This window comes from Canis lupus, chromosome 1 (assembly GCF_048164855.1).
Source record: "Canis lupus baileyi chromosome 1, mCanLup2.hap1, whole genome shotgun sequence".
NCBI lineage: Eukaryota > Metazoa > Chordata > Mammalia > Carnivora > Canidae > Canis > Canis lupus.
Window position 1 is genome coordinate 28,429,204 of NC_132838.1, and position 60,948 is coordinate 28,490,151.

Below are 60,948 nucleotides of genomic sequence, written 5' to 3' on the forward strand. Positions count from 1 at the left end.
ATCTTTTCAATAGCTTGTGATACATAGTTTAAAATACAGGATGGCTCAGCATAGACAATGCACTGGATATATAGAGGAAATCTCTGGAAGTAAAAATACTACATTGACTTTTAAAAAAAAAAAGAAGTGAAAAGGATGAAAGTCAGCAAGTTTCTGATACGTAGACATGCATCTAAGGAAAAATATTTGTATATCTAAGAGATATTCAAAATATAACCAAAGGAGATAGCCTTAAATATCCAAGGCTTTAAATTTTCTAAACCAAGAAAATATGCAGGAAATTGAAAGCTGGAGTTCTTGTGCCAAAAATTGCCTTCAACTTAGAAAGTCAATTTGAAGCACCATGAAAACAGGAAAAGGGCAATCTGTTGAAAGGTAATAAGAGCATCTGCCGGCCTGCCCTTATATTTGGGGTCATTGATCATTTCCAAATAAGTTAAGTAAAGGTTCGTGTGCTGATCAGATTCTCTGGAACTCAGGGATTATCAATAAGCTTCAAAGCTTCTTTACACAATCACATAAATTATGTGTAAGGTGAAGAGGTGATGATCACATAGTAATCAGATCAGAATTTTAGCCTAGGCTAAGGTAATATATTTTATCACTGTTGCAAATTAATTTCACTAATATAGGAAAAAGTTTCCGATTGATAAAAAGACAAGCAATCATAAAACCAGAGTTTGAGACCTGGACAGACACAAGTTACAGAACCACTTCAGACCACTCCGGGCAGAAAGGAAAAACAAACCAACCACTCTGGTCAGTCTATAACAAGATACACATACTTGAGCACAAGGGAAGGTGTGGTCTAATCTCATCCTTCAAGGACATAGAATTGTTCGCTCTTGTTTTTGTACCTGCTGATGCTGTTGTTGTTTATTAACTTTTGAATGTTCTCTTGCATTGCTAAGTACCATGTTCTGGACAGAACTGAATTGCAATTAGATGTGAACTTATTTGAATGGATTCTCACATTTCACTTAAAGGAATAAATAGTCACATTGGTGAAAGTACAAATCTTTTGCTTTTTTTCTCTCTCTCTTTTTAAGAAAAGAGCAAAAGAAGCTAGCAATTTGGCAAGTGAAAAAAACAGATTAACTGCTTTTTGTCCTAAAATGATTGAACAATAATAATTTCTTCCTTGGGATGACTTCATAGTGTGACTGGTCATATAGTTTTTTTAAATGGTACATAAGTTCATTCAGTAAGTATCTATTAAAACCCACTGAGTATTAGATACGGTTCCAGGCATTTGGCACATGTCAGAGAACAAAACAGAAAGCCCTGCCCTGAAGGAGCATACATTTCTGCCAATGCCGAAATTATCTTAAATCAACTCCTCTTTTAAAATTTTTCTCTTGAATACTTAGTATTTTAAGAAAGAAGCTATTTCTCCAACAGTTCTAATTTTATGCTTAGTATAATCTTTATCAAATGGCATTATCTACCACATTTCCACCTCCAAAGAGAAATCTTGCTAAATTGATTTTCTATAAAATTGGAGTTTTGGCTTGGAGTGGTTATAACCATTTTATATTTTCTGACCAGAAAGTCTTTAAAAGCGAGTACTATTATTGGTTTCCATAGGTGTTCTTTTCCATGAAGATGAGATAGTAACACATGTTGTTAAAGAAATTGAAATGAGTTTGGGAGATGAGTTATGTGTCTTCCTTGTGGGCACTTAAGGGAAGGGAAGATGGTTCCCATTGAAACATACTCCTTTGCATATTACTATCAAACCTGTCAGGTCACATTGCGAAGTGCTTAATAACTTCCTCATGTTTTCAATCCTGTTACCAAGTTTGAGTATCTCTTTCAATATGAACAGATTCAAATTTCCTGATGGGTGAGTTCACTTACATGAAATTGGCTGCTTCGTAAGACTGGAATTCATAGACTTGCTTTTGACCTCAAATGGTAAGTCCTCAGAGACATTTTACCATACTTCAAAGTTCAAGAAAATGGATGAAAGTAGTAGAATCATTAACGCCATATATAATCCAGAATTTGGTACATGGTATTTTGAGGCACATTACTACTTGACTTGATTTGTATAGGTTAACATTAAGATCAGTGAGCAACTGAATTCAAATAATGCATGTGCATATATAGGTGTGTATATGTGTTTTCCTGGAGATCGTGACAAAAAGTAGATATTGAAGAAGATGATGGGAAGTAAAGATTGAATGTTTAATATTAATAATATGTGCTGGTAAAAAAACAAAAACAAAAACAAAAAAATAAAAATAATATGTGCTGGTTACGGGTTGTCTATTGTATGCCAGATACTTTATTTCTGCTATCTCATTTAACCCTAAACAGGCTTCTCATTTTTTAGATGAATAAACAGAGAAAAGCTAAGACTCGGAGAAATTAAACGAGGTCTAGACTCTAAAACATCTAGTTAATAATTGACAGAGCTAGTATTTGAATGTTGGTCTGACACAATAGCCAATACACTTTCAAATATGCCATCAAGGGACACCTGGATGGTTCAGCGGTTGAGCATCTGCCTTTGGCTCAGGGTGTGATCCTAGGGTCCCGGGATCAAGTACCACATTGGCTCCCTGTATGAAGCCTGCACCTCCCTCTGCCTCTCTCTCTCTGTGTCTCTCATGAATAAATAAATAAAATCTTCAAAAACAAAAACAAAAACAAATATGCCATCAATCCTGGCATTGTAAGCTCCTTCAGGCCAAGACAATTCCCACGAAAGAGAACTCAGACCTGGGCCATTGGCCATGGTTGCTTAAGGATATAGACTTTTGGTCAGACAATGTTAAAGGTAATTCACTCTGTAAGGCTCGGTGACAGGCAAACTGACAAGCGGGTGGAGGAGTAGGAGACTAAGTAGGCTAGAATTAAATACAACTTGAGTCATTATTGTTACGGCATAACTCTTGGAATCTCTAACCTCCTTAAAATAGTATTCTATCCTCCCTTAGAAAGAAGCTCCACACCTGCATTGCTCTGAGTTCTAGGGCTTTCCCAGGAAGTCCATAGGTAAAAACAGGTCCCTCTCTCATCTGAATCCCACCTTTCTAATGGGAACCTACTCCTGCTCAATAGATTCTGAGGATGTAAAAAGCCCAGCAACAGCAGGACAGTTGACTCAATTTTTCAAACTCTATTTAAAATAACCTTCATCTGTGCCTTAACCTTGACAATGGAGGTAATAAGTAGCTGCAGATCCTCTACAGGAGACAACTACTCTCTACTATCCAAGAAGCCAGGATGAGCTCCCATATCAGAAGGCCGACTTTTCTATAGCATTCCTTAGAGTTTAGAGGACCAATTAATTACCGCCCTCTTTCTACTAGGTTTGTAACAAACTGAGAAACATACACAGGATTCAAATGAAGGAGCTGAAGGTTTGCTTTATTGCTGGTGGAGCTGGGCTGGGAACAATATTTGGATCCTTTGCCAAAGAGGCTTACAGCATCCCCAAGGACACTGACTTTACAGACCAGGCTGTGATAGGCACTGCTATACATTTTCTGCCCTACCAGCAGAAACTTCCCAGGAACTTCAACAGATGGAGGACACTCCCCCCTCTTGGCAGGGCACCTACAAGGGGAGAGGGCAAAAGAGGCGGCCACCTGCAACAAGTGGCCTCTGCCCCCATATCTCGATAGGATGATCATGGGTGATAACTGTCAGATTCTGACTACACCAATTAGATAAATCTCCCTTCCTTCCATGGGTGGAGTAAGTAGTGGAGAAAAAAAGGCCAAAGTTTAGTGCCTTGGTACTCAAAGTATATCTACAGGCTAGCATGATAATCTGAAAGCATCTTGGAAATACCCCCTCCTCCCTAAATTGGAATCTGTGCTTTAACAAAGTCCCTGGGCAATTTGTATGCACATGACAGATTGAGAAGTAGTGCTTAACAGAAGTGCTATCACAGAAGTCCAAGGACAGGGCAAAAGAATTTCTCAGAGAACCTTAAGTGAGTGAGGTGGCCAGGGGGCCAAAGCCATCTTCAATATTTTATAGTGAAGTTTCACTTGATGCAGGTAACATAGAATTTTAGCAAATACTTGGAATTTTAAACTAGAGCTATAGTTTCAATTGTCTCAGACTAAATGAATTAAGTAAATTCTCAGCCTGCTTTTAGTGAGCCTTTGTTGAGGCAGAGACAGAGAAGAAGTCAACAGAATATAATGAATGCATTTTTTTATTTAAAAGTTCTCAGTTTCAAATATTTCAAAAACTGAGACTCACCATCAAATGGAAGCATCTAAATCACAATTCCTGCTTAGTGTCCATCACACGGAGAGCTCTTGTGGCCAATTTCTGGCTTTAATGAATCAATACCATGTGATCTTTATTTTATAGGCAGCTTATAGTTGGAAATTCACGTTGAAAATTCTCTTGATAGTGGGGCACCTGAGTGGCTCAATCAGTTAAGCATCCAACTCTTGATTTCAGCTCAGGTCATAATCTCACGGCTGTGAGATTGAGCCCCACATTGGGCTCATGCAATGGGCATGGAAAATGCTTAAGATTTTCCCTCTCCTTTGCCCTCGGCCCCTCCCCCAAACTTTGCAAAAAAAATTCTCTTGATGGCAAGTTTAGTGCTTATTGACAGATTTTATCATATATAAGTGAACTCCAATTACTTACTGAATTTTTTAACAATCCAAATATTGTGTTTAACTTCCTGTCCCACAGAATGGCCAAAAGTGCAATCAGTTTTGTGACTTTCACACATAAACCATAACCAAAAAGTAATTTTAACCATGTTTATGGGTCTCTCCCTCAGAAGCCAACAGAAAATTATTACCAGCAAGAGGCTCATCACATGTCCATGACCTACTCCATTTGAAACATTTCAGTCTTGAGTTGCCAGGGTTGTTTTTATAGCTGCTTTCAAGGCTAAGCAGAAGACACCTTGCTTTGCCAACATCATACTCTACTGTCTTTCCTACAGTCTATATTTGTTGGGAGCCATTGATACGTCTTCATAACTATCGATGGTGGTCAGTCAGGGTGATAGACAGGAGGATCAAGTCTTCTGGCCTGGTGCTGCCTATTAAAGAGAACGAGATCAGAAAGAGTGTTTAGTTGATAAGAAAGGAAATCTCTAACTCTTGCTTTCCAGAACTGAACTGGTATAAACTGACACGTTCAAAAGAAGCTGTTTGGTTTACTTAACATTCCTCTTGGTTCTCTGTTAAGTGTTCAAAACATTCTGATATTGCTTATGGCCCTTTCCCACGCAGTCTAATGAAAACTAGTCAATAGCAAGGTGCCAAATATCCTATGATATATAACTTTTTTTGGTGATAGTATATATTTACACAAAACTCGTCAGTATATTACCGCAAGGCAGTTTCACAGTAAACTATTTTAGAAGCACACTGGAGAATGCAGATGAATGTGTAATTTTGATATATTAAATGCTTTTTCTTCTTAAAATGAAAAAATGTCAAAGGTCCAGTTTATGTGGGGAGAAGAATCATTTTCCACATGTGCTAGTCTCTCTGTGGGACTTTTTCTTTGTTCTGAGACAAATTTCACCTTTGAAGCTATATCAGCATAGCACAAAGAAAATTCTGTATTTACTCACCAATTATCTGATTTATTAGATCAATACAGTCTGTTTGGATAACACAGGGCCCAAAGAGCCTTTTGAATGGTGATTTGAATCAGTTACTCAGGAAACTAAAGGAATGCTGTGAACTTCAGTAGGTGGAGTGTGGCACTAAACTATTTGTATTAGTTGTCTGAATTTTTCTGGGAAATGTATTCTTTTCCATTTCATCTCACATTGTATAAAAGAAGTTAGGTCACCTGAGCCACGCTTTTTTAAAGTTTAAAATGGTTGCTTACAATACTGAGATAATTTTATATGGAGAGAAAACTATTTTTAGCAGTAATAACCAAGCAGCTAATGGTCTATCTTCAAATATTTTGAGATAATGCATTTCATTCCCCTTTGAGTAGCTACTTCACTGAAGCTGTTATGTAGTTTACTGCCATTTCTTGTTGGTCTTTGTAAGCAAACATTGTTATTATGCTTTCATTTAACTGTACATTTGATTTAAAAAAATACCCTCCAAATAAAAAGCTATTCTTGTAGTCAAGTACATTTATGATATAACAAACTATTATTAGTGATGTCAGAGGAATAATGCAGAATTTATGTTTGATCAGAATTTTATTATAGCTTACTAAGTGGTCTATGTCCATTTTCTTATTTGCTTTCCATAATACTTCTGTGAGATAAGCAAGTCGGGTAATACTATTTCTGCTTTTTTTTTTTTTTTTTTTTTACTGTTTGAGAAACAAGCTCAGAGAGGTAACAGAATCAGCTCAAAGTCGTACAGTTAATGATGAATTTGGACACAAACCCAGGTCTTCTGGCTCCTTGTCCAAGTCTATGGGGTTGTGACAAAGGCCCAGGAAGATATTTCTCACACAATGACCTAGAGAAATTAAAACATTCTAGGGAAAACATTCCCTAGTTCTGCTCTGGAAAATTTCTAACCAGATTATCATGGAATCTTCTTTAAGACAAAGTAGATGTGTCACAAAAGGAAATTTAGTAAAAACATTCTTATGTAACCTTTTAACATATACACAAGATAAGATTCACTATAACTTAGAAAATAATATATTGGATTTATGCAACCTTTTATATTTCACAAAGTAATTATAGATATGCTACCACATTTAATGTTTATGATAATTCTATTGTTTGATGAGCAGATGGAAAAACTGAGTCTCGGCCTGTTTAAGTTATTTGCCCAAGGTTTCCAGGTGGCAGAAGGAGGGCCAGAACATTGGTACTCTAATTTCAAGGATGATGGTCTTTTCATTGTTCCATAACTTGTTGTCACAATATATAAGGGGAGGCCTAAAGAATTAATTAGGATTATGGTCCAGTTCTGTGATTTTACTTATCTCCTCTACTCAGACCTTTCTTGTGCCACTAGGCAACAATCAAACACCATGTAACAAATTTGATGGCATGAAAAAGTTCAGCAAGGAAAGATAACTCTGTAGGTAGCACTCCAAAGGGAGTGAGTTACTAACCATATTTTTAGTTCTTTGCTCTGAATTGTCATGTCTTTTAGTCAAAGAAGTTCTTCCTTGAATCATAGCATGATAGACATTTTGCTATACTGTTTTTGGAGACTGCCCAAATCTCACACTCAGTTGATAAGAGGGATTCAGAATCCTAGAAATGTCTTAAGAATTAATTTTCTCTGACAATCCCATTAAAAATGCCTGATTTGGGGAACACCTGGGTGGCTCAGTCAGTTAGGTGACCAACTCTTGATTTCATCTCAGGTCATAACCTCAGGGTCATGGGATTGAGCCCCACCTTGGGCTCTATGCTCAGCGGGGAGTCTGCTTGATGATTGTTTCCCTCTGCCCCTCCCCTTGCTCATGCACAGTCTCTCTCTCTTTTTCCTCTATCTCTCAAATAAATAAATCTTTTTAAAAATGGCTGATTTGGGGAAAAAATGATCCTTGAGAAAGATTATCATATCCTATGTTCAAGCTTCATTTCTTCATTTATTTTTCTTTAGTTCTGAAATAAGGTCTGTGACAACTTACAGCTGATAACAGTCTAAAAGCGACTGAAGAAAATAATGAATTCAAAATAACTTGTATAGTCCTCCAAAATAATGCTGACTTAGGCCATAAGGAGAAAAATACTTCTATCTCAAGATAAAGAAGGGGAAGTTTTCAGACATTATCTCATCCATAAATAAGGATTCGAGGCAAACAAGACATAATCAAAGAATGCAAAAAAGAATGTTTCAAATGTCTTTTCCAGCTTGTTTTCCAAGTAGCTTCGGCAGGCAGAAAGAACATCTACTATACAGATGATAAACTTGTTAATCAGGTTCCTGCAATAAAGCTTATCTGTATATTACTCATTCAGAAAGTTCTAATGTAATAGCTCTACATGCCCAGTAATCTTAATTATCAATTTTACTGCTATGTTTTTAACTGTCAGTATACAATGGGGAAAAAAAGATTTTTTGAAAATTGTAACTTTCATGAGTTTTAAGGAATCAGTAAACTTGATGGAAATCTTGAATTTTATTATTAAATTTTCTCAAAGCATTTTTCCCTTTCTTAATGGTACTCATTAGCTTACAGCACTGTTAATATTTGTTTTTGTTTTATTTTTTAAAGATTTGTATTTATTTATTCATGAGAGACACACCGAAAGCAAGAGGCAGAGACACAGGCAAAGGGAGAAGCAGGCTCCATGCAGGGAGCCCGATGAGGGACTCAATCCGGGGACTCCAGGATCACGCCCTGGGCCGAAGGCAGGCACTTAACCACTGAGCCACCCAGGCTGTATTAGGTTCCCTCTCTCTCTCTCTCTCTGTGTGTGTGTGTGTTTCTATGAATAAATAAATAAAATCTTAAAAAAAAAAAAAAAAAAACAGGAAGGTACATTGTAATGCCTGGTCCAACTCCATGCCATGAAGAAAATACTTTCATCTGGATAGTGAGCTTGGTTTACCCAAAGTTGAAGTAAAAACCAGCCTTAGCCAATGCTTGATGTTTTGTTGTTGTTGTTGTTTTAAGATTTTATTTATTTATTTATTTATTTATTTATTTATTTATTTATTTGAGAGAAACAGAGCACTAGAAGGGGAAGGGAAAGAGGCAAAGGGACAGACTCCCCACTGAGTGTGGAGACTGACACTGGGCTCTATCCCCAACCCTGACATCATGACCCAAGCCTAAAGCACACACTTAAGCAACTGAGCCATCCAGGTGCCCCAGTGCTTAGTTCTTTTCATCATCGTCTTCTTCCTCATGTTTATTCACTCCCTCATCCTCTTCCTCATCACCTCCAGCAACATCATCATTGCCATTTACTCAAAACATTGCTAACTCCAGGCACTGTGCTGCATCCCTTATACCCAATCTTCATGTCAACCTTTCTAGGGAACTGTTACTTTGAGAAATGAAACAAATGACCTGTGTAGTTAACTAGAAGGACACAGCTAGAATTGGAAAGAAGCCCATCGAAGTGCCCGGCCCTTCCCACTGGTTCTTAGTGGAGCCATGCTGCTCTCCCTCTCAGTTCAGCTGCAGGACAGTCCACATGCAGGGCTTCCATGAGCACATCAGGCCAGCAAGCCCCACACCCCAGCATTCCTATGACCGTGGCCCTGTGACTTGCTTCTGCGTCTGCTGGGGCAGCATGAGAGCAGTCTGGGAAGAGAGGAGCATGTCCTCAGAGAAGGTCATCTTTAATCCTTCAATGGTTGCTCTGTGCCTCTCTGATGCAAAGACTGATTTTGCTTGAGCTCTTATTTTCCCTCTGACTCTTTCTTCCTCTTACTTTTAAAAAGAAAATTTAATTTTGCAGATCAGATGCTGTAATTTAATAGGAATCTAAGAGGTAACTGCAGATGGTCAGAAGGTGCCAGGAGTGGTTTCTACTGGCTCCTTTCCCTCCAATCCTGTAGCAAACATTGCCACCTGTTATCAGGGAGCAGTTCAATCGCAAATTCCATGATTGGAATTAAATTGCTTTAGCTTTACTACAATTACTTCTTTTGTTGGGAAAAGTATATTCAAGTCATATAGTTTATTGGATTTTTACCGATCTCTTCTACACTTAGGTACTTTTGTATAATGTATGCTACATGGGAGGTAAGCATTAGAAGGAAAATGTGCTGGTTTTTTTTAGTCCGGATCTTAACACTGAAATTATTAGCAATTTTTCTTTATGAAAAGTCTGTAACATTCCATTAAATATAATCCAAAAAAAGAAATAATGAAACTCTGTAAGTTTCCTGGTCAAGTCACATATCCATTTTCAGGTATATTGACTAGAATTAGAAATCACATTCTAAATATTTACCATGGGCAAGGTTATTCAATGCTAATGAGTATCTCTATAGCCCAAGAACATACCAACCAGGTTTGTCTGCTGTGAAAAACAACTTCTACATTTAGTATCCTGGCACTTTTTCCAAAAGGAAGATATTTAAACTTTATAAATGTGGGATACCGATTTCAATTCTTACTTCTTCCCATTTTGTTTTTTCTGATTGTTACATGAGAGTTGTACATAGGCTACTATATCTCTCAAGAAAGTTGTTCTCAGGGAGGTGATGGGGATATTCAATCTGATGGCTCTTAGACATTTTAATCAAACTGTTTTTGTAATACTATTCTATTGAAATTTTGAAGCCAGTGAGCTGTGAACTTTAATTCCCTTAAAGATATGAGCCAAAATAACACACTAGTGATTTCCAAATCAGTGATGGTTTCATTAATATGTAGTAGCATCACTGGGTCATCGATATTTTAAAGAATTCTGGCAATAAATTTCACAGTTTAATCTCTAAACTAAAGAAAAATGGTTACTTTTGTTAGAACTACCAGTCAGATCCGAATGGTAAAATATTAGGAAATTTAAAAAGTAAAGAGTATTTGTTGTAGAAATAACCAAAGAGTAATAATAAAGGTGATAATACTGTTAATAAATATGCAAAAGTGAAGTAAAACGGTCAGTGTTTTATTTTACGAGAAATCTAATTGAAGAATGCAACAAAGTAGGTCTTTTCATTAATAATATTATATTTTCTTTCTCCTAAAATCCATTTATACAAACATTTGTCAAATACTTGCAACATGTCAGATCAGGTGCTGGAAATAAACAGGAAAAAACACAGCATGCATGTCAGAATTTTTCTACAATTATTTTGATTGTACCATACTTCCGTTTGGGGAAAAAGGAGATACTTTTTAAAAAATCAGAACAACTAAAAATAATCTTAATTAGTTATCAAGTAAGTTTCTGGATTATTTCCATTGTTCCATATTATTCAAGATACCTAAAATATAGGATACACTGATGCAAATGAATTGTAGCCATCATCTCTCCTTTGACATACTCACTCTGGATTCCAAACCGTTCCATAAGCTTCGGACTGGTTGAGGCAGGTAACAGTCTTGTACACCAACCTTCCTGGGGTAGGCATCTCAGCACCCTTAAGAAGAAGCGGGGTACTGCCCTCACCAAGATTAACCCAATATGAAGCCTCCCCCCAAATAGGAAAGGTGCTTCGTTTTCTAGACAACAAAAAAACACAACAAATGAAAACCTCATCTTCTCACTTTTGGCTACCTGATATTCTCATAAGCTTTTATGTCCAAACCATTCCTTCAAAAATAATAAATAACTAATAAATATTTCTAATGAATATAATGCAACTCAGCCTCAGTACCTTTGCATGATATAAAATCAGTTGCAAAATCAGTGTACAAAAATCCGTTGCATTTCTATATACTAATATTGAGATATCTGAAAGAGAAATAAAGAAAACAACCCCATTCATAGTAACATCAAATATAACAAAAGACTTAGAAATAAGTTTAATCAAGGAGTTGAAATATCTATATACTGAAAACTATAAGACATTGAGGAAAGAAATGGAAAAAATATATAAATAAATTAAAACATAGCACATGTTCATGGATTTGAAGAATTAATGATGTTAAAATGTCCATACTATCTAAAGCCATCTACAGATTCAATGCAATCCCTACCAAAATTCCAATGGTATTTTTTATAAAAATAGAAAAAAATTCTGAAATTTGTATGGAACCGCAAAAGACTCCAAACAGTCAAAGCAATCCTGAGGAAAAGAACAAAGTTAGATTTAATTACATATTCTAATTTCAGACAATACCACAAAGCTATAATAATCAAAACAGTATGGTATTGGCATAAAAAAACACACATAGACCAAGGAATAGGATTAAAAATCCAGAAATAAACCATGCATATGGTCAACTAATATTGGACAAGTGAGCCAAGAATAGTCAATGTGGAAAAGATGGTCTCTTTAAATAATTGGTGTTCATAAAACTGGATAACCACTTGCAAAAGAATGAAACTGGAGCCCTATCTTATACCACTCACAAAAATTAACTTGAAATGAATTAAAGACTTAAATATGAGTCCTGAAATCCTAAAACTCCTAGAAAAAGACATAAGGAAAACTCTCCTTGACATTGGTCTTGGCAGTGATTTTTTTGATATGACACCAAAATCACAAGCAACAAAAGCAAAATGAAATAATTAAGTGGGACTACATCAAACTAAAAAGCTTCTACACAGTAAAAGAAACAATCAACAATGAAAAGGCAACCTACAGAATGGGAGAAAATATTGTAAATCATAAATCTGATGAGCAGTTTATATCCAAAATATATTTAAAAACTCATAAATTCAAGAGCAAATAAATGAATAGTCTGATTAAAAGATAAGCAAAAGACTGGAATAGATATTTTTCCAAAGAAAATATATAAATGGCCCTCAGCTAAATGCAAAGGTGATCAATATCACTAATCATCAGGAAAATGCAAATTAAAATCACAATGAAATATCACCTGACACCAGTTAGGATAGCTATTCTCTCTCTCTCTCTCTCTCCCTCTCTCTTTCTCTCTAAGATTTTATTTATTTATTCATGAGAGACACAGAGAGAGGCAGAGACATAGGCAGAGGGAGAAGCAGGCCCCATGCAGGGTGCCCGATGTGGGACTCGATTCCGGGACTCCAGGAACATGCCCTGGTCCGAAGGCAGGCGCTAAACCGCTGAGCCACTCAGGTGTTACAGGATAGCTATTCTCAAAAAAAGATGAGACAAGTGCTGGTGAAAAGGTGGAGAAAAGGGAAACTTTGTGCACTCTTGGTGAATATAAATTGGTGCAGCACCAATGTGTGTGACATTTTCTTTATCCATTCATCTGTTGAAAGACATTTAGATTGTTTCCATGCCTTGGTTATTGTAAATAATGTTTTAATAAACATGTAAGTGCAGATATCTTTTCAAAATGATGATTTCATTTCTTTTGGCTATATACCCAAAAGTGAGATTATAGGATAATATGATAGTTCTATGTTTAATCTTTTTTTAAGATCTTATTTTTTTATTCATGAGAGACACAGAGAGAGAGGCAGAGACATAGGCAGAAGGAGAAGCAGGATTCCTGCAAGGAGCCTGATATGGAACTTGATGCCGGACCCTGGGATCACGCCCTGAGCTGAGGCAGGCACTCAACCGCTAAGCCACCCAGGCATCCCATCTATGTTTAATTTTTTGAGGGACCTCCATACTGTCTTCCACAGAGACACACATACACACATGGACACACACACACTGGAATATTATCCAGCCATTAAAAAGAAACTCTGCTATTTGGATAACATGGGTGAACTTTGAGAACATTATGCTAAGTGAAAGAAGTCAAAGACAAATACTGTATGCTGCCACTTATATATGGAATCTACAAAACTGAATTCATAGAAACAGGGAGTAGATTGATGGTTGCCAGGGGTGGGCGTCAGCGAGAAATGAATGAAAGCGGTCAAAGGGTACCAACTTTCAGTTGTAGGACAAGTAAGTTCTGGGGATCTAATCTACAGCATGGTGACTATACTTCATAAGAGGTTAAATCTTTAAAGCTCTCACCACACATACAAAAAGGTAACTATGCAAGATGATGGATGAGTTAACTTTATTGTGTAGCTATATATATATATATATATATATATATATATAGCTATATATATGTATATATAGAGAGAATGTATATATATATATATGTACTATATATATACATATATATAGCAAAATAATATAGCAAATATATATATAGCAAAATATATATATCAAATATATATATTAAATCATCCCATTGTACACCTTAAACTTACATAATATTGTATGTCAATTATAACTCAATAAAACTGGAGAAAAACAAAAAAAGAAGAGCCCAGGTAATAGACTAAGCTTTCAATTCAGTGGAAACACTATTGTGTTTCCTGATGGACACGTGTGTCTCTTGGGATCTGAAATCTCTAAATCAGTTGAGCCCAGAGTTACAGAGATTAAATGAAAGATTTTTGTAGGAGGTATGTCATTAAGACTTTTATGTAAGGAACAGCTTCAACTTACATCCCTGGTACACACACCTGTGCCTTCTGTTTCTAGAAGAATAGCACCATGTACTATTTGTTGACTCATAGTATATGCTGCATCAAGCAGGACAAACACTAACTAGGCAAGACAATATCTTCCATCTAGTGTTTTAGGTTTTCAGCAAGCTTTTTGATTGCTCTCTGAGGCCAAGTACCTTCGAGAGAAGGATTCATAAGAACTATGAACCTGAAGCAGACTTAAATATTTTTCTATGTAGTGAGTTCCTGGATCAGAAGCAAAGAATATAGGACACCAAGAATATATAGAAAGCATTTGGTAAATACGTGGTAGAACTCTAAAAGGCCAAGAAGGCAAATCTAAATCCAGAATAATTACCTATAGAAGTGAGGATAAGGGATCCCTGGGTGGCGCAGCGGTTTAGCGCCTGTCTTTGGCCCAGGGCGCGATCCTGGAGACCCGGGATCGAATCCCACGTCGGGCTCCTGGTGCATGGAGCCTGCTTCTCCCTCTGCCTGTGTCTCTGCCTCTCTCTCTCTCTGTGTGACTATCATAAATAAATTTAAAAAAAAAAGAAGTGAGGATAAATTGAAGGAGGCTTCATTATGGCTGGTTAAGGAATGGAAAGAAAACAAAAAATTGATGGGCTAAGGGACACACAAAGCTGCCAAGCTGACCCTACTGCAAGGAAGTAAGCTTATCATTCATATCCTCGTTCAAGAAATTTGGCAACCTATGGATGCCAGTACTATTTCCCAAGGGGCCCTAGGCCTGGCAGTTGGGCTGCAAGAAGAGAGTCTCTTGCCAAAAGCACATTCAGAAATCAAGCAGGAAGAAACATAGGAATCCCAGGGACTGTCCCATTTGTGAAGAACCCCAGAAGATAGCTGAGTATTTAGGGAACAGGGTCATACCCTCAGAAAAAAAGGCTAGACCCTAACAAGAGCTCAGGAGCTCAGAGCCAGAATTAACTATGTACTCTGAAGAAATTTACCCCAATCTATTCAGTAAGTGACCTCTAGTGACAAGACTTTTCCAGACCACACCTGTTGGTGAGGCCAGGGCTACCAAGGCAGAGCAAAGCTTGATAAAGAAAGGACTAACACCATTTTATTTATGGTTCATTTGAGCTTATTAAATACTCCCCCATTGTGTCTTCCATTTCTTCTTACTCTGCTCCACAGCATTTTCTGTAAGAGTACCCCACCACCCTGTGCTCAGGAATGGTTAAGACCCTTGATATTAGCTTTCCAGCCTTGGTCATCTTTGCACGCTCAGAAGAGCTTAACAATGTATCTTGTCCATAAACTCATTCAACTATTTATTGAACTGCATTCTTTTTATGGTAGTAAGACAAAGTAACAAGGATTTACTTTCTAGAGCCACATGCAATTGCTTTGATATAAAGAACCATTGTAAAGGTTGACCATTTGACATAAATAAAACCGTTTGGACTCACTTGGAGAGCACTTTATACATGGAGCCCTGTTGCAATTGCTAAAGCAGCTGTATTCTTTCTGGAGAATAGCAAAGATTCTTTGAAGCATTCAAAAACATATAGTCACTGTGCATGTTAGTGCTGCCCTTGAAATAACAAAAGGCCTTTTGATAAGAGTTCTAAGCTACAAGTGTTTCTATGGATGCCTGAGGATAATGGGCATAGATTCAGACTCCCGCATTTACCATTTACCGTTGACTCATCTTTTTTGTAATTCTTCCCAGTGAACAAAAAAGAATGAAAGTAGACATGAAGTGAACATATACTGAGTCATGTGGGGGACCTTTTTGCCTAGTTTTCAAAGAAATGATTTAATGCACTGAGTTCAAATAATACAAGGAATTGTGAGAGTTAAATGGATTTAGAAAGTACCCATGGATATATTCAGACCAAATTTGAGTCATGGAATTCAACAAAACTTCTGTTTTCAGTCAAAGAGAATCAAATTATAGCTTTGTAAATTACTAAGGGCCTTTCAAATTAAATTACCTATAAAAAAAATAAAGAGTATTTGAATAAATGCCAAAGTAAAATCTTACAAAAAAAAAAAAAAAAACACAGCATTTTGATAGCATACAAACAAAGCAACAGTTTCTGAGTCTCTGCAAATCACTTGTTAATCAAACCCCTTACTATGGCCTTAAGACTGCAGGATCTGGGCTTTGACTAACAGATCAGCTTCACCCACCACTTTGCTTCTGCCACACAGGCCATCTTCGGTTCCTCAATTTTGCTACCTTTTTTTTACACTTTGAACCTTTGTACACTATGTTTCTTTGCCCTAGAAAATTCTTTCTCCCCACCCCCTCCATACATAACTGGCTCCTTTTATTCCTTTAGTCTTCAGCCTAAACACAACTTCCCAGGGGAGATCTTCCAAAAATTTTGATTCAAAGCCATCTCAACACCAACAGGCTTTTTATGGAAATTGAAAAGCTTATTGGTAAGATGTATATGGAGATGCAAAGGTCCAACAATGCCCAAGAATTTTAAAGATGTACAAAGCACTAATGATTAAAAGAGAGAGAGGGAGGTAGATTAAAATCTAGTAAAATAAAAATTTCCCTTCATTTAATGATACCATTAAGACTGAAAAAACTGGGATCCCTGGGTGGCGCAGTGGTTTGGCGCCTGCCTTTGGCCCAGGGCGCGATCCTGGAGACCCAGGATCGAATCCCACATCGGGCTCCCGGTGCATGGAGCCTGCTTCTCCCTCTGCCTGTGTCTCTGCCTCTCTCTCTCTCTCTCTCTCTGTGTGTGTGTGTGACTATCATAAATAAATTAAAAAAAAAAAAAGACTGAAAAAACAAGTCACAAATATGTATGTGTGTTTGTATAGTCTTGCTTCCAGAACATATAAAGAATTCCTACAAATCATAAGAAGAAAAATCTGGGGGAAAAAAATGGGCAAAAATCTTGAACAAGCACTCCACAGGACAAAATAGGCAAATGACCTAGTAACACATTAAAAGATGCTTAACCCCATTTGTCATCAGGGAAATACAAACTAAAATCATGATAAAAGAAATATGCAAATCCTTGAACATAGCTAAAATTTAAAACTCTGACAATATCAAATGTTAGTAAGAATGTGAAAACAATTAGAATTCTCATTAATTGTTGGTAGGAATATAAACTGGTACAAATCACTTTGAAAACTAAATTTGACACATCTACTAAAGCTGAATATATACATATACTATGATCCAGTAATTTCTCTTCTGGGTATATAAACAATAGAAATGTGTACATATGCTTCTTATACAGCATGTAAAAATGTACATAGCAACACTTTTCGTAGTAGCCCCAAATTAGAAACAACCCAAGCATCCATCAACAACAGAATGTTAAATAAAATGTGGCATATGCATACAATGGAATCCCAAAGAGTAATGAAAATGAACAAATTGCACTCAACAACACAGAGAAATGTCACAAACAGTGCCGAGTGAAATAAGCCAGACACAAAAGAGTACATACTATATGATTTAATCTACATAAATTGAAAAACAAGCAAAGGAATCTCTGGTGATGGTGATTATAGTAGGAGAGGAGGGGAAAAAGCAGGCTTCCTGGGGGCTTATGCAGTAAGTGGAGTGCTTGCCCACATTTAGGACTTTCTGTAAGGCAGCATTATAGAATCATTTGAAGAATTATTTCTCCCATATTTATATTTCTTTCTTCTCCCTTTCCATGTGGTTATTAAACAGATTATTTACAGTTCAGAGCTTCCAAAGCAATGCCAAGGACAAACTCTGGAAACATGCTGAGTTCAGGACATGGGTGAATATATTTCCCAGTAAAAGTTAAACTTTCCTTTAAAGAATATGATCCTATATTTAAAATAAAACAAAAAATGAGCACACACATAAACAATCATACACACAAAAACATATGTAGAAATCACTAAACAGATAAGACAAACTTGCCATTAATTTACAACTTATAAAAACAAAAATAACTTAAAGCAGCCTACTAGTGGACATCTGTTGTATTTTGTCTGTCTAACTTCCTTCTCTCTTTTCTCTAATAAAAGTATACATTTTCCCTAAAAGGAATATGATTTATATGGTTTTAATGAGGCTGATCATACCCACTCCTCTTCTCTAATAGGAGAGGCCAGTGTGATCCTTCCCACTTCCAATATGATTGATTCGGGAATAAACCTATGACCCAAGCAGGATCAACCAGCAGGGACCTTCGCCAAGATTTCCTACATAGAAGTACAATAAGAAAGGGTCTCCTGCTCTCTAGAGTGGCAAGTTATAAGAAAAATGAAATCTGGAGTGGCCTATTGCCATCTTTCCTAACCATAAAAAGAAGCCATTTTACTTATTTATTTTTAAAGATTTTCTTTATTCATTTCAGAGACAGCATGAACAGGAGTGGTGGGGGTATGATGGGAGAGGTAGAGGGAGAAGTAGACGCTCTGTTGAGCAGGCAGCCTGACTCAGGCTCTATCCCAGGGCCCTGAGATCATGACCTGAGCCAAAGGCAGATGCTAACCGTCTAAGCCACCCAGGTACCCCAGAAGCCATTTTATTTAGGTAATAAATACAAAGAAAGCCAATATGTAAAAAAGAAGTCAAGAGAAGTAAGATGGAGACAGAGCTCTGAGAACGAACTTAGAACCCTGGATTCCTTTCTTTTTCTGCTTTCTTTTTCTGCTTTCTAATGTTTATGTTGGGTTTGTTATTTGAAGCTAAAAGTCTCTATTATAGACCAGAAAACAAAAATACCAAAAATCATTCTGGGAAAATCAGAGATACCTGCCTGTGTATAGTTAGGTCTTAGACAGTTTTTAAAGATTTTCCAGATAGTTTTAGCACACTTACTATTTTCACAATTTTTTTACATTGAGTTATTTAGATGATGTCTACAAAGACTTTCACACTCAATTCTTTTAGGTAAACTCTAAATTATTTATTTAAAATATACACAAGCCTTTTGTATACCTACTAGAGTCCTTTCAAACATTTTTACTGATGGATAGTATCTTCATCAATAGAAATTTGTGGAAAGAAGGACAAAATTCAAACCAACCATTTTCCACAGTTTTTATTAACTTTTTAATATCAAGAAAGATATTATGAGGTGAAATGAGTTTTCTGTATGATTTAGGGATTTTGCGTACCCATTATACTAGATGTGGTAAATTTTTTACAGAACTTCATTTTGGGTACTTATCTTAGATTTCCAAATCAATGCAGTTGCCTCTGCATCACTAATACTTGGAATGCTCAGGTACTTTAAAACATCTTATATGTTACGGGTTGTCCTAAGAAAATTCTATGTATTTTTGGTCATTTAAGAGATCCCGTTAAAATTATCAGCATATGACTTTGGCTGCTTTGATATACAAGGTAGATTTCTGTCATCCAATAACCTACCATTTGATTTGTGAAGGAATATCTTCTCAATCAACATATTGTGAATAATTATCAAGGTAAAAAAATAGTAACTGTTCCAAAGATCAGAGCTATGGACAGCACCATATCAGCAGCAAGCATACCTGGCTTGAAGTGTATGTCTAACCTCTACTAGAAAGAAGGGGAGGCAAGAGAGTGGTGGTGAGATGTTAAATTTAGAACTCAGGAAACATGGAATGCATTTGTGTGTATCTAAAAAAGAAGAGAAAATAGTAACTCAAGAAATAACCTTAAGAAATTCGAACTAGGGGCACCTGGGTGGTTCAGTGATTGAGCATCTGCCTTTGGCTCAGGTGGTGATTCCTGGGTCCTGGGATTGAGTCCCACATCGGGCTCCCTGCATGGCACCGGCTTCTCCTTCTGCCTGTGTCTCTGCCTTTCTCTCTCCCTGTCCTTCATGAATAATAAATAAAATCTTTTTTAAAAAAAAGAAATTTGAACTTAAAAATATTTGCATTCTTCACGCTCACAGTTTTTGGGAATTCTTACCACTGGTTGGGACTAAAAAAACAGGAACAAATGAACAGCCATCTGAAGTCATCCCAATTATTGAGAAGCAAATCAAAATAAATAACCTGGGGATGGTTGCTCATGCCCATCAATCATGTTTGTCAAGAAACAAATATATTTCATATTAATCTAGTCAAGACAAATAACCTACTTTACGTTACTGCCATATGCTTGGAAACTACAGCATCTCTCCCTGCCAAAGTCCTGTTGGGTATATACAAGTGTATATGTGTGTAACATTTCATTATTAATCATTTCTATTTTCTTTTTTTTTTTTTATCCACTGTAAAGAACAGTTTTCAAAAGTTCAGAAGAAAATACAATACTTCCAGGAGCCACAGCAATCCATCTTCAAACAATATAAATCGAATAACACATGAGTCATACACCAAGTGAGTCAGTCAAATCCCAGGCGAGGCTAAGCTGGTGATTCATCATTAAACTGAATTCATATTCATGTTTTTCTCATCACTTGAAGGCAAACACAAGAGATTAAATTATTTCTTAAATGCATCTTCTTGAGAAACACATTGAAGTCACAAACGAAAATGATATTGTTGGTGCCAAGTTTGCCTGAAGTAAATCAAATACCTCTGCACTGTGTGTGTTCCAGGAGCCACACTGAGGGACACCAACCACACAGGGAAACACAGGACAGAAACCTCAGATGCCAAGTCTTGGCCTCTTAACACATCAGGAGCTTCCCAGGGTGTTCAAAGTAAGGAGGAAACACTGAGTTCCTGTTACCTTCTTGTTCAGTATGGGCAAATGACTACCTCTCCCTGAAACCCATCTGATTCACAATGGTGCAAATTAGCCTCCATGTCCCATCAGGGTAGGGTGAAGATTGAGCATCTTGTTTGCTCTCTGTTCCTTCAAAAGGAAAAGAGAAGAGAGAAATGTCTCTATGCTGGCCCTGTCCCAATGCCTATAATTCCCACTTATTGCTGTTTTTTAATTACAGCATTCATTCTCAATGCTGCTTATCATTACCTGGGGCGCCTGCCTGGCTCAGTCAGAAGAGCATATGACTCTTGATCTTGGGGTCCTGGGCTCGAGCCCCCCTTGTTGGGTGCAGATTATTAAATATATAAATATACAAACATAAAAGGTAGCTGTTTAAATATATAAATAACAAATAAATAAATAAAATATCATTCCCAGAGTCATATCCTAAAACAACTAAATTCCAGCTTGGGGAGGTGGGGTATAGGCACCCATGTGATTTTTTTAAAAGTTACCCAGGCAATTCTGACGTGTAGCCAGGGTTGGGAGCCATGAGAATAGTTGGTCTTATGGTATGGATTCCATACCAGAGGCTTTGGTATCACCTGGGAACTTGTTAGAAATGAAATTCTTAGGCCCAACCTCAGACAGACTGAGTCAGATACATTGGGGGCAGGATTCAGCAATCTGATTGGCACTTTAACAAGCCCTCTAGGGGATGCTGATGTAAGCTAAGCTTCTAGAACGCTGCAATGGAATAAGGTACTAAAGATCCCAGTTAAAACTCAACGATATCTAGAAATGGCAACATGTTAAAGTACTGGACTGACAGTAGCACTTTAGATGGAATTAGCTTACCATTTTAATATAGCACTTATTTAACCTGTTCCTGAAAGAATGTGACAGAAGATACATAAGCTGAGACGAAAAAAGAAAGTAGAATGGGGGAATCTAACCAGTACTGTCCGATACAAATACAATATGAGCCACAGATGCAGACCACTATGTAAAGTTATCCAGCTTCTACATTAAAAAAGAAAAGGAAATAGGTAAAATTACATTAGATAATATATTTATTTACCTCAACATCTCCAAAATGTTGTCATGTCAATGTTAATCAGTATAAAAGTTACTGATGTTTTACATTCGGTTTTCATACTAAGTCTTCAAAACCTGGTATGTTTTTTACACTTAAAGCACATCTCAATTTGGACTAAATACATTTCAAGTGCTCAGTAACCTGCATGTGGTCAGTGACTATCATATTAGATAGGAACCTCTAGATCAGTGCTTCTCAAACATTTATATGCAGGTGAATTACCTAGAAATCTGATTTAGATCTAGGATGGGGCTGGAGATACTATTCTCTTTTAAATTCCCAGGCCTCCAACTGCATAATTGGCTGGGCCAAATGAAAACTGCAAATGCTTAACACCTTGCTATTATCAAAAAAACAAGAAATAACAAGCATGTAAAGGAAAAGGAGCCCATTATGCTCTGTTGGTAGGAATGTAAATTAGTACAGCCCCTATGGAAACAGTATGAAGTTCCTCCCAAAATTAAATGTAAAAATACCATACAATCTAGCAATTCCATTTCTAGGTATTTATCCAAAGAAAATGAAAACTCTAACTCAAAAAAATATGCACCCCTATGTTCAACACAGCATTATTTACAATAGCCAAGATATGGAAGCAGCCTAAGCATCAGATGATAAATGAATGGTTAAAGTTGTAGTAAACCCAGTGGAGTATATAGGCAATGGAGTATTACTTGGCCATAAAAAGAAATAAATCTTGTCATTTGCAACAATATGGATGGACCTAGAGGATGTTATGCTATGAAATAAGTCATACAGAGAAAGGCAAATACCATATGATTTCATTTATATGAAATCTAAAGAACAAAGGAAAACACCAAAACAAAACAGTAACAGACTGAGAGATACAGAAAACAAACTGGTCCCCAGAGGAGACGGGTGTGAATGTCTGGACATAACAAGTAAATAGGATAAAGATGTTCAATCTTCCAGTCATAAAATAAATAAGACACAAGGATGCAATGTACAGAATAGAGAATACAGTCAATAATAGTATAATAACTTTGTATGTTGACTGATGGTAACTAGACTTATCGTGATGACCATTTCATTATATATAAATATCAAATCACTTGTACACTTGAAACTAATACAATATTGTATGTCAATTACTCTTCAATGTAAAAAAAAAGGAAAAAAGAAAATGCAGGTCTTCTTGTTTAAAAAGCAAAAAAAAAAAAAATGCCTTAGAGAATACTAATATGTAGAATTTTCTCCTTTCTTCTGTGGTCCCCCTTAAACCTGCCATAGTATTTTTTATTTGCTATTTAAGTCCCATTCCCTGGGGCATAGATGGGATGAGGTGGCAGGAGAGACACTCAGGGATTGAGTGCAGACCCCCACAGGAGAGTAGGTGATGCTGCTCTCAAATCTGTCATGTGCAAATGTGCCACTTCATCCAGTACACTTCTCATTATTGCTGTTGTTCTTTTTGTTTGAAAACCTGGAACTCTATTTACAGAAGGTGTGAAACTATGAAAATAACTCTGATCTTCCCTTCAGACAAAATACAGGTTTTGAGTTAGGTTGACTATAGAAATAGGAAAACAAGATAATCCTAAAGTTTCCAACATTTTATACCACAAGAGTAGGATTTTTTTTTTCTGCTTCCATAAAAGAGATAAATTGCCTCTTTCAAACCTCAGTCCCTTTATTTCCAAAAGAAGAAGGCAGGACTGTGAGAACCCTGGCAGTTTGGCTCAGAGACAAATGAGCTGCTCTCTTAAATAGTGGGAGTTGTCAAGAGAATCACAACAGGGAACTCTGACTTTTTCTTCCTCAACTCCTTCTCCTGACATGATGATCCAAAAACACAGAGGACCTGACCGTATGTCAGAAATGGTATAGGAAAATGACCTGTGGGAATGATCAGAAACTACTGTTCTAGCTTTATTTATTTATTTATTTATTTATTTATTTATTTATTCTAGCTTTTTTTATTAACTGGTTGACAATCTTCTTTAAATCACAAAGCTTCTGAGATGACCTAAAAGTAATATATGCCAAATAAGAATAAAATTAAACACCAAGAAAGGTATACATTGTATTATATTGTTAGAATCAGAGGGAAAAAACAGGACTCAAATTCATAAGCCAAAAGGTCCAACAGAGTAGCAATAATTGGTTCTGAAGTGTTTCTGAGCTTTTTGCCCTCAAAGTAAAAATGGAAATATTGTCATGTACATGTTTTCATGTACATGTTTTCTCCATGAGGAGAAAAATACCAGTTTCCTAGAAAGAGCAAAACATATTCAGTACTTAAGTCTAAAGGAAATTACTCACCTGGATGTGAGGAATTATGACAGACAATATCCTCCCTAATATTAGTCAGGTTTGGGGGAAGATGCCAAGACAATCTGCTTTGGCTGCTCCTCATGGCTTCTTTCAGTAAAAGGCAAAAGGACAACTGAAAATATAAAACAGAAATAATACATCTATATTCTCTGCCAATTCACATCTCTGATTCCATTCCCTATTTGGTGATTACTATATAGAACTACAGTATATAGTATGTGTTTTCCCACAACAGGGCTTGATAATCGGTAGGGACAGTGAACAGGCAGACACAGACACCAGATTGTGTGGGTCGTGCTAGTAAGCATCGTACAATCTCTCTCTCTCTCTTTTTTTTAAAGATTTTGTTCATTTATTCATGAAAGACACACAGAGAGAGAGGCAGAGACCCAGGCAGAGGGAGAAGCAGGCTCCCTGCAGGGAGCCCAATGTGGGACTCAATCCCAGGTCTTCAGGATCAGGCCCTCGGCCGAAGGTGGAGCTAAACCGCTGGGCCACCCAGGGATCCCTGTACAATCTCTTTGAGGAGACAAGGTCTACTGTTGATTGGTTATCTGACACTATGTCAAGCTGCAACAAAAACAGAATAAATAGACATGGCCCATAATTAAGGGAACAGGATCCCATACGAAGATCAAATCCTTAACACATGTTATTGCTCTTCATGAGATTGGCAACCATCTTCACCTTCCATCTTTTGGAAAGAAAATATTCCTTTTTTTATACATAGAGTAGAAGTTGGGTAATGCAAAGGATGCTAGACATTGCCAAACCTGCACCAGTGACTACAGTTGGACTGGTGGTCTCCTGGAACCAGGTATAGACCCTCTGGATTCATGTAAATGATTCAGCCTATAAATAAAATGTCAGCCTGGCCAGCATGAAGATGCTGATGCTAAAGAAATTATTAAGCAGAACCCAAGACATGACCAAAGAGCTCATTTTAACAAATGTAGCTATAACTTAAGCTCTTATTTCAGCACTAAATCAATGCCTCTTACAGACATAGTGTCATTAAGAACTGTAGAGAAATATCAGTAAATATCTACCACTAAAATGAATTACAAAGTCCTTTATTGCATTGTTAGTTTGTAGACCTTAAAATCAAGTTATATCGATGAGTGTGTGAAATAACACAGGAGTAGTGAACAGTAAAAAGATGGCGGGGGTGGGCTCAGATACCAGGAGAAAGGGAAAGTGAAGTTTTTGCAGCCTGAAGAGAAAAACTGACACTGGAAATATAAACACAATGAACTTAAAGTTCTAAAATCCTATGAGAATATGATCATAAAGGAAGTAATAGATTTTAGTCTTCAAATCAACTTTCTCATGTCTGTTTTAGGTATGAAAAATTCTGCATGACCACTTCAGTTTGTAAAGTTTATGTATAAACTCTGGAATTTAAACAAAATACCATCACTTTCATGTACTAAGAGTTTATCATTTTGCCATAAAATTGGAACTCTAATTTCCTGAGAACTTATGGAAGACATTTTTAAATCCCACAGAAAGGTTAAAACATGTGTTTATAGCCACTCTTCTTTTAATTAGATTTTTTAAATCATTTTTTATTTGGGCTATTCCAGTAGTTATTATTTTAATTAAATTTTTTACTGCTAGTACTCATTTTAATGCACTGAATGTAATTCCTAATGAAAGGAAGGCAGTTTAATATCATCTGAAACTCGGTGGAGCCTTTGTAAAGCTAATTCTTCTCCAAGGATGGATCTTAAAAATGCCTCGACCTCATAGACTTGGATCCAAAGTTAGGTCAGTTTCACTTGGATGCTCAGTGACCCACAAAGAGGATTACCACCAGCTTTATGGGGCAAAGCAATATTGCCTGAGTCTAATAAATTCTTACTGTCCACCCAAATCTTCAGTAGTTTAGAGGAGTTCACCCTCACTCTCCTCTTTCCAACTTCATAGCAGAAAGAATAACCTTCAGATGTAGGTTTCCACAGAGCCCAGCCTGTTCCATCCAGGGCCTGGCATTGCTATGAAGTCAGCTCTGTTTCTCTGCTCTCCAGGGAAATATGTGAGTACATGACACTCTCCCTCTATTGTACCTATTACAGTTTGTAATCATACACTGGTGTGATTATTTAACAATATCTGTTTCTTCCAACCTGACCTATGTGCCCAAAGGGGGAGCAGAGTGTTTCATTTGCACACTGTTGTGCCCTGTGCTGGTCACGCACTTACCAAGCACACAATGAATGTTTGTTGACTGAAAAACGAAAATTTAAACTGGGAACATTACAGCAAGCATCATGATGTCTATCTCACCCCCAATCCAAATGGTGAAAACTAAGAGGAGTTGATCCTGATTCTCACTTACAGGTTGCTTAAATTTTTAAAAATATGTCCTAGATAACAGTTTAGGTAAAAGCATTTAGTTAGAAAAGGATGCTCTGATTTAGTAAGCTCTATGTGGTAAACAGTGAACAGGAGCAAGCCACTGCATAATGCTAGGAAGTGCATTAGCTAAGGAATAAAAACAAAGAAGTAGAACATAGAGGTCTGACCCAGAATTGCCCAGGGACTTTCCAGGGCAAGAGGCCTCACAACCAAATTCTATCCCATATTGGGAGAATTGCTTTTTCACTCTGGGATTGTGTCCATCCTGGAGAATGCCAGAGGCGTAGACTCTCTGATCTTTCCTTCACCTCCTTAATCTTGTCTCTCATTTTCTACCTCCTCATACCCAAAACTGGGGGGGTAGAGGGGGAGCTAAGGAACAACAGGGGAGACCCCTTTAATGAAGAGATTGTATTTTCCTGTTTCCTTTCTTAATTTCTTGACAGAGGACCTTGACATTTTCCCTGTTAGGATTTTTTTTTTTTCCAGTATACATAAAGGAGAATCCACCCTCAGTCTTCAGTCATTTAAGTGATATGTGTTATGTTTTTGTTTTTTAATGATTAGGTTTCAAAGCTTTAGAATATCTTACTCCATGCAGAAGAACAAAACTTCCAGCCAGGGAGTCAGCCAGTAAATTTCATTTAAGCTTTCCTAAAGGAAAAAGGCAGTTTGCAGGAGGAACTGCAGAATAAGATCACTCCTTTCTGAAGGGCAGCCAAGTCCTCAGGGGCCTCTGAACACCCTGGGTCCCCGCGTCCTCACCCACACACCCATGAGCCAAGGCGCACTTGGCACATAGCAGGTCAAACGTGGGGGCCCCGAGGAGGATTAGGGGGAGGCTGCTGTGGATTCTGATGAAAGGGAGGGTGAGGAAGAAGGAGAGAATACTCACGTGAAACTCCCAAAGGTGCTGCTTTTACAGGGAAGCTTATTGTGTTTTCAGCGTGAAGCTGTGCTCTCATCGCCGCGCTTGCGTGCGAGGGTGTGGGGCACACTCGTTTACAGCTGCTGACCCACGCTTCAAAACCCAACGCTTTGTTGCTGATTCAAACTGTCCATTTCTCCGATGGGTTTGAACACTCTATTCCCCGTCTTAAATGAAGCCTCGGGGCGCCTGGGCAGGGGCTCCTGTGCCCACCACACAGCACGTCCTGCCTCCTGAGCCCTGCACTTTTCATAGCAACAATTCCAGATTCCCCGTTCTCCCCCACCCACTCCCTCTGTCCCCAGATCTGAGATACCCAGTGAGCTGATTTACAGATGTGACAAGCTGGGAAGAGACATAGGAGCCGTCACTGGGAGTTGATATTGGAAACCAGATTCAATGCCTTTAGCCCAGAGAAACCACCCTCTAAAGGTGACAATTTCAAGGGTATCGGGTAGGAAGGTGTCCTGAGTCAGAGAAGGTGAGAGGATATTAAGGGCTAACTAACGATGGTGACTATAGGGTTGAGCGGTGGGGGTGGGGGTGGCCATGATCCTTGGAACACACAAATACACCCAGAAGAAGATCAGTCTGGTTGGTAGTACAGATGACATTGGTGGAACAAACACATACACACCAATAGAAATAAGCATTTGGTAAATATGACCAAAGCAAGCAAATGAGAGCTGTTTGGGCTGGTAGTGTTCCCTACACTTTATGTCAAGGGTTGAAAAGGTGCAGTCGCCCCCACCTGAATACACCTTTGTTCATACTCCAACAGCAGAGAGCTCACTACTCAACCTGTCAACCACAGCTCCCTTGAGAGAAATCCTGGTCACTCAAATTCCTCCTCCACATATGCTTTTTCTTAAGACCTGGATCTTAATGCAGGTGGTTTGAACTCTGTTTATTAACTTAAGCTACAGAGAAACTCCTTAATTTTCCATCCTCTAAGGGCATACTGACTAATTTTCCTTTTCCCTTTTTCCCTTCCTCAGTGAATTTTCCCAGTAATCCTTGGGGCGAGGCAGGGATTACTTTAATAGCCTGAGAATTACTTGAATTTTCTTCTCTCAGTAATCTTTAGCCATGAAGTTAATCATTACTCTTAAAGGAGGTCACTATAACTTAGAATTGGCAATAGAACTGAACTTTTTCTCAAAAGAACCTAAAGCCTTCAAAACCCGGCCAAGTTTTGCAGCCATCCAAAAACCTTTCCCTTAAGTCAGCAGTGGGAGGCAGGTGACAGGAATGGGCAGGCCCAGCTGAGATCACAGTTAGCTAGTTATAGGCCAAGCAATATGGAGCAAAACCAGCACCATGGTTATTCCAAGACAGGCCTCATTTGGTCTTATTCCATCTTTGTCACAACACCTCTATGTTACTCTTCCTCTTCTTTGGCCTTTTTATACAGAGGAACATATCAGTGATGAACTATCACATATCACCTTATTTTCTATGTATTTTAGTTTGCCAAACACATATGCTGGGGTCAGATGTCCTTGTGTCTGACCTCTTCCCCTGTCTCTGGTTCAGTATTCTCCCCAGGTCCCCAAAATCTAACCCAGCCTCTCCCTCTGGTGCCCCCCACCTCCATTTCCTCTTCTCCCCACCACTGAGACTCACTTATGTGGCATAGTGCCACCTAACCACCACCGATCCAGGGTCTCACCACCTAACCACTCATTCCTAAGAGGATCAGTTTTTAATAAAGCTTCAGGGAGTCTCCAAAACAAGACGGTTTGATGCAAACAGGAAGCAGTTTTATGCATAAATGGCCTATGGAAACAGAAATCAAAAAGTTCTAGCTTTAGGCATCAGTGTGGGCAGAAGAGAAATCCATTCCTGTGAGCAAATGGCCACTGGAGTATGAATCCCCCACCTATAGTTGGGCTGTGCTCCAGAAGGAGCAAGGATAGGCAGAGGGTCGCCACCATAGCCACATGTGCACTAGGTGTTTTACGGGTATTAATTCTATGTCATTCCACAAATATCAAGAGCTGACCACATGCTTGGCACTATGATGTGCGCCATATAAGCAAGATAGATCTGTTTTCTGTCCTCATAGAGCTTGCTGTTTAATGGGTAAAAGATGCAATGTGATATGGCAGAGAAAACAGTGGTATTGGGGTTCTACAGGAGGATTCCTACCCAGACACAGGAAGATTCTGGAAGTGGTGACATCTCAGTTGGGGACTGAAGGCTGGGCAGGAATTATTCAAACAAAACTGAGGATTCGGAGGGAAGAGTTTAATCTTGACCAGAACCCCGTGAAGGATGTATGACTGGCTCTACCTTCCTAGGAAGATAATCAAGCCTCTTAGAAGCTAAAGACTCCTGGTATCAAATCCAGTCAGCGGTGGGTATGGTCTTGGTCCTCAGGGCAATTGAAGCCCAACGCTGGGCTGGTTCCTTGCGCCATGCCAGGCCTCTAGCTGCACCTCCCCTCTCTACCTGTTCCCAGTCCTCAGAGAAACACCTGACAGGATGGAAATGTCTGGTCAGAAATGAGGGCCGGGGGGATCCCTGGGTGGCTCAGAGGTTTAGCGCCTGCCTTTGGCCCAGGGCATGGTCCTGGAGTCCCACGTCAGGCTCCCTGCATGGAGCCTGCTTCTCCCTCTGCCTGTGTCTCTGCCTCTCTCTCTCTCTCTTTTTCTCTCTCTCTTTCTCTCATGAATAAATAAAGTCTTAAAAAGAAAGAAAGAAAGAAAGAAAGAAAGAAAGAAAGAAAGAAAGAAAGAGAAAGAAAGAAAGAAAGAAAGAAAAAAGAAAGAAAGAAAGAAAGAAAGAAAGAGAAAGAAAGAAAGAAAGAAAGAAAGAAAGAAAGAAAGAAAGAAAAGAAAAAAAGAAAGAAGAAAGAAAAGAAAGAAAAAGAAAGAAAGAAAGAAAGAAAGAAAGAAAGAAAGAAAGAAAGAAAGAAAGAAAGAAAGAAAGAAAGAAAGAAAGAAAGAAGAAATGAGGGCCAGACAATGCTGACCTGTGAGGATTTTATCACAGAGCAGTAAGGCCACAACAGGGTTGTGTGTCCTTCAGATCACCTCAGAGTTCCTCTCCAAGGACAAGTTCTCATGCCCAAGCTACACATAGTACATCAACTTATTCCTGAAAAAGTGCCTGCAAAAGATTTTTAAAAGCAAAAGAGAAGCTTTATATAGAACAGACCTGTCACAAGTACCTTTAAAGCAGATTCTTGTGAACACTGTAACATCTCCTTACTCTTAAAATGAGGTACACCTGGAATACTGGGAAGTGGCTTTTCCTATCATAGCGAATCTCAGGAGATAAGAGATGATCAGAGGCAGTCAGGGAAGAAATGACCTTGATAAAACAGTTGACTTTCATTCTAGCCCCATTCATAGGCTGGAATGACTCCGAGAAGAAAATTAAGTGACTGACGTAAATGGCCATCCCTAAGTATATTTACTTAAATCCTGAATGGCAAAAGGCAAACATTGTAGATATTAATGAAGAAATAAAACAAACATTTGACTTTTTTTTTCTTTACTCAATGATAATCACCTTGTTTGAAAGCCCGCTTGCCAGATTTGAGGCCAACTTCTCACAGATCACACAATGGCTTTCCAGGAGATGAAAATTTCCTTTTTACGTAAAGATGATGCAGATAATACGTTCAAGACGCACAGATGTGGAGGAGACCTCTCTACAGGAAGCCTATTGGCTGTGCAGGTAACAAAAAATAACACATATAGTGCTTTACTTTTCACTCAGTGGCAAGGCAGGCAAGGCGATTCAGCCTTCAGAAGGGTCCAGCGGTGCTCTCAAGGGGATTTAGGTAATATGTGTCATGGGTGCAAGACTCACACACCTGCTGACTGGCATGGCTATTTCCAAAGCCACCAAAAAGCTTCATTTCGGTGAGGCTACTTTCCTCCCTCAGGTCTCTTCCCTTCTTTGCATCGCCAAGTTCAATAAGCCCTCTATTGAAGGAATCCCTTCTGGCTATGGCCCTGAGGGCCATTAGCAGGCTGCTGATGTGAGCCTGGCTGCAGACAGCCCAGTTGCCTGCTCACTCTCCTCTCCAGAAAGCATGAAAGGCATTCGCCTTAACCTAATGCTCCTCACACACATTTCTAGTCCTACAGAAATGAGGATTATCCCCAGCCTCTCCAATGAGTTTCAACTCCCTTAAGTAGGAAAAAAAGAAAGAAAAAAAAAGGTGTTTAGACATGTCTCTCTCAGTGTCATTGGAATAAAGACATTGTTTAGTTCTGCCATTACACTGCATGCTGGATTTCCCATATGTCTCTGTTGAAATCCGATCTGAATTAGTCTTCCATTAGTCCTCTCTCTTCTTTTCTCCCTCCACCCCACCCCCCACCATCACCCCTACCACCACCAGGGTGAACATTGAGGTAGGTCAGAAATAAACCAATGAGCTAAGACCATGCCTGCTCTTTATTCAATCTGAATGTAAATTTTAAAAATTAATTAATAAAAGAAGAGAAAATAGACAGAAAATAAATTAATTAAGTAAGTGAGTAAGTTTGGAGGGCTCACACATATATTATCATATCTTGGGGCTGATATCTGGCCTAAAGGGCTTTGTTCCAAAGCTGGCTTCCACTCCAGGCTCAACACACGTTGGAACCTTTGACCAAAGAATAATAAGAATGCCCGGTGTCGGGCACCTGGGTGGCTCAGTAGTTGAGTGTCTGCCTTTGGCTCAGGTCATGATCCCAGGGTCCTGGGATCGAGTCCTGCATCAGGCTACCCACAGGGAGTCTGCTTCTCCCTCTGCCTGTGTTTCTGCCTCACAGTCTGTGTCTCTCATGAATAAATAAATAAAATCCTTAAAAAAGAAAAAAAGAATACTCGGTGTCACTTTAGCTCTTACAGTTTAACTTTAACTTGCTTTTCATTTTGAACTAGACAAAGATAGCCTCTGGAGATAAATGCAGATGTGAGCGTAGGAAGGAACTAGCACCCATTTTGCCCCTGTTGCCTCTCCCAGCCTAGGGCAGTGGTCAAAAAGCATGGATTCTGGAGCCAAGTTGCCCATGTTCACACCCCAAAACAGTACTTTATAGCAATAGGAACTCGACCACTTTACCTGGCCTCTGCCCCTCTTGGTCCTCATCTGTAAGATAGGGAAAGAGTGCCAAACTCTTAGGGCTGCCAGGAGGATCATATGATTTAGTATGTGTCAAGCACTTAACACATGGTAATCCGCAGTAAATACTGACTGGTTACACAAGGGGAGACAAGGGCTGACCTCAGCCAGTAAAGGTTGCTGTTCTCCAAATTTAAAAAAAGAAAAAAAGAAAAGTAGAATTTAAACAGTTCATCTTTTTTTTTTTTCATGTTTTCTCTTAATATTGTATTGGAGGCATAGAAAGCATTTTGAGGTTTGTACTCTAGAAAAGCTATGCATGGTTGAGAGACTTTTACAAAATAAATATAAAGTTGGATATAGCCTCCAACTGTGGATGTGAAAAGACCTGGTTTAGGCATTCTCCAGAGATTTCCTTGTGAAAGATGAATTATCTATCCAGCCAGATCATGAGTCCTGGTGATCTATAAATAAATCTCTTTCTTCAAATTACATTGTTAGAAGATAGCCATTTACGTTTGTGGCTTTTCATAAAAATTAACTGATGTTGTTGCATCTCTAGAATCTGTCATTCTAAGAAGGAAAGGCTTCATCTATAACTTGTCCCCATATTTATATCCTGTCCCTGTTTAAATATATTAAATGTCAAGTCGCAGGGTAAGGATCAATGCAAGTGCAATCTGCAAGTACGAGAAAGCACTATGCCTGTTTGACAGTGAGTGCCCAGATTAAATGTTGAACAAAAAATAATAAAAAAATAAAAAATAATAAATAAATAAATGTTGAACAAATTGCTGAATGAATGAATGAATGAATGAATGAAACAGTTCAACAGTGAAGCAATGAGTTGTTTTAGCAGAAAGTATATTTCACTTGGGAATAATAAGAGACGGCTTTCCAGATAACATTTAACCTAAGAGTTATTATTCCCACATATAAAACCAGGAGGTTATGGAAACTTCTCCCTTCCACAACCACAGTATAATTTCACAGACATTCACAAGCATTTGATAGCAGACATCTGAGCAAAAGGCACCCATGGCATCAATCTGCCTTGCAAAGAGTTGCATTTGCAGCATTCCCAGTATCTGCTCACTTCAAATGGTAGGACAACATGTTGTTTAACCAGTAATTACATTTTTATGAAATTAAGAAAATTAAGCCCTGAGTTTTCTAAGCCAGTATCTAAAAGCAAAACTCTAGGATCTGCTCTTTTTTAAAAAAGATTTATTTATTTATTTATTTATTTATTTATTTATTTATTTATTCATTCGTGATAGAGAGAGAGAGAGAGAGAGGCAGAGACACAGGAGGAGGGAGAAGCAGGCTCCATGCTGGGAGCCCGACATGGGACTCCATCCCTGGACTCCAGAATCGCATCCTGGGCCAAAGGCAGGCGCCAAACCGCTGAGCCACCCAGGGATCCCCCTAGGATCTGTTCTTAAATGGGATTTCTTTCTTTCTCCCACCTATGCTGTCAACCTTTGGAATGTGGATAAGCTGTAAAGGTCCTCCTAGCTTCTCCATTTCATGTGTCTGACCTTGAGAGGCTCTCTGCTACTGCTATTCTGGCTACTGGCCAGGTCAACAGTTCAGCTCAAGAAAGATTTTATTATTCTGTGATGGGCTCAGGGTCCCTCATGTGCTTTTCTTTAGACCCACTGAGAAGCTTTGACTTTGGCCCCTTCCCACCTAAACAAAAATGCCAGGCCTCCTGGTCAACCAAAGAGCCCCACCCTTGACTCCACAGTTCCAAAATCTTCAGTAATCAAGCTTCTCTGTCTTGTTGGTGACATCCCAAACATTCTGCCTGAAATTGCACACATAACATACATAGATCTATGTCATCTCAAATCTTGTCTCACATTGTTACCTTCCTCTGATCTGAAAATTCCAATCTCTGGCATCATCAGTAACTTAGATGATTCCTCTCTAGATTCTGGGTCCCCATAACCTGCTTGACCCTTCTCAGTACATCTAGAGGTGCTAGCAACTTATCTCGCCCCTATAGATTTAGAGAGGAAAAAATGCTTAGTTCAGAGTCTTCATACAAAGATCTGCTCCTTTCTCTGAGTGTGATTTTCCCTCATTTCTTTTACAAAAATTTTTCCTTTACTCTTGTATGCCAGCAAGAATGAAAGGTCATCATAGGCTGTCTAGAACTGGAGAAGAACCTGATGACATTTTTTAACATCTATCAACGTTGTCCTGCTGCATCCATTATTATGGATCACACATAGGAAGATGGAGAAATAACTTCTGAAAGGCATACTAGAACCACCCAATAAATATGGAAAGGTCTACATTATTTGAGTTTTTCCAGCCAAATTATAATTATTTCTTGATCAATAATGAAATAGTATGCTAGTCCATATTCTGGGTAGGCTTCCTGCTTGTTTTGTGTGGTCTTATACAAGAATGCAAATACCATAAGAGGCAGAGAAATCTCCTAAGGGAGGCTTTCGAACAGAAACAGGTGCTAACATCTGCCATTAATGTGCATAGAAGGAAAATGAAATTAAATAGAATTTCTTGAAAGTTCCCATTGGCTACCTCAAGGTATGCCTGAACCAATTTGGAAAGATACTAGATCCAACAATTAGATTGATTCCCTATCCCTAAGACACAATTGCAAATAAACTGTGTACTTTCCTCCTGTTTCTTACTATTTTCTTTCCAACTTTGGGAACTCTTAGTACACAAGTGGCATCGTTGGAAGACCGACATGAAGATCCTTGAGGAAAGACCGGCCATTCATTAATAATGATGACTCATTAAAAGCCAGATGCTTACTTAAAACATTCCACAAAAATGCTACGGAGACCTCTTCTACATGCTACTCAAAGTTTAATACTTAAACCACATTATGGTCCAGTGCCTTCAGCTCTGTCCTGCCCTACAGCATGTACCCAAGTTTCTCATAAATTAATGGGTCATTCATCACACTAGAGCTCACCCACTTCCCTAGAATTCAGGATTTACTGCCAACATTCTCACTCTTCCACAAAATTAGTATAGCACTATTAGGACCTGGTGTACTCTGAAAACATCCAGCAATCATAATTACACATTTAAAACTTTGAATCCAAGAAATATTAATTAAAAAGATAAAAGGTAGAGCAAAAGGGATCACTGTGTATAGTTCTAATTAATCTATCTTAACTCTTTCTCATTTTCAAAAACTTAGAGATAGTGACTCAAAATAAATCAATTATTAGAAGAGTAAGAAAAAAATGACCTTTTAATAAACACTTGTTTATTCCAGCAGCCTTTCATAAGCTATCCAATTTAATTCTCCCAAAGACCCTCCAAGGTATGCATTACTATCCTTACTTTATAGGCAATGAAATTAAAGCTCAGAGAAATTACCCCAACTTTCGTATACAATGGATATATAAGCACTAAAATAGATATATAAGCAAGCACTAAAAACTATATATAGAATCAAGATTCAAATCCAGGAATGCCCAACCCAGAACTTTTCCACTAAACACATATTGTTTTCCTAAAATCAATTGATAGTGGCTATTTTTAGAATCATCAATCAATATTTTCCCTTTTACATGAATAATAAAGTTAAATATACATTATTGACAATGCTCATTCTTAAAGGAGAAATTTTCCAAAACCAGTAGTTCCACACCTGGCTAATCACCAAAATTACCTGGAGAGCACTTAAAACATTTCCTAGGCCCTAGTTACTGCAGAACTACTGAGTTAGAATCTCTGAAGATGGACCCAGGAATCCCCCTAAGTAGAATGCTCTCAAGACAATTTTCATAATCAGCCAATTAGGGAGCCATTGACTCTTACAGCAGTAGAGATAAAAAGCAACACTACCACTTGGAGACACAATGCATTATGCTTTCCAAAATATTACAACATCCTTTGTTTCATCTTATCTGCATAAGTCTACTGGGCGGGATGTGGGAGCAGATATTTTTATCCTCCTTTGATACAAGAGAAACAAATAAAAGGAGGGAAACTTGAATTCTCTTCTTCCATCTTCTTAGGTAAAAATGGATCACCTAGGAAAACCAAACTGGGTTTGGATATACACCATAAGGAATATAAATTTCACTGGATGTTCCCCCCCCCCCATCTTCTCCTTTCTCTGGGATAATTGGTTGGACAGTATTAGAGGATGAATTGTATCCTCACAAAATTCATATGTGGATTTCCTGACCCCAGTACTTCAGATTGGAATCTTATTTGGAAGTAGGATTGCTGCAGATGTAATTAGTTAAGCTGAGATCATACTGGAGTAGGGTGGACCCTTAATCTAATATAACCAGTGTCCTTATAAAAAGGAAAAATTTGTACATATGTACACATATGGAGATGAAGGCAGAAATTGGGATGACTCTATAAACCAAGGAGATGCTAAGGATTGCCAGCAAACCAACAAAATCAGAAAGAGGATGGAACAGATTCTCCTTCACAGCCTCAGAAGGAGCCAACATGCTGACACCTTGATTTAGCTTCCGGAGCTGTGAGATAATAAATTTTATAATTCAAACCACCCAGTTGGTAGTACCTTGTTACAGCACCCCTAGCAATATAACACATGGGATATAACTCCCACTTGCATGAACAGATTTCTAGTTAATATTTCCATTAGATGAAAAAAAAATAAGTTTACTTATCAAAATATTTCTGAAAGGCAATTGTGATCATCATAGTGCTTAGAAGATAGAAGTATCTCTACAATGAATTAACTCAGAGAAATAGCTCACTCAATTTTTTTTGGTGTTTTGAATAACAGTACTAATAAAAGAGTGAAAAAGTTAAATATCCTTACACATCCTACCCTTAGTATTTTTCTCCCAACTATTTAGTAGAAGAGCATCAATTTGTATGTCTCTACTGTAATCAAGGAATTGTATAATATAGATAATCACGAGCCAAGGCTTCATTCCATTTACCCCCAATGTTATACCCTGGTACTCCCAGGCTTCTGGGCTGAGGAGACTTCATATTTTTTCCCATCTCCCACTCAGATGTGTAGAAGTAGTTACTCTTCAATTTTACAGTGAACACCATATGATGGGTCCCAAAGTCTATGTAGATGTTTCAGAAAGAATTTAGCCTCAAGATACAATTTATTTAGTAAAATAAATTGAACTTAACATGTCTTGGTTTAAACAAAAATACTCCGGAGTAAGAGCTTGAAGGGTTTGTCAGACATTTGCCAACTTCCCTCTCTCTTTCTCTCAGATAGTTCTGTATGTCATTTTTGCAACCACACACCCACTGTTTTGGTTGACAAGTCCTTTGAACTCATTTCTCTTCAAATAATAAGCATTCTTTCCAATGTTTAATAAAATGTTTTATAAAACCAGCATTTTATGCATATGTGACAGTTCACATTATAAAACCTGTTTTGGGGATATATCTTATGAGTGATTTTTATGATGCAAGTCGTTTTTATGATAAGCTATGTGACCAAGTAATGACACCCACAGTGTACAGAGATTATGTCAACATAACTAGTGTTTAGTCGATTATATAACATTTCCAGTACCTGAATGTTTGGCAATATGTTGACCAAATATATATGTGTATCTTCTCTTAGTTTGATATATCATGCTCATGTTGTATTTTAAAGGAACCCACCATGAATTATTAAATCAAAAACACAGTTCACTCAATTCAATGTGTGCTCTCAAATGATGACATAACAGGGAGGCTCAAAGGAGTCTCAGAATCTGGCTTGAAGTCCGAAGTCACTCCCATAATATCCCTTCAATCCAGAGTACATTAATGGTATTTCATGCTTTATACTTACCTGTGTAATGACAGATCAAGCCTAAATTAGGAGAGCATGTAGAGGAAAAAGCCAAAGAAATAATTTGGAATTATGCCACAGATTTAACACGCAGTCCACTGAACAAAGTAAAACTTTCCCATGGAGGAACATAGTCCATGTGTATACAAGTGCAGTTAAATCAAACAGAATTACATTTTTTTGGTGCTGGCTGATTCACTGCTGCTTATCTACGAAGCCACAGGATGGCAATAGAGAAATTCCTGTTGTGCAACTATTGTCCAAATGGTTTTATGGAAAAAAAGTGGGCCAAATGCTTTGGTTCTAGTCCAATTTGCCTGTGATCTGGTCATATTCAGGCTTTGGAGAAGCCCATGCTTATGCGGACTGTAAGTACATATAGCCATAGTCTTTCATGATCTGATTCTATCTTTTCAGCCTCCACTCCCACTCCATCAGGAACTCCTCCCTTCCTCCCCTCTATGGCCTTTAAAAAAATAAATAAATAATTGGGGATCTACCAGGAACCAGGAACTGTTCTATGTCCTGGAATTACAAGAGAGCTAAACAGAAAAATATCACTTCTCCATAGAGTTTCTATTGTAATGAAGGAACCCTGAACCTAGACAAGTAAATGTATAATGTGTACAGTAGAGATGGCCTTTGTCCAACAACATTTCCAGAGTGGAGTTGTCACTGGCATGAAGAGGCCCTGCCACTACATTTCACAGTCTCCCTTGCGTCCAACTGTGTCCACATTACTAACTTTTTCCAATGTCATGTGAACAGAAGTGATGTGTTTCATTTCCAGGACAGGGTTTTTAAGAACCTGCTGTGCCTTCTCCATTTATTATTCTTCCCCTGGTTTCTGATGCACACAGAAGACTAAGGTTCTTAAGACAGAGCCTCAAGATGAGAGGATCTGGGCACCTGAATCCCAGGTGAAGGTAAGCCACCCACTAGCTAGAACATTAGCAGTGAACTATAAAGGGAGCATATGGGATGGACTTGGAATATGTTAAATTACAGAAATGTTGGGACTAATATTTATAGGGTCTATCATGAATCTAACTAATATAGTATATCAGATGCCATAATGCTATTGAGAAAAATAATGCACAGATGGAAATGAGAAATGCAACAGGCAAAGAGTGGCTAATCTAAACAGAGTGATTGAGGAAGATCTTAGTGATAAAGTAGCATGAGTGGAGAGTGGAAGTGAGGGAGTCAAATGAAGCTCTTGGGAGAAGCTTTTCAGAAAGGAATAGTGAGAACAAGGGTTCAGAGAGAGTAGTATGCCTGCTAGGTCCAGGGAACATCCACAATGTGAATCATGTCAGGAGGCCTGAAGTAGAGCAAACAATGGGATTTCTGGTAGGAGTTGAGGTCAGATAAGAAACAGGGGGGCCAATCACAAAGGGCTTCTCAGGGCGTTATATCATCTTTGGATATTATTCTGAATGAGACAGTATGTTATTGGGAGATTTTGAACAGAAAAGTGACAAGATATTAGTTACATTGTGCAAGGATCACTCTGGATGCTGAGATATTATGTAGAGTCGAAAGGAACAAATGTGGAAGCGGTTAAGAGGTTGTTGCAAAAATCAAAGCGAGAGACACTGATGGCTTAGACTAGGAGCCTCCACTTATGGCAGTGGAGGTGACAAGAAATGATCAGATGTTTGGGGATGTGGGGTCAAGAGTTATTTTTTTCTTTAGATGAGAGGTATTATAATTTATTTCATGTTAATGGAGATGATTCAGTAGAGAGGGGGTAATTAATGATAGAGTAAAGGAACAGAAGAATTGATAGAGCCATGTCCCTGAAGAGGAGGAAGGACATGGGCATAGATAAGGGAGCTAGCTTCTCACAGGAGTAGGGTTGGCAGTTAGTTCATCCATAACAGCCTACAGGCCCAGACTCTGGTTCATGAGTAGCTGTGATATGGAAGCATGTGAAAGTCTCCTCTGATTGCTTCTATTTTCTCAATGAACAGAAGGCTAGGTCATTCACTGAGAATAAGTATGAAAGTGTGGCTATTTTGAGGAGAAAGGAAAAGGTGAACAATGGTCATTTGGGACCCTCCCAGCTAGTGGGGTGAACCAGTTAAGAAAATGTGCCAAGACCATATTTCTACACTGAGCACTGCCTTGAGTTCAGTGACCCCAGATATTCTAAAGCCCATGGACATGAGTTTTTCTCCAGCGAAGGGCAGCTGCTCAAGCAGAGGGTGCAATAGGCAGAGCTGGAGCTAACCGAGGTTGAGGGCCACTGAGTCTTCAAGAAAGAGTTAGAGAAGGGCAGAAGAGTTGAGGCTTTATACCAGGAAATGATGCTAATGATGGCTCATGGAATTTAGTTCAGACAACTCAGGACATAGGGGAGTGAGACCCAGTGAACATCTATAGAGGTCGATGGATTTCTGGCCCTGGTGTGATCAAAGAATTATTGAAGTACAGATACACAAGACAGGAATCTGGAAGCATCTGAACTGGGCTGAAGGCAAGGTGGCAGCCATATCAGACTGCTTATCACTCCCATTCCCATTCCCTGAAGTTCAGAGCATTTCAAACTACCTTTAAATTTGCTCTTGCTCTGCCTTCTTGTTGGAATAATTCTGAATCTCCTCTTTGGTTCTTGCTCATTCTTTAGGATGCAGATCATATGATACCTCCTCGTGCAGTCCCTCTGATCCTCCACATCAGAATTAAGTGCCTTAGCCACTAGGCTCACACAATGGATTTTACTCACCTTTCATATGAAGCTCATCATGCTGCATCATCCTTATCTGTTTATAAGTCTGACTCCACACCTTGTGATCTTGAAGAGGACGGGATAATATTCTACTCACCTCCACATTCCCAAGGGATGGCCGAGAGGCTGGCCCTAATAGTTTAATCACCAGGGGCCGCAGGCATGTTTGCCCTTCGCTAGTCCATTTTCCAGACTCCAGTCAAAGTGATTTCCTTAAAAGCATAAATCAGATCATTTTATTCCCCCTGCTTAGAACCCTTAATAGACTTTCCAATTGCTCTTAAGATAAAGACCAAATTCTTTCCATGGCACGCATAGCCCTGCAGGATTCAGCTTGAGCTTACGTCTCCAGCTTCATTGCTCACCATTTCCCCCCTGCCCTTTACACGCCAGCCACCCTGGCCTCTCAGTACTTCCAAAGTGCCATGTTTCTTCCTAGAATCAGAGACTTCCCATGTTCATCTCCCTCAATCTGGCACCCTTTGTACCTTCGATCTGAGTTCAAATATCACCTCCTCAAGGATGTCTTCTCTGACCCTTAGCTAGATGGGGATAGCTGTTAGATACTCTCAAAATACCCTATGCTTTTCTCATAGCACTTGGTGGCATTTGTAATTACACAGTCACATGGATGTGTTATTTAGATTAACATTTGCTCCCTTTCTAGTCTGGAGGGCCCATGAAGACAGTAATCACCTGGCTTGCTCTTCACTGTTCATAGCACCTACCACCATGCCAGACTCATGAAAGTACTTCATAGATATTTCTTCACTGAATGACTTTATTAAACTACTATATCAATAGTGCTGAAGTTTTTCTTAATATTCTGTAAAATATAGCCATTTTGGTTGTCTAAGCTCTTGTATTTCCTGTACGAACAGAAAACACAATCAAATTCACACACACACAGCCTGTCTTAATGAGTTTTCACACAGATCTTTAAAATACATAACCAGGCATGAGAGTTCATGGTTATTAATTTATAAGCTATACATAATTATTAAAATGAAGATGGTATGTAGGTGGCTAAGCCAAGGGCTATTCCCTCTTGAATGAGTTATCAGGAAATCTGGCTGTACTGAATATTTCAGAACACACTCCAGGATTAGAATCAATGCTCACTGGAGTTTTCCTACATAAAAGATAACAATGTAATGAAAGGTGTGTGTACTTTTGAGCATGTATATTCAATTAAGAGCCATTTCCATAGCCTATTGCATCAAGTGGAAAGACAACTAGACTCTAGTTGTCTACTTTACATATCTTAATGGAATTTTTCAGATTATAAGCATTAATGTAGTGTGAAAAAAATACATAATGTCTTTAGGAAAAATCCTCATTTGTTCACTTTCTTTCTCTTACTCCCTAGAAATATAAATCATAGGCATATGTAAATGTGCAAAATAGGCAAAATAATAGGCATATATAACTAGATCTATTTCTCTTAAGTTGATTTTCAATGAATAAAATCAATGAGAATCAGGAATTCCTTAAATCATTTTCTTTTTGTTAAAAAAAAATTCTAGGAACTACTTTAGAGAACTATTTTAACTTTATTATAGAAAATTTTAAACAGTAAAGACAGTATAATGAACTCCCTTGACCAACCACCAAGCTTCCATAATTGTCAAAACTCTGCCACTATATTTTCCTCTGAAAAAATGTAAGTAAGGTTAAATACAGGTAAATTCCAAAAGTTGTTTTAGTTGCCCAAAACATCTCCCCATTCTTCATCTCCACCTCTAGCACCTCTCTGGCCCACCAGACATTAACTGCTTTTTGTGAAGCAGGATGGACTGTGCAGCCATCATCACGGTAGATAGAGGAGGATTTTTCAGGGATTTCTTCAAGAGGGTCCCCTAGTTAGAACATCTCCAAAATAACTCCACTCTTTAGCACAAGACTCATATCAGAAGCATCCTGAGATGACTCTGACATGAATATATTCAAGATCAATTTTAGAAATTGATGGGCTACTCGTAGTCTGATGTAGACATGCTCATGACTCATGAACTCTTTTTGCACAATTGCTCCACAAACCCATGCAAAATGCAGTTCAAATGCAGCTGTTAAAATTCACAATTATACTTCCTTTTTCTGATGCTGAGTTTGAACGTGAGTTGGTAATGTTGCTTGTTTGTATGTTTATGGAGTGGTCTCATAATTTGTAAACTTTGTTGTACTTTTTAAAAATTACTCTGAACCCTGGTTATTATACTGATTTTTTTAATAGCTTTTGGCCAAGCACGTGAAAAATTTGACTTGACTAATGGAAAACAGAAATGAATATTTGAATTGCCCAGCTTTAAAGTAACTCAAGGAGGGGCACCTGCATGGCTCAGTCAGTTAAGCGTCTGCCTTCAGCTCAGGATATCATGGGGTGGGGGGATCCTGGGATGGAGCCCAGAGTGGGGCTCCCTGCTCAATGGGGGAGCCTTCTTCTCCCTCTCCCTCTGCCGATCCCCCCTGCTTGTGCTCTTTTACAGTCTGTCAAATAAATAAATAAAATCTTTTTAAAAAATAAAAATAAAGCAGCTCAGGGAGTAACTACACTTTCTGCATTGTTCCAAGGGAGAAGGGAGGTCATTGGGCCTTATATATATTTTTTTAAAGATTTTATTTATTTATTCATGATAGTCAGAGAGGGGAGGGGGGGCAGAGACACAGGCAGAGAGAGAAGCAGGCTCCATGCACCGGAATGGGCCTTATATTGAACTTGGTCTAGTATCCTTGATAAAAATGGTTCTGCTCTGACCTTGAAGTCCACAACAAGGTCTAGGCTGTGCACCTTGCACTCCATCTCCTAAGGACTGAATTGCTGGCAGGCGTCCAGTCTCTCAGCCACTAAGGCTGAGTGTTGTGCCTCAACCCAGCACTCACGCAGCTCCCTGATGCTTCCTTTTGATTAGATACACCTGCAGAGATGCCCTGCACTGACTCCCACTTACACATACCTCCACTTGGGGCTATCATATCCTTCAAGCTCAAGGAGCTCACGGCCTTACCCATTAGAAATTACTGATTTTGGTATTCACTTTCTTGAGTTGCTATTGAAAATGTCTTCTTGTTTAACTCCTTATCACTTACACACGATGGAGACCTTATCACCTCTGGAAGTCTCCCCAGACTTTACTGATATCCCCCAAGCACCTTCATCTTGGATAACATGAGACTCAGAAGGTTTCAAGCCCTAGAGAGGGTTCTTACAATCTTTGCTCATTTCTTCATCCATCAATGGGAATATCTGCAAGGCACAAGATGCTCACCTTTCTCCACCCGACTCTCTAGTAGCGAAGTGACCACTTTGCCTTCTTAGAGCTTCTCGTGGTCTTCTGAGTGAAGCTGAAGCCTTGCTGCTTTGTCTAGAAGGTGACCTTTCACATGGCTGGCTGTTTGCTTGTCCACACATGTCTCACTTATCAGCTCTAAACCTCCAGAAACAACATCCAAGGTGGCAGGTGTTCCCTCCAAGCATGCCCCAGGAATGTCAGCACCTCCTCCTCTACCCTAATCTTGCAATTTCTCCTCTCAGTGTATCAAATCCTTCTTAGTCCTAGTGGACTGGGGCACCTTCTTCATCTCCCTGAAACTCTGGAAGTGAACATGTTTTCCAGCATACATGTGAGGTCAGAGTGTGATGATTGGAACTGCCAACTCGGTGAACTCTCCATGTTTCAGAGGTGCGCTCAGGCTGCCCTCCTTACAGGCACCCAGGTCCTGGGAAGACAGGGGCACCAACCAAGAATCGGGGCATGGATTCTGAGTAACATTGCTCTTTATCTTTTCTCAAGACTGCAAAGAGGGGATCTTGGATGGCTCAGTGGTTGAGTGTCTACCTTTGGCTCAGGGCATGATCCCGGGGTCCTGGGATCGAGTCCCACATCAGGCTCCCTGCAAGGAACCTGTTTCTCCCTCTGCCTGTGTCTCTGCCTCTCTCTCTCTCTCTCTGTGTGTGTGTGTGTCTCTCATGAATAAATAAATTAAAATCCTTAAAAAAAAAAAAAAAAGATTGCAAAGAACACGATAACCACGCTGAACTCTATATCTGGCATGTGAGCCAAAAAGCGCCACAGAAATTTGTCCTCTTCTAGGCTCTGACTCCCTCCCAACCATAGAAGTCATTGTCCCCAACCTCTGGGTCCTTGTTCAGGGAAAGAACCAGGCCAGGAGGCAGGTTGCTGGTTTTCCAGAGCTCTTTGAGTGCTGGTTGAAACAATCTCTGTCACCTTAAGTGTTCTCTCCAGCTCACATGTTTAGAAAAGCATTACCAAGTACATATAGAGTCGTTGGATCATTTTCAATTACTAAGAGAAGGTACCAATTGTTAAAGAAAACTAAAAAATACCCCGAACGACTGTGAAATCTTTTCATTCCCCACTCTTTAGGTAATTTGTTCTGATTGCCACTATTTCAAAAGACAAGATTACACACCAGGGAGGCAGAAAGATAAAAAAGGGAAATCTGTTCCCCTGTGGAGGCCCTATCAGAGCTCTCAGCTCATGTTTGGAAGCAAAGGCAAATTTTTTTTCTGCCCTAATGAAACCTTGTTAACTCTGAACACTGCAGCCGAACAGATCTACTGAGATGATTTGCTGGGTCACTGGGAGGTTATTAGGGGTCACTGGGGCATTCAGAGGTCACTGCCATTCTGACTTTCTTCTTAAAGCAAGAGAACCTAAATATTTACTAAACATTGTCCTCATTTGGGAGAACAAAATTGAGGGCCATCATCTTTTTCAGATAAAAATGCATATCGTCCACTTAACGTAAGTTATAAACTGGAGCATATGAGTTTTCAAACCTTGATTTTTTCCCCCCTATTTTCCCAATTCTAATAGTCAGCAATTGTCTTGTCCTACTAAGAGAGGGTTTTAACTATTTTTTCATAGGTTCAGGGTATGGTATTTTATTTATGATGAATCGTTGTTGCAATCACTGTAAGAAACAGCAGAGAATGACTTTCAAGACTCGCCAAGAAGAGTAGCGAGCCCTTCTGTCTGTTAAAATTATCTGGGTTTCACCAATGGTAAGCAGGAGGCAGAGACGTGGAGCTGAATACTTCCTCTGGATTAGGGGAAGGGAGGTGCACAATTCTAGCATTTGATCTACCACCATATTCTTGCCTTGGAGTTGAATTCCCATGTAACTGAAAACATCTGAAGCAAATACAGAGCAAAGGTCTTTCTAGACTCCTGTTCCAAGAGTAGGCAAGAAAAGTAGTTCAAATACAATAGCTGGAAGTTCTATGTCAGTCATTTATTCATTGAGCCCATATGTTTTAACAGGGCTTTCAGAATTCATGAAAGCCCTGTTTCCTCCCTAAAATGGCACCCTCATTGAAGAGCTGATGTAGTGCAGAGCTGACTTGGCAGACAAGTCCAGAGTTCTAGAACTGCAGCTTCCAAAAAGGAATAACAAAAAATGACAAGGATCCCCCTTCCCATTCCCAAGAAGCCAATGCTTAAATACTAGGAAAAGTAAAGGATAGAACGGTACAGCCTGTAAGATTCTTTCTAGGTCTACAATTCTTGCTCACAGAAATAAGATTTAGCATGAGATTGTTGTTTAGGTCCAGGAAGTACACCAATACACACAGGTGTGCCATTGTGCATTTGATCTAACATATAATTATCTAAGTGAGATTTGGTTAAATAAAAATTAATATTTTTGTAAAAAAAAAGTATGCTTGCATAGAAGGCATCTCTAAGGTTTGAATGTTAAAGATAAACAATATATCCAAAAAGTCGGGCAGCCCGGGTGGCTCAGTGGTTTAGCGCCGCCTTCCACCCAGGGCCTGATCCTGGAGATCCGGGGTTGAGTCCCACTTTGGGCTCCCTGCATGGAGCCTGCTTCTCCCTCTGCCTGTGTCTCTGCCTCTCTCTCTGTGTGTGTCTCTCATGAATAGATAAATAAAATCTTAAAAAAAAAAGAAAATAATCAAAGAGGCTTCAAAAATCACTCAGTCTGGGATTTCTTGGTTTTACAAATGAAGACTCCCTGGAAAACTCAGAGGTCTCTTCCCTCCAGGCCTCTGAGTGAGGCGCAGCACTGGGACAGACCCTGTACTCTGGCTCCTGCGGTGTGAGGCCTCCTTTGGACAGGTTGCATTTGCCTGATGAGGAAACAGCATCATCTACTGGCAATGTATCAAAGTCATCTAGAAGAGCTGCCATTCAACCCTCCCTCACAACTTGTTGCTCACCCATTTCTGCTGTTCCTGACTGCCCAAGACAACACTTTGAGATATTTTTCCCTTCCCTAGATTTTCCAAAGCCCAAGCATTTATCAGCGGGACACTCCTCTACCACCTCCTTGCCCATTTGTACTTTTCAGGCTTCTCATGCCAAGCTTTCAACAGGTATCAGGAATATCCACTTCAGGTACCATACCTGTGGTGGCTGATGTCCTTTTGAGTGTTTCTTGATTCAAGTGTTCAGCAAAATAACACTCTTACCCATGATTTCAGGCCTTCTGCCAACTGATGTGTTTAATCAGAGAAATTTTCTCCTTTCTTCTCAAGATCCAGGTTATGCATTTCATTTAGGCATCCTGATATAACACTTGCCTTTCCCCTCCTACTGACAGAGAAAGGACATTTTTGTTGCCTTTGAAATAATTATAGGTATGCCTCAGGACAGTTCTGTGAATAAGTATATGGACTAGTTTCAGCCAAGGACGTCTCTTCATCCGTCTTTCATGTTCTCAACCATGTACCAGGGTTCCAGAGGCCAGACATGTCCCCTACCCTCAGGACCCTAACTTTGGAGGTGGAAAATAAAATTCATCAACAAATACTTGCCCTATATGATAAATGCTGTGTTATTAGTGAGCTCAAAGGGGAAAAATCATTCTGCTGAGGCTAGCAGAGAGAAGAGCAAGGGCAAAAGTGCAGAGTCAGGAAAATACATGGTATGATAAAGGGTCAGCAAAGAGTCTACTATATTCACAAAAAAAGAGCCCAAGAAGACAAATGGGAAGCGATCTGGCAAAGGAATTAAGAATTAGAACACAAAGATGCTTAGATGCTATCTTCGGGAACATGGACTTTATATGCAATGAGATACCATCACATCATGTGTCACAACAAAAAGACTGTTTTGAGGTCTCCAAGAAACAAAGTACATTATTTATTCCAGCCATGTTTGAAGCTGTTTTCTTCCTAAAATGGCACCCTCATTGAAGTGCTGGTGTAGCTGAGACTCTGAGTATAAATTATTTGTCATGTTAGGGCAAAAACTCAGACCTATTGCGTCTCAATCCATTTCTTTCTAATAAAGAGCTAATCAAAAGCAAGAAATACTTATTAGGAAAATAAAATAATTTAAAATTGGAAACTTTCTGGGTTTTCTTCCAATTTCATTCTTGTATAAATCCTCTGAAATTACATTTAAATATTCACAATGGTCCCTTCTCATCATATCATCCTCATTCAACATGTGCCGGCTTTATAAATGAAAAAATAATTTGATAGGCATCCTATTTAAAAGCAGTCATAAGAGAAATAGAAATTTTTCAGACTAAAAGATACGGTAAAGGAGAATAGGTCAAATGTAAATCACCATTAGCCAAAAAATAAAGGAGTTAGAAAAATCATCTTAAGTATCAGAAAAGCACAGCTGTGTGAGGATTTCTAGAAAAGTCTATTTCTCTTGGTTTTGTGAAGATACCAGTCCCATTGGTATTAGAGGAAAAATTAGAATGCTAGTATCATTACAGGACAGTCTTGTCAACTAATTCTAAACTGTAATTAAGGGCAGCCCCAGTAACGCAGTGGTTTGGCGCCGCCTGCAGCCTGGGATGTGATCCTGGAGACCCGGGATCAAATCCCATGTCTGGCTCCCTGCATGGAGCCTGCTTCTCCCTCTGCTTGTGTCTCTACCTCTGTGTCTCTCATAAATAAATAAAATCTTTAAAAAAATAATAATAAACTGGTGATTAAGAGGTCAACGTTTCTTTTCAAGAACTTTGTTTCTGAACTAGGGCTAGCGTTTTCTATTTCTGTTTTGCTTATACAAATAGTTAATCTACCTACTAAAATCTTGACTAAAAGATAACTCAGCCAAACCTGCTATTGTTTCTCTTATTAACTATGCTCATTGAAGTTTCAGATCTTACAAAGCTCTACTCCATTTTCCATACCTTGGCAGTAGACAATAGGAGATATGTGTCTGAGCTGACATTCTTCTCCAAATGAATGCCAGACATTTCACATAGAGCTAAGAACTAAAGTCGTATGATATAGTGCATTGGCCAATGCTGTTACCATAGTATATTATGTTGAGGCTGACGTTCCATTCATCAAATAAATACCCAATGGGAAAAGGAACAAAATGGACTGCCATGCTTCTGAAACTGCCAAACCACAAAGAAGAGCAGAACTTACATGGCTCCTTGTTGGCCCAGCTCAAGAGTCAACTTGTAGATTTGGATGTGTCGTTTCTAAATTCTTCTCTTAGAAAAGTAGTGGGACCACAGGAAGGTGAGAATAATCTGCAGCCAGGCTGCCTCCCAGCTTCCCACTCTACTAAAAGCAGCTCCCTTGGCACTCTACCCCTCTCAGAGCTGCCTCACAGGCCTGAAGCCGGGAACATGTAGATGTCAGCCTGTGGCCATGTTGGCTCACCTCCGTCAGTTGTAAACAGAACCAGACCACGGAAGCTTCAGCTGCAGTTTCTTCTTCACACCTGGCCTTCCAAGAGAGGGTATGTGCTCTGTGGCTTTCACCGCCTAACAAATAAGAATGAAAACTATAAGCATTCAAAACAGAATGTGGGACTGAGTGTAGTGAGATTCTGTGCCTATTGGTAGCCCTGGCCCTATGTGATAGCACACTACAAGGTGGAGCCTCCACACCTCAAGGGTGGCTGTGACAAGATGAGTGTCATTGCGAAGTAGAATAGTTCTCATTCATTTGGACAGCCTTTTCTGAGAAGCATGTATGAGGAATGAGTTCAACTGAACAACTGTAAAAAAAAAAAATCAAAACATAAATGGACATCTACCATGAGTCTCGCACTGTGTTAAACAATGATCAACATCCTGTTTGTTCTCTTTGAACTTACAGGTGATATATAGCCCCCCCCCCAAAAAAAAAAGCTAAACTAGCCTAGAGTCTGAATCTACTGATCTACTCCCAGAAGAATTGTTATGTAAACAGACTAAGAGAAAGGAGTACAGGGAACCAGAGTCCTTAGGGCACAGAGACAAAGGGATGAATCTCCCAGCTTCCAAAATTATTAGATGTCTTTGATTGACCTAGGCCATTCTGGAACAGCTGACATTCTGCCTATCTGCCATTATATTGGCCTGCTTACCTGTACAAAATATGGCTCCAAAACTCTACTCAGTTAAGTCTGATTAGCATATTTCTCAGGGGCAACCAGAAAGAGGATTGTAATATCTTAGTTATTTGCAAACTATTTACCACTTGATTTTATAAATAAATTTTATAAGAATACAGCCACACCCACCATTTACATATTCTCTATGGCCACTTTAAAAAAAAGATTTTTAAAAAAAGATTTGATTTGATTTATTTGAGAAAGCCAGAGCAAGCAAGAGAGCATGAGCAGGAGGGGCAAAGGAGGAAGCAGACTCCCCACTGAGCCCAGTGCACGCACAACTCAAACTCAGCACCCTGGGATCATTACTTGAGCTGAGGGCAGATATCCAACCCACTGAGTCACCTAAGAACCTAAGGCTGCTTTTGTTCTACAATGTCAGAACTGAGTAGTTACAAGAAAGAAAGCACTGACCCATAAACCCTAAGATAGTTATTATCTGGCTCTTTTTGGAAAGTTTGTGAATTCCTGCAATGGCTGATAGAGACTATGTGAACCCAGTTTATGAAATGTTAGGAAGGCATTCTCAAGTACATCATGGCCCTTCAGACCAGGAGGTCATATGCCAAATATTAGGCATTTAGGACGCTCCAGGGCAAGTAACCTCATAAGTTGTATGTTTGCTTTAAGGGATGGAGAGCATGATGAACACCCTCTGTGAGCTGGCACCCACCTATTTATGGACCGCATCAATATCAGACTCAGAAGAGTATATCCACTTAGCAGAAAATCCAACCATAGTACTAGTGTCATTTCACAATAGCACTTGGGACAACCGGTCAATTTTTCTTGCTCTACAACTAGAAATGCTTTCCTACGAGGGACATGTCTGACCAGGATCCCCTGGCATGATGGTTTCAGTGATAGTGGATGCTGCCTGGAGACAGAAGCATCCCTGATGACAGAAGGCAAGGGGATGATTCTCCACAAGACAGCTGGGCCACTGCAGGGATCAGACTGAAGCATGGGCAGCTTATGATGAAACCTTGCAACATAGTCTTCCCACAGACCACTAGTTTCCTCACACAGGTAGTGGGGTCCATGCCTACCGGCAGGTAGAAACAAAATCTGACCTTGGTCAATGATGCCACCCAACTCTATTATTTCAGTGCAGTGGGACACACCTCTTCCTGAGACTAAGAACCAGGGTGTGACCAGGGCAGGAGCCAGGGAAGGGAGAAGACCTCTAAGGGCTAAGCAATGAAAAAGGGACCCTTACCCAGTAGAGAATGGCCACCCAGCATGGCAAAGGGTCCCTACTACGGGTGTCAGAAGGCTGTGAGTACTTACAGAAAGAAAACCCCTTGTGAGAGGAGAAAGAGCAGGGAATAGCCATGCCAGGAGGGGAAAAGGGAATCAAGAAAAAGCAATCATTGCATTCTCATGTTGTGAGCTTTGGAAAAACTGGGAAGATTGGAGCACTGGGCCACTCTCTCCAAAGTTTTCAGGAGGTCCTCCCAAGGTTCCAGTTTGCATTCTATTTTTATTTCAAGGCTTCATGGAAGTGCATCTATGCACCCCTGAGGGAGCCTGTGGCTGGTCTTTTTGGCGATCTCTTGTCAAGGTAAGCTATGGAATTTTGTGGTCCTGAAGCAGTTGGCTGCCCTGTAACTGGAAGGTGCTGGTAAGCCCCTGGCAGCATGAGTTCTATCTTCATATCTGGCTGATAGGAGCTACTATCAAGTACAGGAAGGTGGAGACCATGCCCCTTGGGTGCTTTTGAGTTTTGAGTGCTCAGCTATGTGCAGAACCAGCCAGAGTCGTAGATGGACCCCAGGTAAGGAATGCTACAGCAGCAGCCACAGCCCTGGGCAGTAAGTCATGATATATTCACACAACTGGTGATGAAGAAATTGAATGTCTGAACTCCCCTCCTAGACAAGCAAGAGTTCAGCTTGCCAGACACAGGCCCTGCAGGACCAGGAGTGACTTGGTGCTGACCCACAAATCATAGAACTGAGGAAGACCAGAGCCAAACCAAAGACCAAGCAGGCAGTTCATGTGAAAACAGCAATTAAAATGGCCAAGGTAGAAATGTGATCCTTAAACATTCAAGGCAAGAGGTTAGAAATCAGACATCAGACACTAGAAGATAGAGCTAGGAGAGCCTTCCAACCTCTGGGGCATACCTGTGGCCTTCCCCGTAGGTGAATGTGCAGGCTATTAGCCAGACATCTGGGCAAATCATGATCTGCTAATTCTACCTGATGTCCTGGGTGTTAATGAGTAGGAAACTAGTTTCCAGGCAAGAGTGTTATATAATTTTGGAGAAAGTTTTGCACTGCAAATTGGGCTACCTGAGACCTTTCCATACTAACTGTGGACTCTGCGTGTCTCACTAAACAAAGAATTTCTGAACCCAGTCTTCATGGTGTCTGGCATAGAGATTCAGCTTCATGGGGGAACTTCACAGAAGATGTAGTCAAGAGTATCTACAGGTCATCTGGAGTGAGCCTCTTGGAGACATGCTTTTTATCATTGAGCTGTAAGGTTTTATATGTGCGTCGAAGGTTCAGAGTCTGTTGGTGAAAGATTCAACATACTTTTTGTGTAAAAGACTTTACAAAAGAAAAAAAAAAAGACTTTACAAAAGGAGTCAGAAAAACCTGATTCTGGCTGTGCCACTGAATAACTCCTCCAAATTCCAATCTGTGGTCTTTTCCAGAACTAATATCCTGTGATTATTCGTAAATCAATCTGTATATTATGATGGAACATGCTGGCAAAAAAGAGGCCCATGTGGGCTTGTACAATTCCCCAAAAATCAATTATTAATGAAGTCTTTGGCTGGCAGATGTTGTATACAAGAATTGGTTTGGTGCCCACAATGTAATCTTCTGTTCCCATGAACAAATCAAGGCTATTGTGATCAATAAAGCCTTGTTAAACATTAGTAAGGGAGTGGGCAAATGATGCAGAGTTAATAACCCATTACCATGCTACCGTTTTTCCCTTGATCCAAAATGTCCTTTTCTGCCTCTGTTGGATTATGTTTGCAGCACATGCTTGTGCTAAATATACATTTACCTCTAAAATTAGGCACTATTTACTTATTTATGTTAAAATTCAAAGTTATTTCACACTGATTTCCTGAATAGGCTCCAATTTTGTTACTAGAATAATAAGTAGGAGTTTAACCAGCCTGGGAAAACTGGAAAACTTGATTTTTTAGAGGGGACAGAGACATATTAACTAGACGGTTTATGGCTCATTGGGAAAGCAATTAGTTGAACCAGAGTATCATGCATTTTGGTATCTATTTAGTCAGAAAAATCATTGTCCACTAATAGCAGAAAAAATTCTCTGGTTAGTCGGTCTGTGTTCAGTCTCAGGAACTACTAAGGATTAACTCAAAGAACCTTCTTAGTAGACTCTCATCCTTCAGGACTTCACAACCAGAATCTATGGCTATCTGAATTCAGTTAAGATGCAGGGTTAACTTAGTATATGCAAGTACCGTGATGACATAAAAGCAGCTAACCCATAGAGAGAGCTTTCTTGTGTCAGGCCCTGCTCTAACAGCTTCACATATATGTCTTAGTTATTCCTTACAACAACCCTATGAGATGCATTCTACTACCCTGCATTTTATACTTGTGTAAATTGAGAGGTTAAGTACCTTGTCTCCTAAATAGTAACCCCACCTAGCCTAGTTCTAGAACCCCAGCACTTAACCAATGCCTTCGTAATGGACATTTTTACGTCATTTTTGTAAAGTGCCTATTATAGGTAAATCTTTACACATTTAGAGACACAGAGAATTTGTGTTCTGTAACAGACTCAGACTGTGATGAGAGTCTCCACAGAGAGCATCCAGTACAGTCCCTACTGGGACTCCCCACCCCCCTTCCACAAGAAGAGCAGCCATCCTCTCTCTGCTCACCCCCAGTGAAGGGAATTCCCTAGATCCTGTAGCACTCCCACTTCGAAGAGCTTGGACCATTCGAAATAGCTTCCTTTCCTTAAGCTGGAATATACTTTTTATAATTCAACCTGTTGGCCAGAATTTCATTCTCTGAAGCCACAGTGAAGATATACGACCCCTTTCTCACAGTACCCTTCAAATATTTACAAGAGCAGTTATGCACCATCTTAAATTATATCCTTCCTGGCTCATCACTCAAGTGCCACTATTTTGAGATCCAATTATCCTGGTCATTCTTCAATGGGCTTTCTAAGTTTCGGGCAAATCTTATTTGAAAGGGAGGGCCTACAAACAGACAGTTGTCAGAAGGCCTGAAGAGGCCGTAAGGATTGTCATAACTGTTGGATGATGCTTCCTTCAATGTACCTTGAGGCCAGTCCTGCAGAACGGATAGCCTCCCCATCCTGTTCACTCACATTTGACAGGTAACCCACCTCCAGTCCAGAGGGAACTTCTCTTCATATTAAGCTCTCATCAAATCAAACTTATTCCATTGTATATTTTTAAGTTGTTCTTTTAAACACAACATAGGACTTAATATTTATCACTAATGAGTGGATCCTTCTTCAAGCCCACAGACAGAGACAAAAACAGAGCGATATTACTCTGTGTTCATTCCACCCCACAAATCTTTTCTATGGGCAGTAAAAAATTCAACTGGCCTATTAATTAGTTCATAGATATAATGAGATATTTTAGAAGGGAAAAGCAAAAAATGTAGTATGAGTACAGAGCTAAGCTGGACCCTAATATATAAAAAAGGCCAACCAAAGTGAAAGGTCTGGCAGCTTTCAGAGCCTGGGGCTATTTTCCTATACTATTTCCCTTGTGGAAAAGTGATCAATTAGATGCTATAATTTTAGACATTTGTTGACACAAGAGGCAGCCCAGATGTCATAGAGGCCACTCTGAAGTTTGTGTTCTATGGGGTCATTGTTTTGTCACACTTGACACTGTTCCCAAGAACAACAGGTTGAATGTGGGGAAACTCATTAATTGATCTGCTCATGTGAGCCAAAACTCTAACCAAAACGCAAGGCAGAAAACTAGGCTTATGGTCAATAAAGTATTCCTCCATGACAGCAACACCAATGAATTTACAACTCAAAAGGAAGAAAACAAGTATTCATATTTTGGACAATTGTTCTTTATGTTGCATAAACATTCTTTACATAATTCATAGCTACATAACCAAGATCCCACACACAAACTACAATGGATTTTATCTGTGCATACCAAAGGGGTTTAAAATATTTGGAGTAGTGTATTCAAAGATTTTTTTCCTTCTAAATCTTTTCATATTCTTTATATCACAAAACAGATTTCAAGTTAAAAACCAACAAAGAAAAAAATGAAACATGGATTTTAAATAATAATGAATAAACTTCCTATCATTTAGAACAACAACTCCCTCCCCGCCCTCTTTTTTTTTTTTTTTTTTTTGCTGCAGGATGGAACTGGCTTGTTGCAAAGCCAAGAGCTAACAGTAAATTATGTTATTAGTGGTTTTAATAGATATTTTGAACTTTAGTGAGACAATATGAAATGTAAAAGATACATTATAGAAAAGATACATTATGTGTAGACCATTCTAGGTAGCAAAGGCATCTAAGAATCTAGCTTACCTTAGATGCCTGTAATTCCTATTCTCCCCAAGAGAGAGGGAAACTGAGTCAAACAATTGCATTTCCAAGGACATTTAAGAGGTTTGTGGAGAAGTTGTGAATCTATTATTTTCTGACACTTCATTGTCTTTCTTCAAGGACATTTTGAATAAGGAGTTAGTAAAGCTTAACATTCCCTTGCTGAAATAATGAAAGGAACAAGATCACAACCACGGCTGAGCTGATAATCAGGGAAGAGTAGTGGGACAGGAGAAAGGCAGCTTTCCCATATGTCCCACTGTGATATCAACTAAGACATCAATCTCCTTGGCAAAGGAGGGACAACCTCTGTTTTCTGTTTCTCTGGGGCATGAAGGTATCGTATCTATACCATCCCATTGGTCACAGTAATAAAAAGGAAGAAAAATGAGATCAGTACTTTGCACACATGATTTATTAGAATCAATTTTAATACAGTGCTCATAAGCATAGGTAGAAAAAAGGAAAACTGTCTTGCTATTATCTAAAGAATGTAATGATCATCAATGAGAAAAAGGCGTACTAAAAATTCGTGATATTTAACAAAAGGGATAGAAGCAGAGCAGTTTTCCCAAGAAGAGTCTGTCCATGGGCAGAAAAAAAAAAAAGAAAGAAAATTTATATACATATATATTTCTGTCTCAGGAAAAACAGCATATTATAGACAATACACATATATAAACAGACATAAATGTATATTAGGAAAATGGCGATGTGTATATGTTTGTACTTTCTATTTGAGCTTATCTAGCTTTCTATCCTCTCTTGTTCTCTCAACCTGCCCTCAACATCTGTGTCTACTAACTTCACAGGAGCATTTCATTCTAGATACATTTTGAGTATCTGAACACTGTCCTAAAGATGCAAATCAGGAATAGATTACAAATGCAACCAGCAAAGTTCTTATTTCTAAAAAAATTAATTTGTGAAACCAAAAATGGTAAAAAGTATATGTGTGTTCTAGTCATTTCCTTATATTTTAACAAACATACCTCCTTGATATGAATGACCTATGAGAAGTTTTGTTTTCTGTCTAAATGATTTAGGACACAGGAAGGAATGCCTTTGGGGGAGGTTTTGGCAGGGGTTTCTAAGTACAAAACACAAAAACTCACAATGGGAGTTGGGAAATATTTGGAAAACTCAAAAACAACAACTTGTGTTAATTCTCAGCTGACTCATGGCTGGCTTTTACTCTTGACCTCATTGAGATGGGCTGCAGGCAGCAGCGCGGCCAGGCGGCCACTCCGGGTACAGGTGTTGTCCTCTGTTTCCACAGTTGGGAGAAACCTGGATCATGGTGAGTGAGATGTCTGTTTATCAGGAAGCAGAGATACGTGACAGTGAAAACAATCTTATTGGCAATTAAGAGCAATCAGGCACAACATACCAGATTTACCAACTGTGTCCTCTGACATGATCTACATCTTCCCAGATGGAAACAAACAATACATGAAAACAAACAGAACCACACAAAGAAACACCCTGTAATACAGAACTGCAGCCAAGCACTTATATTTAAGAAAATGTATTGCATGTGTTACTGATATTTAGACTGGTGATTTCAGAAATAATAAAGCTTCAGAGCTTTTTCTGAAATTCGCAGTGTAAGCCGGGTGTTGATAAATAAGGGTAGAGATACTGCAGTTGGCATCACTGAGAGCTGGCCTGCAGCTCTGTGTGCTCGGACCTTTCTTGTTCCCAGTGAAGGCATCCAGTCCCTAACCTGGGTCAAAGAACCATTTATTTAGAGAGATTGACTTGGTCCAAAGGATTGTTGAAACAGATCCCTAACACCAAAGTATTTAAATATTTAAAATACAACACATGCAAAAGATAATATATATATATATATATATATATATATATATATGGTTTTAAGGGAATGATTTCAATCAATTAAATATGTATTTTTTAAAAAATTCTTCAGCCTATGATTGTCTCTGGGTGATTAGTACTCATGAAGAAATAAAACCACATGCCCCAAGCTCAGTCAATGGCACCAACCTTCACTTTCCTTCCACATCTGTTTTCTGTGCTGGACCCACATTTATTCAGTTACCGTGTTCTGTTTGTCCTACCCTTGAGTGTCTCTCAGACCCATCCATTCTCCACAATCTAGCAGCAGTCCTAACTCGGGCCCTCATCAATTCTCCACCCAGATCCTAAGGTGACCATCCTACAAGCCAACACCATTGATCCCTCACTCACCTGCACACACTTCCCCTCTAGCTCTCCAAGGTTTCCAGAGGCAAGCCCATGCTGCTTGGAGTACCTCAAATCTATCTACACCTGAACCCTGGCTGCCTCTCCAGTTCGAGTACCTCAAATCTATCTACACCTGAACCCTGGCTGCCTCTCCAGTTCTCCCTCCGCTTTGAAAGAGCCCTCTCTTACCCTCCATAAACCTGTATACCTTGTGCTTTTATATTCCTGTTTGTGCTGCTTCAAATGTCCATCATTCTTAGCATTTCCACAACCTTGAAGTCATCCCTTCATCCCTTTTCTACTTGCCGTCTACACATCGTTCAAGACTCAACACACATGTTCTCTTTTTTTAAGATTTAATTTATTTATTTCAGAGAGAGAGAGAGAGCATAACAGGGGGAGTGGCAGGCAGAGGGAGAGGGAGAAGCAGACTCCCCACCTAGCATGGAGACAACCCTGGGCTCAATCCCAGGACCCCAGATCATGACCTGAACCAAAGGCAGATGCTTAACCAACTGAGCCATCCAGGTGCCCCTCCTATGTTCTCTTGTAAAGGCTTCCCTGGTGTCCTCAAATTGCTCTTTACACATTACATAAAAACCCTTTGTTGGCATATATCTCATTGTATTATAATCCTCTATTAACCACTTTGCTTCACTTCTCTACATTGTAGCTCTTCAAGGATAGGAATTAATTTTCTTCACCTTTTCATTCCAAGAGTTTAGCTGGGACTTAACAGTACTCAGTGCATATTCAAAGCCAAATTGAGTGAGGGAATGAATGAATTCATGTGCTAGAGGAATCCAGGGATGGAATTTACTGAGTAAAAAGTAAAGACTTACATCAGTTCACTTTAGTGCAGCTGGTGGGTGAGTTCAGCCCTGCCCCTGTTCCCACACTCGATTTGTTCATTTGCATAGTCATTCATTGCACAAACACTGTTGAGTGCCTGCATGTTTCAGGTGCTATGCCAGGCACAGGAGTTCCACAAATAAAATATGCTTCCTGCTCTCAAGGAATTTATAGCTGAGAGGAGGTGCCAGATGTGTAAAACATCAGCACCATAAAGAGCTGTGGGAGCTACCGTGGAGAAGAGGTAGCAAGTTAGAAGCCAAAGATGGGCACGTGTATCCCCTGGGGAGGATTCCTTGTGGAAGCACTGCTTGGGGAGTGTCCTGAAAGGAAACCTGAGGACAAGTCAGAGGAAGGCATAGCCAACCAAGGGAGAGGGCTTGTGCAAGCACCATGCAGGTGAACAAGTGAGCTACAATGAAGTGAAATGGACATCATTTAGGGAAAAATTGTTATAAACCCAGGTTCTACAAGTCAGTCCTGTATTCAAAGTTCAATCCTCTACCTATGTGACCTTGGGAACGCTATGCCTGCTATTAAATAGAAGTGATAGTAGTATCTACCTGATAGGAGTGTTGTGAAAATTAAGTACAATTAACTGAAAAGTAAGTGAAAGAGTATTTAGAAGGCCCTTGGCACAGTACCTGGAACACAATGACAATTGATTGCAGGAACCAAGACACAAGGGCAGAGCACAAGTCTAAACTGGCAGGAATGTCCCTGCCGGAGGAGCGTCTTCTACATCACACCACAGAGTATGGACCTCAATCTATAGTCATTGATGGAGAGTCATGGAAGAATTTTAAGTAATAAAGTGCAAAACAATCAGATTTGCATTTCAAGCTCTAAACTGGTGAGAAAGATGCAGTTATAAGAAGCACAGGATGATTGAATAGAGCTGGATGGAGACAACAGCTGTGGGATGGTGGGGGAAGGGGACAGACCATGTGGATGATAAAGACATAGGACAGCAGGACAGGGTCCCCTGCGGTTGATGGGGAAACAAAGGAGAGGGTTGAAGATGACCCTTAGATTTCCAGCTGAAGTGACTGAACAGGGGAAACTCATACAGAGGAAGTAGAATCAATTGGAGGGGACATCAGAGTTTCATCTGAGATGTAGAGTTTCTCAGGTTCTGGACTCTCCATGAGGAGCTGCAATGGGCTACTGATAGATGACTTTGTGCAGGCTGCAGTCCCAGATGCGGGAAGCAATGGCATGTTATTTACTGTGACATGAAGCTATGGAAAGAGCTCTGTTCATCGGGGAGAGCAAATAAAGCCCAAAGAGAGGAGAAATGAAGGATAACAAGAGAAGCTTTTGAAGGACAGGCCAAGGAGCAAAGGGATAGAGAAACTACAAAGTCTTTAGGTGACCAAGTCATGGGGACAAATATCTTACAAATGAATCCTCTTAAGAAGAGACTTTGAGTCACTTTCAAAGATGATTAGAAGAAATACATTCTGCAGCTCTATAGCCACTTCTATTGAGAAAAGACCTTCGAAGGATTGTTGTTTTAGAGTCTGCTACAAAATGGTTTTTAAATTGTCAGAGTATCAGAGAATAGATCTGAATAGCATTCATTTTAAGAGAGTGAGGGTAGCCATGTTTCATGTAGAAATCCTGAGATAATTCTGGAACTAAACAGAATGCCCTAAGCTATTATTTTATTAAGCATACTTCATTTAGCTAGTGATCAGAGAAAGTGGTAGGGTATTGATATTGTTCGTGTAGGTGAAATATCTGAAGAATGTTGACCTCTAAGGTATTTTAAATGGGTGATAACCATAAATACTCAAGTCATCGGGGACAATGAAGAAGGGAAAATTGGCTTCATCAATGGGTAGATCATAAGAAAGAGGAATATACATAAAATATTCCAGAATTTTTTCATATTCTCTCACATAGAAGCAAATTATGATTGAAATTTTATTAACATGTTCTGATGTATTAAAGATGTCCTAAGGCTACAGACACACATTATATATAATCAATAAGTTATGATTTTTATTGCACACTTGTATGTTAAAGTTGTCTGGAGTTTTTAATTCTGCCTTATGCTGGCACCCACTTCTCCTATCCTACCTGCCCCCAAAA

At 39.2% G+C, this 60,948-nt stretch overlaps 2 long non-coding RNA genes across 4 annotated transcripts; one reads left to right on the top strand and one right to left on the bottom strand.

Annotated features, from left to right (window-relative positions):
• Positions 1-3,413: 3,413 nt before the first annotated feature.
• Positions 3,414-54,971, bottom strand: LOC140632380 (uncharacterized). Of its 3 annotated transcripts, XR_012029943.1 has the most exons (8): positions 54,515-54,971; positions 49,506-49,609; positions 47,272-47,457; positions 40,980-41,094; positions 23,989-24,112; positions 14,322-14,490; positions 10,894-10,985; positions 3,414-5,032 (listed from the first exon to the last, which is right to left on the bottom strand). It is a non-coding gene; the product is annotated as an uncharacterized lncRNA (long non-coding RNA). The 3 variants fall into 3 exon arrangements; XR_012029936.1 differs by lacking the exons at positions 40,980-41,094; positions 47,272-47,457; positions 49,506-49,609; positions 54,515-54,971 and adding an exon at positions 27,257-28,303 and having other exon boundaries at positions 3,417-5,032; XR_012029934.1 differs by lacking the exons at positions 14,322-14,490; positions 40,980-41,094; positions 47,272-47,457; positions 49,506-49,609; positions 54,515-54,971 and adding an exon at positions 27,257-28,303 and having other exon boundaries at positions 3,417-5,032.
• LOC140632389 (uncharacterized) lies at positions 38,378-42,297 on the top strand. The gene is made up of 3 exons (XR_012029954.1): positions 38,378-38,516; positions 38,939-39,074; positions 40,781-42,297. It is a non-coding gene; the product is annotated as an uncharacterized lncRNA (long non-coding RNA).
• Positions 54,972-60,948: the final 5,977 nt, after the last annotated feature.